General features: G+C 44.7%; 1 protein-coding gene across 1 annotated transcript; it reads right to left on the bottom strand.

The window, feature by feature from the left end:
- Nucleotides 1–17,232: 17,232 nt before the first annotated feature.
- LOC120921804 lies at nt 17,233–62,569 on the bottom strand. The gene is made up of 7 exons (XM_040334306.1): nt 62,516–62,569; nt 59,553–59,619; nt 57,790–57,890; nt 56,486–56,661; nt 52,655–53,444; nt 51,604–51,753; nt 17,233–17,298 (listed from the first exon to the last, which is right to left on the bottom strand). The coding sequence occupies exons 1-7, from the start codon at nt 62,567–62,569 to the stop codon at nt 17,233–17,235; spliced, it is 1,404 nt and encodes a 467-aa protein (XP_040190240.1).
- Between the last annotated feature and the right edge of the window lie 9,520 nt (nt 62,570–72,089).

Below are 72,089 nucleotides of genomic sequence, written 5' to 3'. Positions count from 1 at the left end.
TGCTCTGATCCTGTGTGTTTTCCTAGTATTTGACCCGGCTTGCTCTTGACCTTGGCTCTGTGTCCTGTTCCTGTACTTATGTCCATCCCTGACCCGGCTCCGTTCCTGACTCTGTCTATGATTTGGTACCTCTCTGCCCGCTTGCTGACGAACCTGGCTATCCCTGAGACCTCGCTCCTGTCTACGTTCCTGGTTGCTGTTAACCCTCGGTTACCTGCCTGGCTGTTACCTGTTCCTGCTCAGCTCATTACAGTCTGTTCCAGGCCGCTGAACCCTGCCAAGCTGTTCCCTAGGGACCCCCGGCTCCAGGTACTCGTGTCCCTCTTGTCCTTCGGCTTCCTCTGTTTCACCTTCAGCGGAGCCAGGACAGAAGATATAAGAGAGGCCGACCTCATCAAATCAGTCTCCCATCCGATCCCTGACAAGGATACTAGAGAAGGGTGCGGGACATGGGGAGCAGGGGGAAGGGTACAGGGTAGAGAATGCAGAACATGGGGAGCAGGACCTGTGGTACAGAACACAGGACATATGGTGCAGGGTAAAAAGCACAGGACAAGGGGTGCAGGACATGGGGTTCAAGGTGTAGAAAGCAGGACATGGGGTGCCAATTTGCTCAAGTATTCATTTTAAAACCCTTATCCAAGCAAGCAGCCTGGAGGACAGTAAGGGAGGGGGGACGAGCGAGTGCCCCTCCTGAACTGTACCAGGCCACATGCTCTCAACATAGAGAGGGTGACTTGGGGTCCCCCCAAAGCACCTTGTCCCCATGGTAATGGGGACATGGGTCTCATCCCAACAACCCTAGCCTTTGGTTGTGGGGATCTGTGGGCAGGGGGATAATCGGAATCTGGAAGCCCCCATTAACAAGGGGGCCCCCAGATCCTGGCTCCCCCTTATGTGAATGGTACCCCTACCCATTCAGCAAAAAATTGTCAAAAAAGTAAAGATGACAGCAAAAAGTCTTTGAAAATACCTTTATTAAAAAATAAATAAAAAGTATCCCGTGATGTCCAGCCATCGTCAAACTTTTTGTGATGACAGCTGTTATATAGCCAAGGGCGGGGGGCCACTTGGTGATGTAACTGGGTGATCCCTCCCCCTTCTGACATCATGAGGCCTCAGAGAGGGGTGGGTCAACCATTTATGTCACTGGGTGGCCCCGCCCTTGGCTATATAACAGCTGTCGGAAAATTGGTATATATAAAAGTTAAGTAAATATGCAAAACCAATGAAGTAGAATGTGGATGACCACTACAATCAATATATATATATAAATATATGGAAAGTGACATGAATATCACAGGACATCTGATGTTCTAGAAGTCCATATACTATCATATAGAGGCTGATACGATGTGAAAAAAGTCCATAAAGGAGTAGTGAAGAGAAAATAACTTCTGAACAAGGAAAGGTATTTCCACGTGACAACAATGTTGAGTGACAAAACAACATTAGAACCACCACCGGTTGTGTAAAGGCTTTCCGGAGTAAGAGGACTCTAATGGGCTTATGCTCAGTGGCCCGGATTCAGAGAGCAATTGCGCCTGCGTAACCATAGGTTACGCAGTGCAATTGCTGACTTGCTCCGGCGTTACGAATGCTCCTGATTCAGGAACATCGTAACGCCGACTGCAGCCTAAAATCTGGAAAACTAAACGTGGCATAAGGCTCTTATGCCACGCAGATTTTAGGCTGCATTCTTGCGATGCCCGCTAGGGGGCGCTCCCATTGTGATCAGTGTATAGTATGCAAATTGCATACTACCACCGATTCACAATGGTGCGCGAGCCCTGCGTACGCAAGGTACGGAGATTCCGTACGGCGTCTTTAGCGTAAGGCTGCCCCTTCTAATAGTAGGGGCAGCCAATGCTAAAGTATAGCCGTCGTTCCCGCGACGTGAAATTTGAATTTCACGTCGTTTGCGTAAGTGATTCGTGAATGGCGCTGGACGCCATTCACGTTCACTTTGAAGCAAATGACGTCCTTGCGACGTCATTTGCCGCAATGCACGTAATTTAAATGATTCCCGCCCCCTGCGGGATCATTTAAATTGCGCGCGCTTACGCCGGGCAATTTTGCCGGCGCGCCCTCGCAATTTACGGAGCTACTGCTCCGTGAATCGAGGGCAGCGGCGCAAATTTGCGGGGGGCGCAGGGCAAAATCGTTGCCCTGTGCCTCCGTAATTTCTGCGCAAAGCTACCTGAATCCGGGCCAGTGAGTCAACAAGGCTTGTGGTGTAAACACCAATGCATGGAACCTCTACTCTTGTATTTGGGATCAGAGTGGTAGATGGTCTATCCATCCAGGAAACAACACAGAACAGCAATCCTTATGCTGCGTGCAGACGATCGGAAATTCCGACAAGAAAACCATGGATTTTTTCCCGACGGAATTTCGGCTCAAACTTGTCTTGCATACACACGGTCACAGCAAATTCCGACCCTCAAGAATGCGGTGACATACAACACTGTGGCGAGCCGAGAAAAATTAAGTTCAATGCTTCCGAGCATGCGTCGACTTGATTCCGAGCATGCGTAGGATTTTTCTCCGTCGGAATTGCATACAGATGATCGGAATTTCCGACAAGAACTTTTCCTGTTGGAAAATTTTAGAACCAGCTCTCAAATTATTCTTGGTGGAAATTCCAACAGAAAAACTCCATTGGAGCCTACACACGGTCGGAATTTCGCAGCATTAGAAATTAGGGTTGTCCCGATATACTTTTTTAGGACCGAGTACAAGTACCGATACTTTTTTTCCAAGTACTCGCCGATACCGAATACCGATACTTTTTTTTTAAATGTGTCCCCAAATGCAGCCATGTCCCCCATATATCCAGCCATGTCCCCCACATATGCAGCCATGTCCCCCACATATGCAGCCATGTCCCCCACATATGCAGCCATATCCAGCCATGTCCCCCACATATGAAGCCATGTCCCCCCTATATCCAGCCATGTCCCCCCTATATCCAGCCATGTCCCCCATATATCCAGCCATGTCCCCCCATAAATCCAGCCATGTCCCCCCCTATATCCAGCCATGTCCCCCACATATGCAGCCATGTCCCCCCTATATCCAGCCATGTCCCCCCTATATCCAGCCATGTCCCCCCTATATCCAGCCATGTCCCCCCTATATGCAGCCATGTCCCCCCATAAATCCAGCCATGTCCCCCATATATCCAGCCATGTCCCCCCTATATCCAGCCATGTCCCCCATATATCCAGCCATGTCCCCCCATATATCCAGCCATGTCCCCCCATATATCCAGCCATGTCCCCCCATAAATCCAGCCATGTCCCCCCATATATCCAGCCATGTCCCCCCATATATCCAGCCATGTCCCCCATATATCCAGCCATGTCCCCCATATATCCAGCCATGTCCCCCATATGTCCAGCCATGTCCCCCATAAATCCAGCCATGTCCCCCCATATATCCAGCCATGTCCCCCATATATCCAGCCATGTCCCCCATATATCCAGCCATGTCCCCCCTATATCCAGCCATGTCCCCCCTATATCCAGCCATGTCCCCCATATATCCAGCCATGTCCCCCCTATATCCAGCCATGTCCCCCCTATATCCAGCCATGTCCCCCCATATATCCAGCCATGTCCCCCCATATATGCAGCCATGTCCCCCCTATATCCAGCCATGTCCCCCCATATGTCCAGCCATGTCCTCCATATATCCAGTCATGTCCCCCCATATATCCAGCCATGTCCCCCATATATCCAGCCATGTCCCCCATAAATCCAGCCATGTCCCCCCCATACCTAGATGCCGCCGCCGCCCCCGCATGGTTAATCAGCGTGCGGGGAACATTACAGCTTTCATTTGAATAGCTGTAGTGTTCCCCGCTGCGCCGCGTATAGACACTCCCCCTTTCCTCGGGATTGGACAGATCACCCGAGCAAGGGGGAGTGTCTATACGCGGTGGGAAACACTACAGCTATTCAAATGAAAGCTGTAATGTTCCCCGCACGCTGCTTAACCAGGCGGCGGCGTTGTTGCGGTATGCGGCGGCGGCATTCGTTGCGGCTGCGGCGTGGGGGCGAGTATTGGATGAGGCATCTGGGGCATTTGCGGGAGTACAAGTTCTCCCGCAAATACTCGGTATCGGTCCCGATACCGATACTGGTATCGGTATCGGGACAACCCTATTAGAAATCGTCAGCGTGACGTATTAGGTCCTCCCACGCAGTCAAAACTTTTCTGGAGAATACTTTCATCTTTCTTCCCTTTTAGAAGGCCACAATCTATGTTCTGTGATCTACTTCTTGTCCTTTCTCAGACTGCCTAATATAACAGCTGTCAAAGCGAAAAGACAGCAGTCGGCAGGACGCCTCCCATGGAGGTGGAGTTTTTCTGTGTTTTTTTTCTTGCGATTGTCGGATGGATGGACATCACAGGACACTTTTTTTTAATAAAGGAATTGTCAAAAACTGTCTGCTGTCATTTTAACTTTTTTGACACTTTTTTGGTACAATGGTACAATTCACATGGGGGGTGGTAGGACCTAGGGGCCCCCTTGTTAGAGAGGGCTTCCAGATTCCAATAAGCCCCCCGCCCACAGACCCCCACAACCACCGGGCAAGGGTTGTGGGGATAAAGCCCTTGTCCCCATCAACATGGGGAAAAGGTGCTTTAGGGGGGTCTCAAAGCACCCTCCCCATGTTGAGGGCATGTGGCCGGGTATGGTTCAGTTTTGGGGCATTCCCCCCCCTTTTTTCCTGCAGCCTGCCAGGTTGCATGCTCGCATAAGGGTCCGGTATGGATTTTGGGGGGGACCCACACCATTTTTTTAATTTGGCGCAGGGCTCCCCCTATAAAATCCATACCAGACCTGAAGGGCCTGGTATAGATTTTGGGGGACCCCCTCACCATTTTTTTTATTTTGGCATTAAGTTCCTCTTAATATCTATACCAGACCCATGCAGTTATTTTTTCAATGATTTTTATGTATATTGCCGGTAGGGCTGCAACTAACGATTATTTTCATAATCGATTAGTTGGCCGATTATTGTTTCGATTAATCGAATAATTACGTTTAAAAAAAAGAAAAAAAGTAATTTTGCAGTGATTTGCATTTTTTTTGCTAATTTGTTGTTGGGCAGATTAAAAAACACAAATTGCCACAAAAACACATTACATGCTTTTCTTCAGCTTCTCCATTGAAGTATATTGAACCAAAAAAACGAAATAGCACCATTTTGCGTTAAAAGTCCCCACCCCTTTCCAAATACGCAGCAGCTGAAAAAAAATCCTGGATGTGAACGTGTCCCATAGGAAAACATGTAACTGAACTGTAGTGTGTTTCTGCAAAAAGCACCAAAAAACAGAGATGTGACCCCGGCCTGAGATGTTTAGTAACATAATGGGGTTAAAAAAACTAAAATTAGTACAAAAAGAGCAAATAATCGCTACTGTAAGGGGTTCATTGTTTTACTGTGGGACAGCGAAAGTAATATTTACAGTAGCGATTTACTCTTTTTGTACTATAAAGGGCCAATTTTTTTTTTAACCCCATTATGTTACTGGCCGATTAATCGATTATGAAAATGGTAATCGATTAATTTCATAATCGATTAGTTGTCGATTAATCGATTAGTTGTTTCGGCCCTAATTGCCGGTGTCTTGTCACATTCGGCTCCCCATCACAGATTGCTCCGGAAGTGACTTTCCATCGCCGCCATCTTGCTCCACCCCACACTCCTGCACAGTAATGATTGAGTGAGAAGGGGGCAAGCGGACATCTTGTTACACCCACCAGAGTTTTAGATTTCACCGTTATTTTCAACATAAAACTGAGCTTATATGCTTAAATACAGTATTTATCATTACTGTGCAGGAGTGTGAGGTGTAGCAAGATGGCGAAGACGGAACATCACTTCCGGAGCAATCTGTGATGGGGAGCCGAATGTGACAAGACACCGGGATCCGACAATACATTACAGCCACCAGCAATTTTAAATGACATTTTTTCCTTTAGAAATGTCATCTTGCTGCAGGGCTGTTATAAACACGGAAAAGATGCGCTATTTTACAGGCAGACTAGGGCGATCCCCCCCCAGGCACTGTATAAAGGAATATTTCACTTTTATTGTTTCACGTTAAGCATTATTAAAAGCACTGCTCCCGAAAAAATGGCAATAAAAAAAACATTTGCATTGATACATGTCCCCTGGGACAGGACCCGGGTCCCCAAACACTTTTTATGATAATACCTTGCATATAAGCCTTTAAAATTGGCACTTTAGATTTTTCATGTTCGTGTCCCATAGACTAACAGTGTTCACACAAATTTCGAACTCGGGGGGTGTTCAGCTCATCCCTAGTAGAGACATACCCAACAAGACTTGCAGCTGTAATTGCAGTGAAAGGGGGTTCTACAAAGTATTGACTCGGGGGGCGCCATACAAATGTACCCCCCACACTTTTTTCACATATTTACTGTATTTGTAAAAAAAATTAAATAAAACCATCTATCATTTTCCTTCCACTTCACAATTATGTGCCACTTTGTGTTGGTCTATCACATAAAATATGGAATTTCAAGGGGTATGAATACTTTTTCAAGGCACTGTACAATGCAATGAGTATAAATAAGAGTTTAGTGCAAGTAAAAGAGAGTGATAAGACATAAAAAGAGAGATTAGAAAGATGTGACTTACCATGGCGGTGTAGACATGTGCTTCTGCTGTAGGAAGAAGAAAGAAATGAGGAGAGAGAGAGAGAGAGACAGAGAGAGAGGGGGAGAGCACCTGTTCAATGATGTCACAGAGTCTATTAATACATCCTAGTGTGTGTGTATATGTTAGTGTGTGTATATGTTGGTGTGTGTGTATATATTAGTTTGTGTGTGTATGTTAGTGTGTGTGTATTAAGTGTGTGTGTGTGTATATTAGTCTGTATATGTTTGTGTGTGTGTATTATTTAGGGTGTGGGTGTGTATTAGTGTGTGTATATGTTAATGTGTGTGTATATTAGTGTGTATTTAGTGTGTGTGTGTATGTTAGTGTGTGTGTATATGTTAGTGTGTGTGTATATGTTAGTGTGTGTGTATATGTTAGTGTGTGTGTATATGTTAGTGTGTGTATATATATATATTTAGTGTGTGTGTATATTAGTGTGTATATGGTAGTGTGTGTGTATTTGTTAGTGTGTGTGTATATTTAGTGTGTATATGTTAATGTGTGTGTATATTTAGTGTGTATATGTTAATGTGTGTGTATATTTAGGGCCAGATTCACATAGAAGTGCGGCGGCGTAACGTATCGTAGATACGTTACACCGCCGCAAGTTTTCATCGCAAGTGCCTGATTCACAAAGCACTTGCAATGAAAACCTACGCTGGCAGCCTCCGTCGTAAGCCCGCGTAATTTAAATGGGCAGTTGCCATTTAATTTAGGCGCGCTCCCGCGCCGGACCTGCTGCGCATGCTCCGTTTCGAAATTCCCGCCGTGCTTTGCGCGCAGTGACGTAATTTTTTCGAACGGCGACGCGCGTAGCGTAATTCCGTATTCCCGGGCGGCTTACGCAAACGACGTTTGCAACGTAATTTCACGCAAAGCACGGTGGGAAATTTCAAAACGAAGCATGCACAGTACGTTCAGCGCGGGAACGCGCCTAATTTAAATGATACATGTCCCATTTGAATTAGGCGGGCTTGCGCCGGACGGAATTACGTTACGCCGCTGCAAGTTTACATCCAAGAGCTTTGTGAATCAAGCACTTGCCCGTAAAACTTGCGGCAGTGTAACTTAAATGTGATACGTTACGCCGCCGCGGAGTAACGCAATTCTACCTGGCCCATTGTGTGTATATGTTAGTGTGTGTATATTTAGTGTGTGTGTATATATTAATGTGTATATGTCAGTGTGTGTATATAAATAGCCAGATTCATAGGGAGATACGCCTAAATTAGGCTAAGATACGAGCAGCGTAAGTCTCCTACGCCGTCGTATCTTAAAGTGTAATTTTTAGAATGGCTGCTAGGTGTCGCTTCCGTTGAGTTCGGCGTAGAATATGTAATGTTAAGTATGGCCGTTGTTCCTGCGTCGAAATGTGAAAATTTTAAGTCGTTTGCGTAAGTCGTCCGTGAATAGGGCTGGACGTAATTTACGTCCACGTCGAAACCAATACGTCCTTGCGGCGTACGGCGCTCTAAAGGGGAAGTTCTATTCGCCTTTGGGCTGCTTTTAGCGGATTCCTTGTTAGTAAAAGACGATTTGCGCTTTTTTGTCTGTTACAGCGTGATGAATGTGCTTACTCCATTATGAATGGTAGTTTTACCAGAACGAGCGCTCCCGTCTCATAACTTGCTTCTGAGCATGCGTGGGTTTAAAACGTTGTTTTTTGCCAACACACAATCATTTTTTACATGATGCAAAAAAGGCAGCATTTTCAAAAAAAAAATGTGTCGTTTTTCAGAACATGAAAAACGATGTGAAGCCCACACACGATCGTTTTAAATTACGTTTTTAACAACGTTGTTTTTTTTCATGCCGTAAAAATGATCGTGTGTATGCGGCATGATTCTTGGTGTCAGAGACTCTCCTCCTATCAGATGGTAAATGTTGTACACACTTCACTTGCACAGCTTTGGAGTCGGGAACTTTGTACAGCTGTTCTCTGTCTCTCCTCCTCTCTGCCATGGACAGCTGCTGCTTTACACCCCCCCCATCCCCCGTCTTATTTCCTCTCTGCGCCCCTCCCCCTCCCCCCACACCTGTCACCAAATGTCATGCTAGTCTGGGAAAACAGAGAGGATGGGACTGGCAGAGAGATCAGATTCCACGGCTGGCAGAGGGAAATGATAGAGACACTGATAGGATCAGGACATTTAGTAACATCTCTCGTGTAGCGCCTGGTCACTTCCAAGTACCGGTGATATTGGAATTTAGAGGGAGATCGGAGTGCTAATGACTCTGATCCGAATTACAATGTTCAGGGTCTCTGTCTCAGCTTGGCTGTGCTGTGGGCTCATTCTGTTGTTGTTGGGGTGTTTTCCCACCCCAGGACGATAGGTGGCAGCAGTGAAGTCGAGACTTGGGTGCTCTTTCCCAGCAGCCAATCAGGAGGGAGTTTCCTCCCTGTGCATGCTGGGAGAGGGTATTTATGGGGCAGACGCCATTGGTTCTGGGTCTTCTTCCAGTGTGGCACCCACCTTTAGGGTGACCACTTCATGGCACCCGGCCTTATGGCCTACCTGGCCGGGGCGTGCGTGCCACGGGGTGTTTCTGGTTTCGGGACCATGTTGGTCCAGAACCTTTGAGCTGTGGCTGGAGCCCAGTGGTCGACTGGGTTCCCATTTCTGAAGATCCCAAGCGGTATAGCTGTTCGGTGGGGAGTCCATCTGAGGAGAGCCAATGAGAGGCTGGTGATCCAAAAGGATCTCAACAAACCACCGGGGATCAAGGTAGCCGGACACTGAAGGATTGATCACCTGTCAGTCAGTACCTGGGTGATGTTAAGAAGGAGATCCAGGTGTAATTCTTTCAAGGAGGATCATCTCTGTAAGCATGTGCAAGAGGGAAAATGTTGTTTAGTTTCGTTTTAATTAGTTATTTAATTAATTTTGTTAAGTTAGATTTGTTACATGTGTTAAATTTGTTTTCGGAATTCGTTCATTTTCGACCGAATTTTGAAAAATCCGGCCAAATTCTAAAATATTTCGACCGGATTAGAAAACAAATTCTATTCGAATCGAATTCAAAAACAAATTAGATTCGAAAACAAATTCGAATTAAAATTGAAAGCAAATTTGAATCAAAATCTAAAAAATATAAATCGATTTCTAAAAAAGAATACAATAAAATAGAATATAAAATAATAAAACAATAGAATGAAAATCAAAGAATAGTAAAGAACAGGATGGGATTTAATAGAATGTAATCAAATACAATAGAATATGACTTGGCTTCCATTTTCTGAAATTCGAAATTCATATAGAATGAACTCAAATTCCAATAGAAAAATATTAGAATAGATCAACAGCATGACAGTTCCTCTTGATGGAGAGACTGTCAACTCAAGGATCAGAATATGTTACCTTACCAACACAACATAGCACAAAGAAGCATAGAGCTGGAAACGTGATTCTATGCAAGGTAGATTAGTTGGTCACTGCTGAGCTGCATCCCGATGCCCGGGACCCCTCCCATTTGCCATCTCTGATCCTGGAGACAACAGGGACCTCTCTGATCCTCCGCCTGTTTCATGACCATCTGTAATTGTCTCCAGTGTGAGTAATCTACCCTGCTGCCATGTTACTCAAGCCCTGGAAATGATAACTGCCCTTTAAACTGTTGAGGAGTGTATGTGTATTCTGGTCACCGGTGGATCCAGGGGGGGGGGGCAACAGGGCAATTGCGCTCCCCCTCTCTCCTGCGTGTATGACACCGGGCATCTCTGGCTGTGTGTGAGAGCTGGGTCTGTGTTCGGCTATGCTGCCTGTGCTAGACCTGCTCGTGTGATAGTAGATGGAGATGGAACACTGATTGAATCAGTGTTTTGTCTATCACACAAGCCCGTCTAGGGGGGGACCTTGCTAGAGCACACTGCCCTGCCGAACACAGACCTACAGCTCCTGTTTGTTCCATGACACACGTCGGGAGAGGAGATACCTGCTGTGTGTGATCGAGGCAATGCCATGGTGAGTGCCATGCACAGTGGGGCTTCATTCATATACAAAAGTGGGGCTGCATTCATATACAAAGGGGGGCTGCATTAATATACAAAAGTGGGGCTGCATTAATATACAAAAGTGGGGCTGCATTTATAGACAAAAGTGGGACTGCATTCATAGACAAAAGTGGCACTGCATTCATAGACAAAAGTGGGACTGCATTTATATACAAAAGTGGGGCTGCATTTATATACAAAAGTGGGGCTGCATTTATATACAAAAGTGGGGCTGCATTAATATACAACAGTGGGGCTGCATTTATATACAAAAGTGGGGCTGCATTCATATACAAAGTGGGGCTTCATTCATATACAAAGTGGGGCTGCATTCATATAAAAGTGGGGCTGCATTCATATACAAAAGTGAGGCTGCATTCATATACAAAAGTGGGACTGCATTCATAGACAAAAGTGGGACTGCATTCATAGACAAAAGTGGGGCTGAATTTATATACAAAAGTGGGGCTGAATTTATATACAAAAGTGGGACTGAATTTATATACAAAAGTGGGACTGAATTTATATACAAAAGTGGGGTTGCATTTATATACAAAAGTGGGACTGCATTAGTATACAAAAGTGGGGCTGCGTTCATATATACAGTGGGGCTGCAATCCTATGTACAGTGAGGCTGCAATGATGGGCACTGACGAGGCTGTATTGATCTCTTGTACCATGTCTTCAGTCTCTGACCATCTCTTGTACCATGTCTCCAGTCTCTGACCATCCCTTGTACCATGACCATCCCTTGTACCACGTCTGCAGTCTCTGACCATCCCTTGTACCATGTCTACAGTCTCTGACCATCCCTTGTACCATGTCTTCAGTCTCTGACCATCCCTTGTACCATGTCTGCAGTCTCTGACCATCTCTTATACCATGTCTGCAGTCTCTGACCATCTCTTGTACCATGTCTGCAGTCTCTGACCATCTCTTGTACCATGTCTGCAGTCTCTGATCATCTCTTGTACCATGTCTGCGGTCTCTGACCATCTCTTGTACCATGTCTGCAGTCTCTGACCATCCCTTGTACCACGTCTGCAGTCTCTGACCATCTCCTGTATCCTCTGACCATCTCTTGTACCACGTCTGCAGTCTCTGACCATCTCTTGTACCATGTCTACAGTCTCTGACCATCTCTTGCACCATGTCTGCAGTCTCTGACCATCCCTTGTACCACGTCTGCAGTCTCTGACCATCTCCTGTATCCTCTGACCATCTCTTGTACCACGTCTGCAGTCTCTGACCATCTCTTGTACCACGTCTGCAGTCTCTGACCATCTCTTGTACCACGTCTGCAGTGCCTGACAATCGTCTACAAACTATGGGATAGATTTATGGCATTTATATTTAAATATTTTTTACTAGTAATGGCGGCGATCATTGATTTTTTAGCGGTACTGCAACATTGCAGTGGACACACCGGACACCTAATTGAGTTCTGTAAGCAACACCTTATTTTCTGGCAGTGCCCCTCCCGAGACTAGACTCTGGATCCGCCCTTGATTCTGGTGGGGGGATAGCTGAACGGCGTGACTGGACACAATATGAATATACATGGGATTACCCTTTGAACATTGAAATAGTGTAGAGAGAAATCTCTTAAAGTTCAGCCTGATGGTTAAATGTAAGTTAGTAACAATAAATGGACTAGTTCATTTACATACAGTACATCACCTAATGAACCTAACAAGGAAAGCAAAATTCAAGAAAACAATTATTTCTGAACACATTTTTTTTTATTTAAAACAAAGTAAAAAAAATAAACAAAAAAAATAAATTATGAACTTGGATTCCCCTCCAATCTGTTTACCAGTCGCTCCAGGGTCCTGGTTGTGTCTGTCATGTGGCGCTCCAGGGTCCTGGTTGTGTCTGTCATGTGGCGCTCCAGGGTCCTGGTTGTGTCTGTCATGTGGCGCTCCAGGGTCCTGGTTGTGTCTGTCATGTGGCGCTCCAGGGTCCTGGTTGTGTCTGTCATGTGGCGCTCCAGGGTCCTGGTTGTGTCTGTCATGTGGCGCTCCAGGGTCCTGGTTGTGTCTGTCATGTGGCGCTCCAGGGTCCTGGTTGTGTCTGTCATGTGGTGCTCCAGGGTCCTGGTTGTGTCTGTCATGTGGCGCTCCAGGGTCCTGGTTGTGTCTGTCATGTGGCGCTCCAGGGTCCTGGTTGTGTCTGTCATGTGGCGCTCCAGGGTCCTGGTTGTGTCTGTCATGTGGCGCTCCAGGGTCCTGGTTGTGTCTGTCATGTGGCGCTCCAGGGTCCTGGTTGTGTCTGTCATGTGGCGCTCCAGGGTCCTGGTTGTGTCTGTCATGTGGCGCTCCAGGGTCCTGGTTGTGGCTGTCATGTGGCGATCCAGGGTCCTGGTTGTGGCTGTCATGTGGCGCTCCAGGGTCCTGGTTGTGTCTGTCATGTGGCGCTCCAGGGTCCTGGTTGTGGCTGTCATGTGGCGCTCTAGGGACCTGGTCATGGCAGCAAACTGGTCACACATCATTTTTCGGGTTGCCCGTTGGTACCTCCCCAGAGCCATATACTGACGCATGTGGCGGCGATTGTGGAGGGCCAAAGAGTGAGATAGCCTCCGAATCTGTCTCTCTTGGCACTCCACAATGCGCCGCAGATACTCACATGGTTTTGGAGAGTGGGCGTGTCCTGGACCAGTCTGCTGCCTTGGGGAGGATGCGCCAGTGGGTAATATGTCCAGGTGGGAGGGTAGTGAGGCTGAGCGGTGGAGGAGATGATGCGCCGGAGAAACTGCTGGGGAGGAAGGATGGTGATCTGAACAAGACGCGTGCAGGTCCAGGCCTTCGTCCACTGCGTGGAGGTCAAGTATGTATTCATGTTGATCTGTGAAGAAAAGAAAATACATTAGATAGATAATACAATATAAATACACATGGCTTCTTCACCCTAACATTATATAAAGGCAATTATCTCCCAGCCCTTGTAGACAATCATGTAACCTCTTGAGATGTTTTCACTTACATACCAGTTTTCCATTTTTGATATTCAGTGAGATGCACCTAATCAATTTGTGTGTAGGACATAGTGGTGTCCGTGTCAATTCGCTGCATCATCCCAAGTTTGCAGAGCTGTGCAGGAAGGTGTAGTACTTTACTGTACTCTGACCAGGGCGGAGCTGAGTGTCCTCCCCAGGCCGGGCGGCCAGAATACAAAGGGATTCCCCTCTACACATCAAGCATTGTAAAGGGGAATCTCCACAAGATTTTATCCGCTTGGTGGCATGGCGCATCCACTTGGTCCCTGGAGAAAATCTAAAGGTGTAATAGACACCTAAGTGCTGACCGACCACCACTAACTAATCTACCTCATCATGACTGACTGACTGTCGCAAATATGGAAGATCAGTTGCACTTGCAAGTAGAAAAACATATTAGCTATACCAGCTATTAACATTACACACACCAAAGAGAAGCCATTCAAGCCATTGCATTAGGGATGACCTAATAAAAAGTTGTTTAATAAAATATTGCCGGCTACTACATTTTAAAGTTGATAATTTTGTATGGCCACTTGGCCACTGATTGAATAAGCCCCACACCTGTTCTAGGCTAGGTAGGTTACTCACTCCTGGTCTAGGCTAGGTAGGTTACTCACTCCAGGTCTAGGCTAGGAGGTATAAAAGAGAATTTACAATTACTGAGCCTTCCATATCCTGGCAGCTGGTGCTTCATCTGCTCCCCTCTGATACTGCAGTGGTGGTCTGGTCTCTCCCTGAGCTTTTAAGACCTATGCAGGTCTTAATAATAATAACTTCAGAAGCCCTAGACCAGGGGTGTCAAACTGGCGGCCCTCCAGCTGTTGCAAAACTACAAGTCCCATGAGGCATTGCAAGGCTAACAGTTACAAGCATGACTCTCACAGGCAGAGGCATGATGGGACTTGTAGTTTCGGAACAGCTGGAGGGCCGCCAGTTTGACACCCCAGCCCTAGACCATTTAAGTGGAGTTGAGAAAGGGTGCATGAAAATGTGTACGACCAGTGACCACTGGGGATCCAAGGATCAGTATGTCTAAAACTTCTCAAACAAAACCACTAGACAAAATTGAGCAGTTAAATAAGAACTCCAGGATACATGTAAAATAAAAATATATCACTAAACTAAACAGCCTTCCCTATGTGCATTGCAAAACAATACACGGCGGAGTCTGAACTAGAGCCTAAAGACTCAGACTTTTTATAGATATTTGACTGCACAAAGATCTACGAGGTCACAAGGTCATTTACAATTTTTTGCTTTAGATCAGGGGTCTCCAAACTTTTTTAAAAAAAGGGCATCTGTAAGGATAAATATGGCCTAAGGGTTGGTGGGCACTGGGGCAATAGAAGGTGTAATGCCCCTCTTAGTAGGAGGAATAATATCCCATCAGTGGAGGAAATAGTGCCCCATTGTTGGTGCCAGTGGAAGTAATAGTGTCCAAGGGATGGATAAAGGCTAGCAAGGGGCCACATCTAGCCCTCGGGCCACAGTTTGGAGACCCCTGCTTTAGAGATGCCAAAGGTGAGGCACCAGACATCATGAGGAAAGTGTTAATGCATGCATCAGGGGCATGCCAGAGATTGAACATGTCCAGGGACTGCCAGCCAATAGCTGGAGATTATTGTCTGACACACCCCCTCCGGCCAGCTGTGTTATTCACGATGACAGTGATTGGCTCAGACTGGGAATCTGAACTGCAGCAAGAAGGTGGCGTGATCAGGGAAGTGACGTTGAGGGTTTAACAAGCACAGGTAATGCCAACAGGAAGACTGGAATCAGCTGCAGAGGGGGACTAATAAATAATTAATAATGGCAGCTCAACCGAAGCTTTGGCGAAGAAATCACAACCATTTCTAGACAAGGTATGCCGTCAGCATTTCATATTTAAAATACTATATTTGCCTGGAAAATACAAAAACAAGTTATACTACTTACCCCCTGGACCTGACACGCCTGGCTGTTGGACACCATCTTGAGTATCCCCAGCAGCCTCTCCAGGGCAGATCTCCTCCACCTCCTGCTCAGCCTCAGTAGCTGTTGATTATGAATAATATAGAAAAGAACTTTACAATCTGCAGTGTACAACAATCCCACACATAGTACAAGAACATTGAAAGATGTACGGTATGATCAATGATCATCACTCCGCAGCTGATACCAGCAAGATTATACGAATTTACATGTGGGCGTTGCCGCCTCAGCCTCCTCCTCCTGCGTCTCCCCCTCTGACTGGATGGCACCTATTTATTTAATAAAGGAGAAATGTTGAACGTTACAATGTTCAATCTTCAAAGAAACAATAATACTGTATAAAATGTATTATATTATCTCTATTACCATGGGCAATACAGGTCAGTGGTCACTAATGTTTATCTACAAGGCATTCACCATTTAGAAAAAATCAGTTAAAAAAAAAAAGGTACTTACCTGTCCTGGTTCCAGCGACCACCACTGAAAAGGCGCCTCAGTTCAGACCGCAACGTTTTGTCAAATTGCGTAAGTTACACGTTATCTGACAGAGCGTCGCAGAGGCTCTACCTGAGGCTGTCAGTGCTTGGGCGAGAAGCAATGGACACTGAAATTGACAACGGAAGGCTGGACAAATGGAAAAGGACCCACTGTATAGTCAGTCGCTAGTACCAGTGGTGGCCCATCCATAGGGGGCACCCGGGCGCTGCCCCCCCCCCTCCTGTAGTCCAAAAAAAAAACGGGCCCTTTAAGAATGTTTATTTTCCTTAAAATGTATTTTTTACTTATACTAACTGCAGTGATGGCGGTCCGTCTATTGCATGAATGTATGGTATTGTTGCCAGCTGCCGCTGGTCAATTCAGATGGCCGGACCTTGGGCATCGGCTACCTGAATAACGGTAGCTGGTTGGCTGTGTGGAAGTGCCTATCAGAGCACAGCGTCAACAATGGGCACAGAGGCGACAAAGGGCACAGTGGCATCAATGGGTACAGTGGTGACAATGAGCACAGTGGCGACAATTAAAGGGCACAGTGACATGCACAGTGGCAACAATGGGCACAGTGGTGACAATGGGCACAGTGGCAACAATTAAAGGGCACAGTGACATGCACAGTGGCAACAATGGGCACAGTGGTGACAATGGGCACAGTGGCAACAACAATTAAAGTGCACAGTGACATGCACAGTGGCAACAATGGGCACAGTGGCAACAACAATTAAAGTGCACAGTGGCAACAATGGGCACAGTGACTGCGTTTGATGGCATGGCACAGTGGTGATAATTGATGGCACAGTGGCTGCATTTGATAGGCATTTTTTGTTTGTTTGCGCCCCCCAAAAAAGTTGAGCACCAGCCGCCACTGACGACTAGTACACTACTAGTACACTACTTACTGCTTGATGATGAAGTGGAGGACTCCTGCTCCTCCGCCCTCCGCTCAAACACAACATGGTAAATGTCCGATGCTTGACAAAAAAAATGTCCTGCGCACAATGCACTCCTGAGACCAACCTTGATGAGCCTGCAGCTGGGTGATCTCATCCTCCCCTATCCCAGCTAATAGCTCTGCCTCATGTGGGGGGAGAGACACCTGCTTTCATCGGCGCCCCGGCTGCCTGCGTTTGCGCACAATGGAACTGCAAAACAAAAAGAGAAGAGACACGGGTTCCATAATTAAACTACAATTGTAATCTGAAAATGACATCAACACAGGAAACAAATGTAGAATGAAACAATGCAAATGGAATTTTTGGATTAGGCGCACTTTTTCATGTAGCACAAGATTTGCAAAAAAAGCTCCATATGTGGTGGGAAAAAGGGCGTGAATTTGATTTGGGTATTACATCACAGGAGCGTGCAATTGTGTCAGTTAAAGCTGCAGCACGCTAAATATAAATACAAGAAGGTGGCCTGGTCAGAAAGGGGGCGTAATCTACAGGTGGTCAAGTGTAACTTTAAAGCACTTACTGCTCAGATTAGTGATAAACTAAGAACAAATAAAATAACTGTCATGAAAATATTCCTCTTACAATGATCGTGGCGAATATATTTAACCACTAGCGCCTGCACTATTGTCAAATGACAGCTACAGCACAGACCCCAATTGCCAGGAGGATATCAATATATGTCCTCCCCTTTGCGTGCGCCCCAAGTGCCCCCTGAAGGGCGCGCTGTGATCACTGGTCCGAGTAAGGGGCCCGGTCCATGTGATCAGCTATCAGCCAATGACAGCTGATCACATGATCAAAACAAAGCTTGGTAATCTTTTTTTTTTCTCCTCGCGGTCACAGCATGAGGAAAAAAAAAGCGCTCACTGGCTGTTGAGTAAGGGACATCGATCCCCAGTGGAAGAGGCAATTCTGCCTCAGTGGACACAAGTACCACCTGCCAGTGCCCCCTGCCAATGCCCACAGTGACCACCAGTGCCACCTGTCAGTGCTATACTACCACCTATCAATGCCAATCACTGCCACCTAGCAATGCCCACCAGTGGTGCCAGTCAGTGCCTCATCAGTGCCACCTAGCAGTGCGCATCATTGTCACCCATCACTGACACCTATCAGTGCCACCTATTAGTGCCAATTCTCAGTGCCCACCAGTTCCACCTATCAATGCCCTTCAGTGCCACCTCTGAGTGCCCACCAGTGCCGCCTTATTGGTGCCCACCAGTGCCGCCTTACCAGTGCCCAATCAGTGCAGTCCATCAGTGCCGCCTTATCGGTGCCCATCAGTGCAGCCCATGGGTGCCCATCAGTGCCACCTATCGGTGCCAATTGGTGCAGCCTTATCAGCGTACATCAATGAAGTGATCAAATACCACCAAAAGACAGCTCTATTTGTGGGGGAAAAAAGGTCTTCAATTTTGTTTTGGAGACACACGCAATTTTCAGTTAAAGCGACGCAGTGCCAAAACGCATAAAAGTGGCACGGTCATTTGGCAGCCAAATCCTCTGGGGCTGAACTGGTTAAAATGTAAAAAAATAAATCAGACACGTTACTTACCGTTTTATGACACTGAATTTTTTTTACGACAGGCAGTCGGGTCACGCCGATGGCGATACATCGCCTCTACTTTTTTGGAGATCTCCTCCCACTTCTTCAACTTCCACTCCGGACTGGTCTCCCTGGAGCGGGGGCCACACAGCTGCATCCAGCAAGGAAACGTTTCCTTTACAAGGACCTGGAACTCAATATGAGTCCATGTAATGTTACGCTTCCTGCTGGTTGCAGAATGTGCCCCCCTCCTGCGCCGCTTTTTGGGTGATGGAGGGGCTGGGGAATCTGCTGCAGTACTAGGCCCAGGAACCTCCATGGGGTCTAAATGGCTCATATCATCGCATGCCGCCATATTGGACATGTTGGAGCCGGAGATGGAGAAACGAATGTGAAACTAAGTCGGCTAGGTTAGGAATTGAACGACGAAGATTCGACAAAGCATCGAAAATCGCTGAATCTGTCATTGAAGGCTTATGGTGTATATCGAAAGTGCTAAGCAAATTCGACGGAGAAGATACACTCGTACATTTTTAATTCTCCGCCCATAGGCTATAGAAAAATTCTAATGCTGGTTGACTACTAATAATAAATAATAATAATATAATTATTATTTATTATTATTATTACTAGTCATACAACATTAGAATTCTTGTAGGCAGAATATTCGACCGGAAATGTACGATTCGGCGTAAAATTTCGATGTTCCGTAGAATATTTTTTGACCATTCGACAGAAACCAAGTATAATATCTGGATTTTCGGACGAAAGCTATTCCCAACGAAAAACGAAATAAATCAAAACGACTTCGGGAGTAACTAAATAAATTTATTTTTCGGACGAAAACGAAATTACGAAACAAAATATTTCAGTGTGCACATTTAAATAGGCACATGTATGAGCTTTAAATATTGATAAAACAATGTTTTTTAATAATTAGGTTAATGTATATTGTTTGGTGGGAATGTAACTTTATTATTTTATTAATATGTGGTGTATAATGTGTGCTGATTCGTGTTCAACTTTTTCTGTATTTTTCACGTCCTCATACTGTAATCCCGCTACATCACGCGGGATTACAGTGAGAAAAGCAGTTCTCAGGAGTTTCCAGCCGTTTGTAGATCGCTCTTCATCTCAACATGAGAATCGATCTACAAAGCTTCATAAACAGGCACTCAGAGGAGAGCGATCTCCCCTGAGAATGCCTGAGAACTGAATAGCGGTATTTTACCGCACTTTCATAAAAGGACACCTATGAGACGTTTCTCTGGGCTGCAGTTCCTCTGATCTCCACAAGATGGTGATCTCACTTCTACCATAGAGAGAAGAAGTCTCTATGGAAGACAGGAAGTGATGGTCAGGGATAGACAGGAAGTTACGGGTGAGAGGTGAGTCGGGAGGAAGTAGTGAGGAGACATCTTTGGAATCGGCAGCAGAGGAGGTAATAAGATCTTATCTTCTATTTACACCCAGTAACCCCCGTCATGTCCGTCCTCTTCCTCCATAGTCACTGTGACGTCTTTTATCTCCAGCAGATGATAATACACACATATATAGTGTGGAGACTTAGATTAACCCCTTCAGGGTCACAACATTCCCCCACTTACAAGGCCGGAACATTCTCTTCATTTCAGTTTATACTAACAGATTATACGATAATACGGGTTGGGTTTTTTTTTTTTTTAGAGGTGGACTTATGATACTTGTTTTTGATTTTATAATCTTTATGGAGGAGGAAATAACTATTCCTGATGCATAGTTGCCAACATTTGAAAAAAAAGTCCAGGGACACTTTGCAGCACAGCTATTAATTAATTACCACACTCACTTCCCCGAAGCTCCACCCACTCCACATAATCTTCGCCTACTTATCAGATTATAGCAGGGGTCTCAAACTCAAATTACCTGAGGGTTACAAGAAAAGTTTTCATATGCCATGGGGGGCCGCATGCAAACTTTCAAACTTAAAAAACAACAGTACTGGTGTCAGCGAACGCATTATTACCACCAGCGCTGCTGTAAGCGGCCGCATTTTTACCCCCAGCACTGGTGTCAGTGGATGCATTATTAACCCTGACCACTACACTGCACACCGACCACTGCACTACACGATGACCACTACACTGCACACTGACCACTACACACTGACCACTCACCATCAGGGCACAGCACATTAGGTCACAGAGCCCAGCACATTAGGGTACAGGGCACAGCGCACATCAGGGCACAGGACACGGCACGACAGGGCACAGGACCCGGCACATCAGGGTACAGAGCCCGGCACATCAGGGTACAGAGCCCGGCACATCAGGGTACAGAGTCCAGCACATCAGGGTACAGAGCCCGGCACATCAGGGTACATGGGGCACATCAGAGCACAATCGGGGCACATCAGGGTACATGGGGCGCATCAGAGCTCATCGGAGCACATCAGGGTACATGGGGCACATTCAGGGTACAAACAGGGTACATGAGGGCATGTACATGGGGCACATCGGGGTACATGGGGGGCACAATCGGGGTACAATCAGGGTACATGGGGCACATTAAGGCACATGGGGAACATGAGGTCACAATCGGGGTACATGGGGAACAAACAGAGCACATGGGGCACAATCAGTGTACAGAGACTGCAGACGTGGTACAGGAGATGGTCAGAGAGTGTGCGGACATAATTGGGCTGAAATTGCACAGAATGCACAGCGTGTTCCTGTGTTTTTCAGTGTGAACCTGGACCTGTGACCTGGAACCCACACTTTGCTAACTTGCCTGGAAAGGGGCATTAGTATGGGCACCTGGAGCAATTTGCCACATCTCTTCTGGGATGCCAAGGGCCACCCCCTCTGTGGCAGACAGCAGCTTTAATTTGGGGGGAGGAATATGTGCTAAGGGGGTGGATTTCATATCCAAGCCCCCTTGCAGCATACATCAAAGTGCCCCCTAGAACATATCCTTTCCCCCAAAATTACTCACAGTAAACTGTAACCCGTAGGCATGACCCCCTCCCTCCCCCTCTGGAAGGCTCACTTACTTTGCATCAGGACATGTGTCATCTTGTCAGACGAGCAGCTTTTCTCGGCAGCAGCGTGGTGAGCCTCCTTCTCCTCCCCTCTCCTCCTCTGTGTACACAGGAAACGTCACACAGCAGGAGAAGGAGGGGGGCGGGCTCAGTTCACTCCATCTCACTCTGCAGTGTGTGTCAGGACCAGGCAGCCGGGGACTGCAGGGAGATGTATAAACAAACATACTGCCGCACCTGCCTTCCCCACTAGCCGGGACAAGTCCCGGCAGGCTAAATTAGCCGGGACTAGGTCCTATTTCACGGGACTGTCCCTTTAAAAACGGGACAGTTGGCAAGTATGCTGATGTCTGTGAAGGTTCAACACAAGGGATGTGTCTGGATGGTGACTTTATCTTTATAAGTATCGGGTGATGTCACTGTCTATTTCCCTATGTAGGAGTATTTAGAAGGACACAAGGATCTCTACAAGGACGTCATGATGGACAATCAGCCGCCCCTCACATCACCGGGTAAGAGGAGACTTTATTGTAAAGGAGAGAGCAGTAAGGAGGCTCCACCTAGATCCCCCATCATCTGATAAACACATAGAAACAATGGATTCAGTCAGTGTGTGTGTTTCCTACAGATGGGTCCAGTAATGGGAACCCACCAGAGAGATGTCCCCGTCCTCTGTATTCCCGGGATTCCACACAGGAAGGTCACACCATCCCCCACCATCATCAGGTAGATGAGGAACAATCACTGATAGTATCATTAGGATCTGTACATTATCGGCATTGTTACCATTGATGTCATTTTTATTCTATATTCAGAGTGGAAACCTGAGAGATCCTAAAGTTGAGGTTAAAGAAGAGATAAAAGAGGAGGATGGGGTGATGGAGGAGGAACACACCATCCCCCACCATCATCAGGTAGATGATGAACAATTATTGGTAGTTATGATTTATACACAAACATGTTTATTATAATGAATGTTTTATTATATATTCAGAGTGGAAACCTCGGGGAAGATAATATTGATGTTAAAGAAGAGTATAAAGAGGAGGATGAGGAGTATGGAGTGATGGAGGAGTTTTCAGAAGGACACAAGGATATGATGGAGCCACCTAATACCAGGAACCCACCAGAGAGATGTCCCCGTCCTCTGTATTCCCGGGATTCCACACAGGACGGTCACACCATCCCCCACTGTTACAAGGTCGGTGGGGCGGAGCATCTAGAACATGGACTGGTGGAGATGATGTGTGGATTTTGTATGTAAGTTTATATCTTACAGATGATATTCTCTCTCATTCTCTTGGTTTAGAGTGGAGATCCAATCGATATAGAATTTGAGGTGAAATCAGAAGAAGAAGAGACGTATGTGAGGGATGATCAGCAGTCTATGGAGGAGGATGGAATAACGGGGACATTTATAGAGGAGGACACTCCTACAGAGATTAGCACAGGTGGGTCATTAACACTAAATCCATTCCTCCACCCATACTGCTCACTGATTGGTCCAGAGTAGGGCGGGGACTGGGTGATATCAGCCTGTAATCCCCTGGTCACTTTCCTGATCTGTGTTCCCCATCCTGTATTCCTGTATTTCTCTGGGATAATCTTCCTTCTCTGTGCTGCAGACACAATTTATGTCTCTAGACTGGATTTATGGAGATTCTGGGGTTCAGCTGGCAGCAAAATGTTGATTTTCACCATAGGGTTTACTTGACCTAGACACCTGGGGTATGTACCTTGGGTCTTCTGCCCCATGCCCGGGTCTAGTGAGATCTCTGACAGAACAATTCTCCCGTGTTACTTGCTCTGTTATTTGCTGGCTGTGCCGGGTGGAGGGATATGTCTGTATAGTCTCAGACCCAAGTCACTGAGTGCAGTCTCAGGAGATGGGAGGCAGCGGTGTGGGATCTCTGCATCTTGTCTCCAGTAAACATTTCATCCACCACTGATTACTGAACTTCAATATCATGAGTTCTGACCCCTGCACTATATACTCTATGTTGTACATTACATACTCCTGACCCCTGCACTATATACTCTATGTTGTACATTACATACTCCTGACCCCTGCACTATATACTCTATGTTGTACATTAGGGATGAGCTTCGTATTCGAGTCAAACTCATGTTCGACTCAAACATCGTATGTTAGATTGTTCGTCGAAATACGAACAAAACGGGTCGTTCGCGCCAAATTCGAGTTACGTTTCACAGACCATAATTCACTGCGCCATCGCTGGCTGATGATTGGCCAAGCATGCACTATGACACGCATGCTTGGCCAATCACAGCGCGCAAAAAACACGGAGCCATAATTGGCCAAAGCCAGGGTGGCTTTGGCCAATTATGGCTCAGGGGGTTTAGTACACGCCCCACACTATAAAAGGCCGCCTGCAGGGCGGCCTTGTGTAGTGTGTTGCGGCAGTTAACAGGGAACAGAGAGCGTGTCATTTTTTGCAGGTAGATAGAGCAGGCAGGCTAGTCAGTTAATGTTACAGTGTGTAGAGGATATATATACATCCCAGGTGTTGTACATATATTTATACACTGTATAGTTTAGCTAGATCAGTTCTTCCTAATTTACTAGCAGGCAGGTGATTGTGCTATTTACAGACGTTATCACAGACATACTATAAACACCCAGCAGGTACGATATTTAAAGGAATTTTTCATTTTTTTATTTTTATTTATTTAAGCATCATTAAAATCACTGCTCCTGAAAAAACGACTGTTTTTAAAACTTTTTTTCCATTGATACATGTTCCCTGAGGCAAGACTGGGTTCTCAAAGACGTTTTACGACAATAACTTGCATATTAGGATTTAAAATGAGCACTTTTGAATTCGAACATTCGAGTCCCATAGACGTCAAAGGGGTTCTAAATGTTTGCGCGAACGTTCGGTCCATTCGCAGGTTCTGGTGTGAACCGAACAGGGGGGTGTTCGGCTCATCCCTATTGTACATTACATACTCCTGACCCCTGCATGATTAACTCTATGTTGTACATTATACTCCTGACCCCTGCACTATATACTCTATGTTGTACATTACATAACTCCTGACCCCTGCACTATATACTCTATGTTGTACATTGCATACTCTTTATTATCTCTGAACAAGAACAGTTGGAGAGCCGGTTTAGGGCCAGGACACATTTGAGTAGATGTAATGACAATTGGCAGACTACAAAACTTCTATAGGTAGACTGCTATACAGTGGAAGGCCTCCAGCCGGACACCACTTCTGTATAGGTAGGACCGCTGTCTCCTATGGTAACAAATCTTGTTACAGTCACTAACGCTAGTTCTACATAACTCTTGGTAACACAGAATAGTTCTCTTCTTCTCACACAGTCTCTCACTGCAGATCTTCTCTCCCTGAGCTCCCGGTCTCTCACTAGTAGGGATGAGATTTATGTTCGGGTCGAACATGAGTTCCACTTGAACATAGGCTGTTCACCGTTCATCGAAAGACGAACATTATGGGGCGTTCGCGCCAAATTCGAGCACCGCGTCACGCACCATAATGCACTGCTGTATGATGATTGGCCAAAGCATGCACTATGACCCGCATACTTTGGCCAATCCCAGCACTGTCAGCAAAGAGAGCCATAATTGGCCAAAGGCAGGGTGCAGGGTGCCTTTGGCCAATCATGACTCAGGGGGACTAAGTCCACGCCCCACACTATATAAGGTCGCATGCACGTCGGCCCTGTGTAGTGTGTTGTTGGCGTGGACAGAGACAGAGTGTCATTTAGATTGAGCAGGCAGGTGATTCAGTGAGCTGCAGTGCATTTAGTATAAATATATATATACAGTCTCCTACACACACATATTTATATATATATATCCACTGCATCCAGTGTAGCCAGATCTGACTGCAGGCCGTTCCTGGTGTACTTTTTCTAATATACTTTCAGGCAGGCAGGTGATTCAGTGAGCTGCAGTTCAATAAATTATATATATATATATGAATGAATGAATGAATGAAAAACTTATAAAGCGCGGCGCATGCGAACTGAATCGCTTCTGGGCGCTAGTTGTTCGTGTCTCATGTCATCAAAAGAGCAGAGTTTTGATTCGTCTTCTGAAAGTCAGGTGGTTTTCCTCCAACCGAATGCTGGTTGGTAAAGCGTTCCATAGTCTAGGACCCTGAAAAGCAAACCTTCTTTCTCCTTTGGACTTGTATTTGGTTTTTGGTACCCTGACCAGATTTTGGTCGGTGGATCGCAGAACGCGATTCGAATTGTGAGGTTCTATCTTGTCGCAAAGATATTGCGGAGCCTTCCCATGGATGCACTTATGTGTCAGGCAGAGTGCTTTAAATGCAATTCTGTCTTTTACTGGCAGCCAGTGAAGGGTTCTCAACGAAGGTGAGATTGATTCCCATTTTTTTTTCCCAGTCACAAGTCTGGCGGCCGTATTCTGTACGACTTGCAGACGAGAGATTTGGTACTTTGGGAGTCCGAGGTAAAGGGCATTTGCATAGTCCAGTCTGGAATTCACGATTGTTCCCACCACGACTGCTACGTCTTCTTTGGGGATAAATGGAATAAGTCTGCGTAGTAGGCGCAACAGATGGTGCGCTCCGCTGACTACTGACCCTATTTGTGCGTCCATTGTCATGAAGGTGTCGAAGATGACCCCGAGACTTTTGACTTTGGAGCTAGGGGTGATGATTTGGCCCAGAATGGGCGGGGGTGTCCAGGTTGTTGCCAGTTGACTCTTTCGGCTGGCGTGAAACATAAGGAGTTCTGTTTTTGAACTGTTGAGTTTAAGATAACTCTTAGTCATCCAGTTTTCTATCAAAGAGAGACATTTCTCTAAACTGAGATGATGATCCTTTTTGTTGCAGATGCGAAAATACAGTTGCGTATCGTCTGCATAAGAGTGATAGAGTAGTTCTTGGCTACTGATAATATCAAAGAGAGGGCGAAGATAGATGTTGAAAAGCACCGGTGACAGGGGGGATCCTTGGGGGACTCCACATGACACCGTGCGCTTTTCCGACGTGAAACAACCCAATTTAACTGTTTGTGATCGGTTTTCAAGAAAGGAAGAAAACCATGGTAAATCACCTTCTGCGACTTCTGCTACCTTGGCTAGTCGCATCAGTAACAGTTTGTGGTCTACCGTGTCAAAGGCTGCGCTTAGGTCCAGCAGAACCAGGAGACAAGATTCTCCTTCGTCTGCGGCCTCGAGGGCATCGTCCCATATTTTGAGTAAGGCCGTTTCTGTCCCGTGTCCGGGACGGAAGCCTGATTGTAATGGATCCAGTAGATTGTGGGTATCTAGATGCTGTTGCAGCTGTTGTACCACTACTTTCTCCATTATCTTGGAGAGAACATTAAGGCCTGTTATGGGACGGCGGTGAGTTGGGTCCTTGGGATCCAGGTTAGGTTTTTTCAAGATGGGCTGGATTGTGCCCTCTTTCAACAGGGATGGCACTGTGCCTTCCTTAAATGACTGGTTTATAAGCTGTGTGATGGGTGGTGCCAGGATGTCGGCACATTCCTTCAGCAGTTTGGTGGGGATGATATCATTGGGCGATGTGCTGTTCCGCAAAGCACCAATGATATTTTTTGTGGTATCGATGGAGATCGGTTCCAGAGTGAACTTTGTTGATTGTAGAGCGTTTCTGTGGGTGTTTTGTGGTTGATTGACGGTGGGGTTGAGGGGGGTATTGTTTTGCATGATGCTTTCCCGGATTCTTTCAATTTTGTTGATGAAGAAATCCGATAGTTCATTGCAGAACTCTTGGGTGTCTGAGTTGGGGACTTCAAGACATCCTGGGTTCATGGTCTGGGTGACCATCTATATATATATATATGTATATATATATATACAGTCTCCTACATATATATATCCACTGCATCCAGTCTAGCCAAGCCTATCCTTTTTTTTTCAGCTTTGAGCCATAACAGGCAGAAGAGTTGGTGGAGTGGATAACAAAGCCGTCCTTATCCTCTGTCACCCCGGCTCAGAGTAGTTTGCCTGCCAATGCAGCTGCCACAGTGGCCTATTCCATCGGCTCCATGTCATCAGTCACTCCTTCCCTAGCCCCACCATCGTGCACAGAGGAGTCCCCCGAACTGTTCGACCACAGTGTCGGGTACATGCTGCAGGAGAATGAGCAGCGTTTTGAAGGCTCTGATGATGGGACCCAGGTTGAGGAAGGGAGTAACGTGAGCCTAGAGAGAGGGGGTGCCCAAGAAGGACAAGAAACTGGCAGTCATGTTCCCCCGGCTGTAGCATACTGCCAAGTTTGCTCCAGTGAGGAGGAGGGAGAGGATGATGGGGTCACTGACTCTACTTGGGTGCCTGATAGAAGAGAGGAGGAGGAGGAACATCTCCAATGAGGCAGAATGCCTTCCAGGGGGCAGCTTAAGGGCAGCACACCATATTGCATCACACTGCAGAGCTAAGCATGTGCAGGGCGCTGCTGACTCTCCGCGTATTTTGAAAAGTTCTTTGGTGTGGGCCTTTTTTGACACATGTGCAACAGATCGCACCGTTGCTGTTTGCAACATTATGTCTGAAGCGTATCAAGTATGGCCAAAACAGCAACCGCTTGGGCACCACATGCTTGACCAGACATATGACGACCTCCCATGCAGTCTGTTGGCAAGCGTACCTAAAAGACCCACATGAAAGAAGAAGGCGGACCTCTCCTTGCTCCTTATCAGCTGGGATCTCCAACCCCACTATAACCTCAGTCCTCTCAGAAACCTGCACTGAGAGGAATGAAGGTGTAGAATTAGGTGTCCCAACATCCGATTGTAGCAGGCAAATTTCCCTACCCCTGTTGCTATATTGTAGAAAGAAATATGGTCCCAGCCATCCACATGCTCAGCGTCTGAATGCTAGCTTGGCTAAATTGCTAGCCCTGCAACTGCTGCCTTTTCAGCTGGTAGACTCTGCCCCCTTTTGTGAATTTGTGGAATGTGCGGTACCCCAGTGGCAGGTTCCCAAACTCCATTTCTTTTCACGGAAGACCGTTCCGGCTCTCTACCAGCGTGTGGAAGGCAATGTCTTGGCCTTGTTTGACAGAGTGAAAAATATGGAGTAATGCCTGGATCAACCGATTATAAATACCTTACCTTAGTATATATAAATCTACATATAGTTCAGTGCATCTATCCAAGTCTCAGTCACAATACTATGTCAATGCAGTTCTGATGGCCTAGAAAAATCTAGCAAAAAAGTGAGAAAATAAAGTTCTCTCAAAGTAGACAAAAACAGACCACTATGGATGGTACAATGAACTTTAATCATAGAAAAACACACATCAATAGTTCATCAAAAAGGGGTGACAGATAGATGGATTGGTTTACACAAATAAAAAATAAGACAACGTTGTCTAATTCGTTTAAAAACAGGGGAATCGCAGCTGAGCCAGAGCTTGCACAATATGCAATTGAGCTACTGGCCTGTCCTGCATCCAACGCACATTCAGTGCTGCTGGAGGCTTTGTAACCGATCACAGAGTGCGCCTGTCCACAGACTCTGTTGATCGGCTCACCTTCATAAAAATGAATCAGTCTTGGATCACCAGCTACCAAGCACCTGATGCTGATGTAACCAATTGATTTTTCTATGGATGTGGGATCCCTTGAAGACTGCCTATGCTGAGTGACTATGCTATTATGCTGAGTGACTATCCTATTCCTTCTCAATGTTCATGTTGATAGCTTCTAAGAATATTTTTGTTTCAGGGCACTACCACCACCGCCTAAGGCCCAATTTTTCTGCCCCTGTTAATTACAATTTTTGATCTAATATTTCACAGCAGGGCCCGTTCCTGCACCCACCAAGAGTAACGGGTGAGGGCTTACAGTGTTCTGGTACCACCAACACCTAAGGCACAATTTTCCCCTACTTTCAAACATCCGACTTACAAACGACTCCTACTTACAAACGGAGGGAGACAACAGGAAGTGAGAGGAAATCTTCCCCTAGGAAGGGAAATTCTCTCCTGTAGGAGTTAATATGGGAAAAGGTGTCTCCTCTCCACTGATGCTTTATCACCAATCCTTGTTTCCCTAATAACCCCAAATTTTCTAAATCCAATTGTCATTGGGACAGAAAGTGAGGTGAAATCTTCTGAACACGGGGCACAGACGGCAAAACAAATGTTACAGGGGTGATAACCCTTCCCTATGTTTCCCAAAAAGCTTAAAAATGTATTTTTTTTGGCTGGAGCTACACTTTCAAAATGTACCAGTTCCAAATTACAAACAGATTCAACTTAAGAACAAACCTCCAGTCCCTGTCTTGTTTGTAACACGGGGACCGCCTGTATACTGCTGTTCAGAGTATATAGAGCCTGTGGGCACTTTTGATTTTTCACGTTCGGGCCCCAAAAACTTTAACGGTGTTCGAATGTTCACACAAACTTTCGATCCATTCGCTTGTTCTGCTGCAAACCGAACCGGGAGGTGTTAGGCTCCTCCCTACTCACTGGACTTCCAGATTCAGTGGCCACTGAATCTCCTGAGCTCTTCTACAGCTAACCCGCTGTATATTCCTCAAGCGTCACCCCCGCTATCCTGCTGGGCCCCTGGCTTGGCACCTTCTGAAGCTTTCCCACTTCTTCACTGTCCCGGGCTGGTGAGAAGATTGCTCTGGTAATGGCTCCAGCTTACTAACTGTAGTCTCCGGTAACAAGGTGGATGGTCCCTTAGTGGCGACAGCTTCCCCTCCACCTCCGACCACAACTGGTTCCCCGTTCGGCTGAATCTTTACTCTCGGTTGGAATCCAATCCTGCACTGCCAACCCTGCACTGATTCTCTTGCTCCTGGATAGGCCTCAGGCTTCCGGCCTAAGAACCGGGGCGACATAACACACGTCCACCCAGACAGCTGTCCAGGTGGCACAGAACCCCGATCACCTGACTCACCCCAAATAGGCTCTCCCAGCAGGCCAAGGGACCAAAGAAACCCCTGCCAATTGGCTGAGGCACCCCATCCATTCATAATCCGACCTTGCTACACCCTTGTCTATCTAGTGCCACCTAGTGACAGAAGAGAAAAGGTACAGCCATCCAAAGTTAGAGAGGAATCAGTAGATCTCCTAACAATAAGCAAGGATAACTACCACCTGGTGAACTCAATTTATTAGCCACCCTTCCTAAACACCAGGGTGCTACATGTTCATTACATACTCCTGACCACTGCACTATATACTCTGTGTTGTACATTACATACTCCTGACCCCTGCACTATATACTCTATGTAGTACATTACATACTCATGACCCCTGCACTATATACTCTATATTGTACATTACATACTCCTGACCCCTGCAGTATATTCCCTATGTTGTACATTACATACTCCTGACCCTCGTCCTATAATCCCCTCATCACTGTCACTCCTATAAAAGACAGTTCTCGTTGTTTCCTCACTCTCTGACTAAGGTCCATGAATAAAGAAATGATCTGGTAGGAGATCAGAGGACCCATTTACCAGTTACCTTGAGGGGGGAATTGTAAGATCCTCAGAGACAAAGCTGCCTGATGTGGGCAGAGTCCTGGTTTAGGGGAACCAATCAGCTCATGTCTAGTAATAATCTTTGTATTTCTATTTTAGTAGATGGACGGGAGATGAGGAAAACCTCAGAGGATTGTCTCACTTTGTCTCCAGACTGTAAAGTAGAAGATGAGGACATCACACAGTATAGTCCAGGAGAAAACCCGACTACCTCAAATGTCCATCCGGCACCACAAAGTGTAGATGGACCATCGTATTCCTTTTATCCTGAGGAACCTCAGACTGTGCGGGACGGTGCCGGACCATCGTATTCCTCTTATCCTGAGGAACCTCAGACTGTGCGGGATGGTGCCGGACCATCGTATTCCTCTTATCCTGAGGAACCTCAGACTGTGCAGGACTGTGCCGGACCATCGTATTCCTCTTATCCTGAGAAACCTCAGACTGTGCAGGACGGTGCCGGACCATCGTATTCCTCTTATCCTGAGGATCCTCAGACTGTGCGGGACGGTGCCGGACCATCGTATTCCTCTTATCCTGAGGAACCTCAGACTGTGAGGGACGGTGCTGGAGCATTGTATTCCTCTTGTCCTGAGGAACCTCAGACTGTGCGGGACGGTGCTGTCTTTCCAACACATAAGAGATTTCCATGTCCTGAGTGCGGGAAATGTTTTTCAATGAAGTCCAGTCTTTCCAAACATCAGAGATTTCACACGGGGGAGAAGCCTTTTTCCTGTCCTGAGTGCGGGAAATGTTTTTCAGAGAAGTCCAGTCTTTCCAAACATCAGAGATCTCACACGGGGGAGAAGCCTTTTTCATGTTCTGAGTGCGGGAAATGTTTTTCAGAGAAGTCCCATCTTTACAGACATCAGAGATCTCACACGGGGGAGAAGCCGTTTTCCTGTTCTGAGTGCGGGAAATGTTTTTTACAGAAGTCTGATCTTTCCAAACATCAGAGATTACACACGGGGGAGAAGCCTTTTTCCTGTTCTGAGTGCGGAAAATGTTTTTTAATGAAGTCCAGTCTTTCCACACATCAGAGATGTCACACGGGGGAGAAGCCTTTTTCCTGTCCTGAGTGCGGGAAATGTTTTTCAGATAAGTCCAGTCTTTCCAAACATCAGAGATCTCACATGGGGGAGAAGCCTTTTTCCTGTTCTGAGTGCGGGAAATGTTTTTCAATGAAGCACAGTCTTTCCAAACATCAGAGATCTCACACGGGGGAGAAGCCTTTTTCCTGTTCTGAGTGCGGGAAATGTTTTTCAATGAAGTCCAAGCTTTCCACACATCAGAGATCTCACACGGGGGAGAAGCCGTATTCCTGTTCTGAGTGCGGGAAATGTTTTTCAGATAAGTCCTATCTTTACACACATCAGAGATATCACACGGGGGAGAAGCCGTATTCCTGTTCTGAGTGCGGGAAATGTTTTTTAGTGAAGTCAATCTTTCAGCACATCAGAGATCTCACATGGGGGAGAAGCCTTTTTCATGTCCTGAGTGTGGGAAATGTTTTTCAGGGAAGTCCAGTCTTTCCACACATCAGAGATCTCACACGGGGGAGAAGCCGTATTCCTGTTCTGAGTGTGGGAAATGTTTTTCACAAAAGTCCGATCTTTCCACACATCAGAGATCTCACACGGGGGAGAAGCCTTTTTCCTGTTCTGAGTGCGGGAAATGTTTTTCACTGAAGTCCAGTCTTTCCACACATCGGAGATCACACACGGGGGAGAAGCCTTTTTCCTGTTCTGAGTGCGGGAAATGTTTTTCAGAGAAGTCCGATCTTTCCACACATCAGAGATCACACATGGGGGAGAAGCTGTATTGCTGTTCTGAGTGCGGGAAATGTTTTTCAAAAAAGTCCAATTTTAACAAGCATCAAAGATCTCACACGGGGGAGAAGCCTTTTTCCTGTCGTGAGTGCGGGAAATGTTTTTCAGTGAAGTCCAATCTTTCCACACATCAGAGATCACACACGAGGGAGAAGCCGTATTCCTGTCCTGAGTGAGGGAAATGCTCCTCACTGAAGTCCTGTCTTCCTGTACATCAGGGGTCCCACACAACCCCTCGAGGTGTATTAGTGAGTGCGGGAAATGTCTTGTATATGAATGTTGCTGGACATGTGGGGAAGAAGCACACCCTGATATACGGGTGAAACTCGAAAAATTTGAATATGGCGAAAAAGTTCATTTATTTCACTAATGCAACTTAAAAGGCGAGACTAATATATGAGAGAGACTCATTACATGCAAAGCAAGAGGGTTCAAGCCGTGATTTGTCATCATTGTGATGATTGTGGCTTCCAGCTCATGAAAACCCCAAATCCACAATCTCAGAAAATTCCAATATTCCATGCAATCAATAAAACACGGATTGTACAGAGAAGGATATCGCACCTCTGAAAAGTAGAAGCTGCATATTAATTGTGTGAAAATAGTGCAGCGCTGCGTATCTATAAATCTTATAGAAACAAATAATTATACATTTCATAAAACTATTTATGAAAAAAGAAATAAATGATAAAAAAACAGTTCATATGGAGGTTTCCAAAGCTGTCACCGCTGTGAAAAATCCGATTTAAATGGATCTAATATTCAGTGCGCACCCCCACCTGCTAAAATGCATGCTCACCTCAAGGTTGAGTATAAAACTCATAGACAGATCACTCCTCGTGTCCGATCACGATCCGTCCACTTTACCAATGGTAGTAATTCCTACAGTCTCCAGACTGCACCTCTGTGTGGGGAATCAACGTATAAATTGTCTCCAAACACCACCTTCCTCCATTCACTTATTAATAATCAATTCCACTTCTATATCCCGGGGGGAAGGACATGAAAGAAAAAACACAAGTACCATAGTGCTCTCTGCTTCTGAATTTATTATAAAAGACCCCCCTAAAAAGTTACACAGGAACAAAAATTGTCTCTGGACAGCCGCACTCTGAACAAATTGTCGCCTTTATTAAAAGAAGGACAGCACTACAAGTCACAGCAAAATAAAACCCGACTGCTGATGCGTTTCGCACTGAAACTAGTGCTTAGTCATAGCTAGAGTCCCCTAAAAAGTTACACTTACAAGAAATAACAATAAAAACAGCAAGTATCAAATCACCAGCTCATTCACCGCCGATCTAGACCCACGGCGCTTCGCCTGACATCACAGATAGGGCTCCTCCCTTCTAAACGCGTGTCGGCCTCTCGTTGGCCTTCGTCAGTAGATGGGTGGGTCAAATGAGGTGAAACCTTATATACCTGCCTGTTGCCTAGGCAACCCTTCAGGCATCACCACAGTGTGTGAGGACACGCCCTCTTCCTGTGACTACAGAGCTCACATTCATAGAGCTGGAGAGCGTGTCACCCGAATCTGCAAACCAGCAGGGCGCTCTCACTCGATCACACCGCTGAGCTCCGTGGTAATGTCCCGTTACAATCTAATCTCCACATGAGTGTGCGATGTATCGCCATATACATACAATAAAAAAACAAGTGTAAAATAAAATGAAAATATGTTCCTATGTATATCTTTATCTACCGGGACAAATTCTATCTTTATTAGGACCTCGTTGTCCATTCATTAAAAATTATTATAGAAAACATAAATATGTATGAATCAATCACATATATGAAAAATCAATTGTACACCGATCCTAAAAAATAATAATAATATATAAAACTACGGCTTGTCCAGGATTTGAACACGGGACCTCTCGCACCCCGAACGAGAATCGTACCCCTAGACCAACGAGCCGAGTTACCCCTCCCACATTTCATGCGCTTATATCACTTTATAAACATATTACAATCATTAATAAAATCTAATGTGAATGTCGATCGGCGGTGAGTGAGCTGGTGATCTGATACTTGCTGTTTTTATTGTAAGTGTAACTTTTTATAATAAATTCAGAAGCAGAGAGCACTATGGTACTTGTGTTTTTTCTTTCATGTCCTTCACCCCGGGATATAAAAGTGGAATTGATTATTAACCACTTAAAGACCGGGCCTGTTTTTCAGACTTGGTGCTTTCAAGATTAAACAGTTTTTTTTTTGCAAGAAAATTACTTAAAACCCCCAAACATAATATATATTTTTTTCTAACACCCTAGAGAATAAAATGGTGGTGATTGTTAAGGTGTTCCTCGTACACAAATTTCCCCTTAATATCCGTGTTTATTTTCTCCTTTTCCCCCATTTTCTATGGTGTGATCTTTTCTACAATACTTTGTTATAATAATGGAACACGTTGTGTATTGTATTGTATGACATTTTCCTGACCAATCGCATTTCTACCTTTTTACTATTTCCTGATTCTATGACTGTAATCTGTTTAAAAGTAAAAATTATAATAAAAAAAAGTTGTGTGGGTCGGTGGAATGAGAAGAATTGCTGGTGGTGTTGTCACCTGTCACAGCCGTCACACCTGGTTTCCCGGCCAATGCACCAGATAAATGTTGCAGCAAAACGGCTCTTTGAGTTCTGGGAAACCAGGAATGGACTCTGGACACGGACTCCATGAAAACAAACCTTTTATTTCACCAGGGAAAGGAGCGACTCACGCCAGGATGCCAAGTGGCCTCTTATAGGCGTTTACAACATATAGATTTCCTCTTGTATAGACATTCCTTTGAACTTCGTAAAACATCTAAAAGCTTGTTAGCGAGTGACATCTGCGGCTTCTCAGTTATCTGTCTAATTTATCATCTATGAAGCCCAATCAGGATAACTGAACCACTTCCCGGCCATAATTTTGCTATAGGCCAGGTGGGAAGTGGTTAAAAGTCTTCACAGGTCATCAGGTTAAAAGTAACCCTGAATAATGGGCCTAGAGTGCAGTGGTCAGGAGTATATCATATACAGGGGTCAGGAGTATATCATATACAGGTGTCAGGAGTATATCATATACAGAGGTCAGTAGTATATCATATACAGTGGTCAGGAGTATATCATATACAGTGTTCAGGAGTATATCATATACAGAGGTCAGGGTCTTCTACTGACATTAATTAGAGAGAAAAGTCTCTCCTGTACGGTTCTCTCCTTGACATATCGTAGAATGAAGCCGTATTGTTCTTTCAGTGTCATCATCCCGTGTTCTGTCCATTTCCACACCGACACCAACATCTCCTCCACCATCCCGCTGTATTTGTTGTCTCACCATGTTTCCAATGATGGAGATCCAGAGACTGACCGGAGTCTTCTTCTCCATGTCACCAGACCACCTCTTCCTCTACTTTTGGGGTGCTGGGCCTTTCTATGACTACTCAGGACCCCCAACCTCTTCTATATGTAGCACTACCCCCAAAGGAGCTGTTGGTTTAGATTTGGGCCTGGCATTACCTTACTGTTCACCACACTCGTCCCTCTTGAAGAGTTATTCACAAATGTCCGCACCAACAATTAATTTATTTTTCTTCAAGGGTTTTATTAAACAAGGTTCAACAGAGGGGTGGAGGGATAGGGGAGATTCAGGTACCTTGCTTGTGGATCACGGGTACAGTCTTAGATCCAGAGGACAAATCGGTTCCGCACTGGATTCAGCAACTACCGGATAGGCCTCTCTCACTGACCTAGCATTCGGTGCAAAGCTTGTTCAAAGTCTCTGCCACAGACGTGATGAGTGTCGTTGAGTCGTCACACAGTCCTCTGCCACAAGATCATGCAACCACACACTCTGCAAAGCTCCAAAGAAAGCACACAGTCCACGGTGCCAGGATCTTTCAGCCAGGCCGGCAGCACAGTGAGGTAAATTGGCCAGGATGCGTCTTCCAATTGAGCCCCCAATTGTTCGGCTTTATCCCGCAGGCAAGACAGCACAGGACCACCCCTGGATCACTAGGCCCCAGAAACTCCTGGGCCTACTCTCAGTTGCGGAGCCTCGGGCCAGCAGGCCCCGAGACTGGAAAAATACTGCTAATGCATCCCTGAGGCCAGGAGGGCCATTCAGTCAGGATCGGAAGACCCCGCCTGAACAGGGCCCGCCCCTCAAGCACCCTCCCCAGAATGCACAGCAGGCAGACCACGCCCACTGGGCTGCTTCTGGGAAGAAGGCACTCAATACACCCAGCCCATTGCCGTTCCGACCTTGACTCCTGGTGACAGCGACACCCACAGTCAAGTGGAAGATGTGCAACACAGCTGAACTAGAACAGAAACCCACAATTTGGCATAATATTCTGAGCCAACTACAGCTCAGATAACTAAATTTACAAAATAGTGCCTACTCAACAGGAGCTACATATAGGATTGTGAAAATTTCCATTCGATTTACTAAGAAGCTGAAGAAGATGTCCATGATGTAGCTGAGGGTTACATATAGTATGAGCAGCATCACCCTTCACTCTGTCACCAAGACCTAGTCTGGCAATGCCCAGAATAATACCAATTAGTCTCTGACCAATCTCACGGTTTGGATGGAATTTCTCCTTATATCAGTGGTCAGTGTAGTGGTCCCTTACATTGGTGAACAATGGGAGAAGGACCCTCTTATATGTCATCAGTGGGAAGACTGCCCCCCTTACAGATCATTGATGTCAATTGTTACTGAGAGACAGAAATTGTCCATTGCTCAAGGAAGCCCTAGAACCCTTTGGAGGAACCGGGCTGCAGGTCCTCTTAGCTTCACAAGGTGGTGATCTCACTTCTACCATAGAGAAAGGAAGTCTCTATGGAAGACAGGAAATTATGTTAGGAACAGACAGGAAGTAACGGGTGAGAGGTGAGTCGGGAGAAAGTAGCAAGGTTGCGACTAGTTCCCATCCTGCAGATTCACCAGGTCAATTCTGAGGATGGGAACTAGCCTGCTCACTGTGAACATGCTAGTTCCCATACCACAGAATAACCTATTTACCCCCTAGTGGTCAGGTCATATAGAGGGATGGGAACTAGACGGTTCACAATGAGGGAGCTAGTTCCCATTCTGCAAAATGAACTTTCTTCATTATTACCATACAGGTCATTTAGAGGGATGGGAACTAGACAGTTCACTATGAAGGAGCTAGTTCCCATCCCACTAAATGACCTTTCTTCATTATTACCATACAGGTCATTTAGAGGGATGGGAAGTAGACGGCTCACTATGAAGGAGCTAGTTCCTATCCCACTAAATGACCTTTTTTCATTATTACCATATAGGTCATTTAGAGGGATGGGAACTAGACGGTTCACTATGAGGGAGCTAGTTCCCATCCCACTAAATGACCTTTCTTCATTATTACCATACAGGTCATTTAGAGGGATGGGAACTAGACGGTTCACTATGATGGAGCTAGTTCCCATCCTGCAGATTCACCAGGTCAATTCTGAGGATGGGGACTAGCCTGCTCACTGTGAACAGGCTAGTTCCCATCCCACAGAATAACCTTTTTGCCCCCTAGTGGTCAGGTCATATAGAGGGATGGTAACTAGACGGTTCACTATGAAGGAGCTAGTTCCTATCCCGCTAAATGACCTTTCTTCATAATTACCATACAGGTCATATAGAGGGATGGGAACTAGACGGCTCACTATGAAGGAGCTAGTTACTATCCCGCTAAATGACCTTTCTTCATTATTACCATACAGGTCATTTAGAGGGATGGGAACTGGCCAGTTCACTATGAAGGAGCTAGTTCCCATCCCGCTAAATGACATTTCTTCATTATTACCATACAGGTCATTTAGAGGGATGGGAACTAGACAGTTCACTGTGAGGGAGCTAGTTCCCATCCTGCAGATTCACCTGGTCAATTCTGAGGATGGAAACTAGCCTGCTCACTGTGAACAGGCTAGTTCCCATCCCACAGAATAACCTTTTTGCCCCCTAGTGGTCAGGTTATGTATAAGGATGGGAACTAGACAGTTCACAATGAAGGAGCTAGTTCCCATCCTGCAGATTCACCTGGTCAATTTTGAGGATGGGAACTAGCCTGCTCACTGTGAAAAGGCTAGTTCCCATCCCACAGAATAACCTTTTTGCCCCCTAGTGGTCAGGTCATATAGAGGGATGGGAACTAGACGGCACACTATAAAGGAGCTAGTTCCCATCCCGCTAAATGACCTTTCTTCATTATTACCATACAGGTCATAGTCATATAGAGGGATGGGAACTAGACAGTTCACTATGAGGGAGCTAGTTCCTATCCCGCTAAATGACCTTTCTTCATTATTACCATACAGGTCATATAGAGAGATTGGAACTAGCAGGTCATTTAGCAGGATGTGACCTAGCTCCCTCATAGTGAACCGTCTAGTTCCCATCTCTCTATATGACCTGTATGGTAATGGGATGGGAAATAGACAGTTAATTATCAAGGAGCTAGCTCTTTTTTGATATATATGTACCTTTAAGTATTTGGATTATTAGTATACGGGAATGTTAAACCGGAGGTTCACCCTCAAAATGAACTTTTTGCTAACCTATCTGCAGCCTTAATAAAGGCTTATAGCGTTGTAATTTTTTTTTAAATGTGTACACTTACCTGTCTTCAGCCTCACTTCTGGATCTTTTTCCTTGCGGGGAGTGGGCGTGTCGCTCCTTTTCCCCGACAGGGAGCTCTGCGCAATGTCTCCTGGGAGTGAGTGTTGATCCTCCCAAGAGACGCTCTGTGCTCGAGGCATAGATGATTGACGTGCGGGCAAAGCACGTCACGCCTTCCAAAAACATCCGAGGGGGACTCTGCTCTATACGGCGCCTGGCGTGTAGAGCTGACTGCGCAGGCGCCGTAAAGTGCCGAGTCCCATCTCGGATATCTTCGGAAGGCGCGACGCGCCCCACCCGCACGTCAATCACCTATGCCTCGTCTTAGGAATGCCTACTCCCGGGGAGCGAGAACCCGGAAGCTGGGTGAAAAGAACGGAAAAAAACGTAAGTACAGCGGAAAAAAAAAATCCAGCATACTGTTGATGTCAGCAGTATGCTGGAAGTAACGGTATATAGATGTTTTAGGGTGAACCCCCGCTTTAAGAACAGACTTAGTGGTACTAACTTCACAATTCCTCATTATAGTTCTTCCACTCCAAAATACAAAGCCACGGTTTCCAGTAATTTAAAACTTTTTTATTTTTTGAAGGATTTGTACGCATGATTTAAAATATTAGTTCTAAATCTATATCTTTTTAAAATTGCAACTGAATATAATTGTATATATTATCAATGAATCTAAGATTTTTTTTTCTGTTTCCCTTTATCATGGTCTCCTGCTTTAATTTTGAAATAATTTTCCCTCCCCATCTATTAGACAAACTGGGGCTTTATAATGTTGCATACAGACGGTTGGACATTCCGACAACAAAACCGTGGATTTTTTTCAAAAAGGATGTTGGCTCAAACTTGTGTTGCACACACACGGTCACACAAATGTTGTTGGAAATTCCAAAAGTCAAGAACGCTGTGATGTACAACACGTATGACGAGCCGAGAAAAATGAAGTTCAATAGCCAGTGCTGCTCTTCTGCTTGATTCTGAGCATGTGTGGAATTTTGTGCCTCAGAATTGTGTACACACGGTTTTGTTGTCGGAAAATTTGAGAACCAGCTCTCAAACATTTGTTGTCCGATGAAGCTTACACACGGTCAGTTTTTCTGACAACAAGCTCACATCGAACATTAGTTCTCAAAAATTCCGACCGTGTGTGCGCGGCATTACTATTTTTTATCTGACAAGTTCACGTTGTAAGCCAGGTGTTCTATTAATTATTGGGAACAGGAGATTTGTGTTTATTTTCGTACATTATCACATGGGCAGACTAGTTTTTTCACTATGTTGTTTCACTTGAGTTTTAGGGTTGTGCAAATAGTGGGGACATGTAGATCCCGTTATGATATCATCCATTCATAAGATCAAACATGAGGCACCTTAACGTACGGTGTTTTTGAATATGAAAAAAAAGACACATCAAATAGATAATAAAAAAAAATACATTTTATTTATTATCATAATGAAAAACACAAATAAGTGTATTCAACTTTATTAAAATAAATAATTTCTTTATTCAGTATAAACAATCCTGTATAGTATACAACTCTGGTGAACTTCAGTATAAACAATCCTGTATAGTATACAACTCTGGTGAACTTCAGTATAAACAATCCTGTATAGTATACAACCAGTGCCGATCCTGACCTCCCTGGGGCCCTAAGCAAAATGACATGGCACATTAAAAATGAGAAGCGGGGGACGCTGACGACAGTGACATGTCACATTAAAGAAAGTTGAGAAGCGGGGGGGGCGGGGGTGTTCTGCTGTCGAAAATGACATCTTACATTAATTTGAGAAGCAGGGGGTGCTGACTTCTTACCTCTTCTCCCATGCAGCCAGCGAGTTGAGAAGCGGGGTGAGGGGGCAAAAATGACTTCTCACCAGGCGGGGCCTCTAGTAATTTGGGGGGCCCTTCGCAGCTTTGCGGGGCCCTACGCGGCTTGCATAGTGAGCCTATAGGGCGGATCGGCCCTGTATACAACTCTGGTAAAGTTCAGTATGAAAAATCCTGTATAATATACAACTCTGGTGAACTTCAGTATAAACAATCCTGTATAGTATACAACTCTGGTGAACTTCAGTATAAACAATCCTGCATAGTATACAACTCTGGTGAACTTCAGTATAAACAATCCTGTATAGTATACAACTCTGGTGAACCTCAGTATAAACAATCCTGTATAGTATACAACTCTGGTGAACCTCAGTATAAACAATCCTGCATAGTATACAACTCTGGTGAACCTCAGTATAAACAATCCTGTATAGTATACAACTCTGGTGAACCTCAGTATAAACAATCCTGTATAGTATACAACTCTGGTGAACTTCAGTATAAACAATCCTGTATAGTATACAACTCTGGTGAACCTCAGTATAAACAATCCTGTATAGTATACAACTCTGGTGAACCTCAGTATAAACAATCCTGTATAGTATACAACTCTGGTGAACCTCAGTATAAACAATCCTGTATAATATAAAACTCTGGTGGACTTCAGTATAAACAATCATGTATAATATAAAACTCTGGTGAACTTCAGTATAAACAATCCTGCATAGTATACAACTCTGGTGAACTTCAGTATAAACAATCATGTATAATATAAAACTCTGGTGAACTTCAGTATAAACAATCCTGTATAGTATACAACTCTGGTGAACTTCAGTATGAAAAATCCTGTATAATATAAAACTCTGGTGAACTTCAGTATGAAAAATCCTGTAAAGTATACAACTCTGGTGAACTTCAGTATAAACAATCCTGTATAGTATACAACTCTGGTGAACTTCAGTATAAACAATCCTGTATAGTATACAACTCTGGTGAACCTCAGTATAAACAATCCTGTATAGTATACAACTCTGGTGAACTTCAGTATAAACAATCCTGTATAGTATACAACTCTGGTGAACCTCAGTATAAACAATCCTGCAGAGTATACAACTCTGGTGAACTCCATGCCCAAGGGGGTTAAGGCAGTGCTGGGAAATAATGGTGGCCACACAAAATATTGACACTTAGAGCCCAATTAGGACATTTTCATTTAGGGGTGTACTCACTTTTGTTGCCAGCTGTTTAAACACGAATAGCTGTGTGTTGAGTTATTTGGAGGGGACAGCAAATTTACACTGTTATACAAGCTGTACACTCACTACACAATATTGTAGATACAAAGTGTAATTTCTTTAGTGTTGTCACATGAAAACATACAAGAAAATATTTACAGAACTTTGACTGAGGGGTGTACTCACTTTTGTAAGATACTGTATAATGGAATAAAATTACATTTATCATATAAAAATTCATGTTCCACATGAAAATAAAAATGAATTGTGTATACTCATAATATCCATAATCAAAGAGTAGAACCTCCCTGGACTGTGTACATTGTACATAATACAAACACGACGGATACAATAAACGTATTTTAACATAAATTTCCGTATAATAAATATTTGATCATTTTATAAATAACCTTTAAAGTTCATATAAATATACTAATCAGTATATTAATATGTAAATCATAATTAAATTAGCCACTGAGAGAATGTGATACAATCTAATACATACATAAATACTATAAGTGGGACATTAGTGGTGAGTGGATCTGCAGTGCGGGGGAGCAATCCCCAAAAAAACGGTCAAGGACAACAGAGACAATAGAGAAAATGACGGCGAACAGATATGAGAAGCACAATATCTGCCTCCGAATACCTATAAAGGAATTTCAATGTAATAATATAACATTATTTTTAGTACTAGGAACCAAGTCAAATTATTCCAACAGTCTCTAAGGCACTCAATAAGAAAATCACAGTTGTCCTCTTTGTTGTCGTTTTTGGGGATGGTTGCCCTGCACTGCATATCCTCTCACCACTAATGTCCCACGTATCTTTTTTATGGATGTATTTGATTGTCTAAATTTATGTCAGTGGCTAGTTAATTACGATTTAAATATAATATACTGATTGTCATATGTATATGAACTTTAAAGGTTACCTCAAACTTCCTGATAAAGTTTTGGCGAAATGCGTAGAAGGCTGGCTGTAGTACAGACTTACAGAAGATTTGACTATTTATAAAATTATCAAATATTTCTTATAAAGAAATTCATGTTAAATAAGTTTATTGTATCCATCATGTTTGTATTATGTACAATGTACAGAGTCCAAGGAGGTTCTACGCTTTTTGCTTATAGATATTATGGGTATACACAATAAATTTTTATTTTCATGTGGATCATGACATTTTTCTTTAATAATAAATGTCATTTTATTTTATTATATGTGATTTTGTCATTATGTTCATTGATTTTTAATTGCATTTTTGATACCTTAAAAGCACCATTTCTTTTTATTTTTTGTTGTATAATAGTATACAACTATAAAGAAATGAAGGTGGAAAAAAGGAAGAGAATGAGGGCGGGACTTTACATGTATACTATAGGTTTTTAAAAATACATGATTCAAAAGTAAAAAAAAAAAATATATATATATATATATATATATATATATACTAAATTGTATCTAACATATATGTATAATAAAATCTGAAAAGGACAGCTTAAAGACACTGTTACAGTATGACTTATCCAAGGTGTTATACTGGTTGGAGAATCCGAGACGTCCGCCTACGTGTTTCAGCTACATCAGGGCCTCGGATTTAGAAGATAATTTGTGTGGGTATATAAGTACATACACTGTAATAATAATGCATAAACAAATGTGATTAACAACAGCGTTATTTCTGCATTTTAATTAGTTTTAGCAGAATATCAATAATATATTACATTTCAATTATAGTCAAAGAAGAAGAATGATAATCAAATTCACTACAGCAATGATAAAGGCATATAGAAACCTGCTTTATGCACTGTGACAAAGCATGGGGATGGAGGAGGAAGGAGAAGTAGAATTTGTTCAAGGGACATATTGCATATGTATCACACATTAAAGATATAGATGCGGATACATAGATTACAAACAACCACCAATCAATACTAAGTCTAGAATAAGTTAAATTCATCTGTTCAACTTTAGGACGTTAATGACTAACTTGATGGAAGGGTTATTGATAGCTTGAGATTAAAGATTGATCCAAGTTAAGCTAGATTGTTATGATTGTATGTTGTAAGACTGGGTGTTATGGAACATGTGTGGGAAGGGAAAGGAGAAGCAGAGAGGGAAGCGGGGGAGTTGGAAGAAAGAGGGGGGAAGGAATGTAAGGGGGAAAAAGGGGGAAAGAGCGTGGGAGAAGGAAAAGAAGGGGGAGGAAAGGAGGGAAGACAGAGAGGAAGGACTCAGAGGGAAGAGAAGGGGAAAAAAAGAGAGGTGGGGGTTGGGAAGGGGAGAATAAAAAAGATAGACTATAGGAGGAGGAGGGAGGGAGGAAGAGATAGGGTAGGGGTGGAGGAGGGAGGGAGGGAGGAAGAGATGGGGTAGAGGAGGAGGAGGGAGGGAGGAAGAGATAGGGTAGAGGTGGAGGAGGGAGGGAGGAAGAGATAGGGTAGAGGTGGAGGAGGGAGGGAGGAAGAGATAGGGTAGAGGTGGAGGGGGGAAAGAGATAGGGTAGGGGTGGCGGAGGGAGGGAGGAAGGGAGAAAAAATAGATAGGGTAAAGGTGAAGAGGGGAAGAAAAGAGATAGGGTAGAGGAGGGAGGGGGGAAGAAAAGAGATAGTATAGAGGTAGAGGAGGGAGGTAAAGAAAAGAGATATGGTGGAGGAGGGAGGGGAAGAAAAGAGATAGTATAGAGGTAGAGGAGGGAGGGGAAGAAAAGAGATAGTATAGAGGTGGAGGAGGGAGGGGAAGAAAAGAGATATGGTGGAGGAGGGGGGAAGAAAAGAGATAGGGTAGAGGACGGAGGAGGGGGGAAAGAGATAGGGTAGGGGTGGCGGAGGGAGGAAGGGAGAAAAAATAGATAGGGTAAAGGTGAAGAGGGGAGAAAAGAGATATGGTAGAGGTGGAGGAGGGAGGGGAAGAAAAGAGATAGTATAGAGGTGGAGGAGGGAGGGGGAAGAAAAGAGATATGGTGGAGGAGGGAGGGGAAGAAAGGTGATGGACGGTGGAGGTGTGTATAGGGGGTGATGTGTCAGGAGTGTGGGAAAGAGGGAGATGAAGGGGGAGGGGAAGACACTCACCATAGGAGCAGCATGAATGATTATGTCCAGAGCTGAGTGGGGCAGGAGATGGGGGGTAAAGTCACAGAGAAGGGGTATTTGCGGACGGTTTTAATGAATACCTTTGGTCAGTCTGTATGGGAATCAAATGAAAGACCCATCAAAGTTTAAAAGATAACATTTGTTAAACGGGGAAGGGATTGCATGAAACATAATTGTCACGCAGAAGCATCACAGCATAGTGTCTGCTATTACTTCCATAGATCTTGGAGCTTCTCAGTATACCATCAGTCTGCACCCCAGTACATGCGCTCTATCTATCCAGAGAAGGGCTTATATATATATGTGTGGGAAAAATATAAGTCAGGAGGGGGCAGGTAAATTTCTGAGGCCGCACGAGACCCTGGATCAAAGGTCTGTCGTGGGCTTATCTCCTGATTGAAGTGCCGGATGTGTGGTGTGCGGGTAATGCTCACCCCAAGCCATGTGAATCCATCTGCACATGCTCCCACCCCTCCGGATCCTTCAGTGGTCAGGAGTGATCTCAGGCATTTACCTGCCCCCTCCTGACTTATGTTTTTCCCACACATATATATAAGCCCTTCTCTGGATAGATAGAGCGCATGTACTGGGGTGCAGACTGATGGTATACTGAGAAGCTCCAAGATCTATGGAAGTAATAGCAGACACTATGCTGTGATGCTTCTGCGTGACAATTATGTTTCATGCAATCCCTTCCCCGTTTAACAAACTTTATCTTTTAATCTTTGATGGGTCTCTCATTTGATTGCCATACAGACTGACCAAAGGCTTCATTAAAACCGTCCACAAATACCCCTTCCCTGTGACTTTACCCCCCATCTCCAGCCCAGCTCTGGCCATAATCATTCATGCTGCTCCTATGGTGAGTGTCTTCCCTTCCCCCTTCATCTCCCTCTTTCCCACACTCCTGACACATCACCCCCTATACACACCTCCACCATCCACCACCTTTCTTCCCCTCCCTCCTCCACCATATCTCTTTTCTTCCCCTCCCTCCTCCACCTCTACCATCCACCACCTTTCTTCCCCTCCCTCCTCCACCATATCTCTTTTCTTCCCCTCCCTCCTCTACCTCTACCCTATCTCTTTTCTTCCCCTCCCTCCTCTACCCTATATCTTTTCTTCCCCCTCCCTCCTCCACCTCTATACTATCTCTTTTCTTCCCCTCCCTCCTCCACCTCTACCATATCTCTTTTCTTCCCCCTCCCTCCTCCACCATATCTCTTTTCTTCCCCCTCCCTCCTCCACCATATCTCTTTTCTTCCCCCCTCCTTCCTCTACCTCTATACTATCTCTTTTCTTCCCCCCTCCCTCCTCCACCATATCTCTTTTCTTCCCCCCTCCCTCCTCCACCATATCTCTTTTCTTCCCCCCTCCCTCCTCTACCCTATATCGCTTTTCTTCCCCTCCCTCCTCTACCCTATCTCTTTTCTTCCCCCTCCCTCCTCCACCATATCTCTTTTCTTCCCCTCCCTCCTCCACCATATCTCTTTTCTTCCCCCCTCCCTCCTCTACCCTATCGCTTTTCTTCCCCTCCCTCCTCTACCTCTACCCTATCTCTTTTCTTCCCCCCTCCCTCCTCCACCATATCTCTTTTCTTCCCCTCCCTCCTCTACCTCTATACTATCTCTTTTCTTCCCCTCCCTCCTCTACCTCTATACTATCTCTTTTCTCCCCTCCCTCCTCCACCTCTACCCTATCTCTTTTCTTCCCCCTCCCTCCTCCACCATATCTCTTTTCTTCCCCTCCCTCCTCTACCTCTATACTATCTCTTTTCTTCCCCCTCCCTCCTCCACCATATCTCTTTTCTTCCCCCCTCCCTCCTCCACCATATCTCTTTTCTTCCCCCCTCCCTCCTCCACCATATCTCTTTTCTTCCCCACTCCCTCCTCCACCTCTATACTATCTCTTTTCTTCCCCTCCCTCCTCCACCTCTACCCTATCTCTTTTCTTCCCCTCCCTCCTCTACCCTATCTCTTTTCTTCCCCTCCCTCCTCCACCTCTACCCTATCTCTTTTCTTCCCCTCCCTCCTCTACCCTATCTCTTTTCTTCCCCTGCCTCCTCCACCTCTATACTATCTCTTTTCTTCCCCTCCCTCCTCCACCTCTACCCTATCTCTTTTCTTCCCCTCCCTCCTCTACCCTATCTCTTTTCTTCCCCCTCCCTCCTCTACCTCCACCATATCTCTTTTCTTCCCCCCTCCCTCCTCCACCATATCTCTTTTCTTCCCCCCTCCCTCCTCTACCCTATCTCTTTTCTTCCCCCTCCCTCCTCCACCATATCTCTTTTCTTCCCCTCCCTCCTCTACCCTATCTCTTTTCTTCCCCCCTCCCTCCTCCACCATATCTCTTTTCTTCCCCCCTCCCTCCTCCACCTTATCTCTTTACTTCCCCCTCCCTCCTCTACCTTATCTCTTTTCTTCCCCCTCTTCTTCCCTTCCCTTCCCTCCCTCCCCCTTCTCCCACTCTCTCCATTCCCCCTCTTTCTTTCCCCCTCCCCCTTCCCTCTCGGCTTCTCCTTTCCCTTCCCACACGTTCCATAACACCCAATCTTTCCCGTTTTAGATGTAACAATCTAGCTCAACTTTGATCTCAATCTATCAATAACCCTTGCGAATACTACGCTAGTCAACGAGTTGTGCGGCCAATCCCCATGGGCTCCACAGGCTTAAACTTCCATCAAATTGGTCATTAATGTCTTAACCACTTGCCGCCTGCCTAACGTACATATACAAATAGATAATCAGACAAAATTTGATTATAAAATTAGAAAATATAATTTATTACACAAATAATTAGTATGCCATAAATACTATAAATTTAAAATACATCTCGATTAAATACGTGATATCAAGACGAAGCATTATTTAAGTCAGCTCTACATGTTTCACTCCAACGAGTTTCTTCAGGAGCTTTCAGACATACAATGCTAAATATCAGAAGAAAAAACAACAAGACATATAATTAAATGACTGTTGAAAACAATCATTTATATATCAATACATTTTGGTAAATAATGTCAAAAAAGAGAAAAGAAAAATATTGATCATGAATACATCAGTTATTGTAGATAATGCATGCTCAAGGATCTCAGCTATATATAAACAGGGGCCTGTTTATATATAGCTGAGATCCTTGAGCATGCATTATCTACAATAACTGATGTATTCATGATCAATATTTTTCTTTTCTCTTTTTTGACATTATTTACCAAAATGTATTGATATATAAATGATTGTTTTCAACAGTCATTTAATTATATGTCTTGTTGTTTTTTCTTCTGATATTTAGCATTGTATGTCTGAAAGCTCCTGAAGAAACTCGTCGGAGTGAAACATGTAGAGCTGACTTAAACAATGCTTCGTCTTGATATCACGTATTTAATCGAGATGTATTTTAAATTTATCATATTTATGGCATACTAATTATTTGTGTAATAAATTATATTTTCTAATTTTATAATCAAATTTTGTCTGATTATCTATTTGCACCGTTCAAAAGCCCCGGGGTCCTTTTGGTTACCCCCTTTTTTTCCCCCCTCTTCTCATTTTTTCTTATCATTGGGGTGAGGTGCCTGTGACTACTGATACTTGTCCACAAAACGTTTTCTAACGTAGATATACGTCAGCAAAATGGCACAGGCAGGCAAAGCAACGAATTTGATTACCATTCTTCTTTTTTGACTATAATTAATATATTATTGATATTCTGCTAAAACTAGTTAATATGCAGAAATGACTCTGTTGTTAATAACATTTGTTTATGTATTATTAATACAGTGTATGTCCGTATATATCCATACAAATTATCTTCGAAATCCGAGGCCCTGATGAAGCATGTCTTTAACGCGAAATTCACAGGCGGACGTTGCGGATTCTCCAACCAGGATAGCAACACCCTTAATAAGTCGTAATGTAACAGTGGTCCGGATTCAGATAGCCTTTACATCAGTGTATCTATTGATACGCCGCGTAAGTTCTATGAAGCGCCGGCGTATCTTCTTTCTGTATTCAGAAAGCAAGATACGCCAGAATTTTACTAAGATACGGCCGGCGTAAGTCTCTTACACCGTCGTATCTTAGGGTGCATATTTACGCTGACCGCTAGGTTGCGCTTCCGTATATTTACGCGTTGAATATGCAAATTAGGTAGATACGCCGATTCAGAAACGTACGTCCGCCCGGCGCATTTTTTTACGTAAGGCTTTTTCCGACGTAAAGTTACCCCTCATAAAGCAGGGGTAAGTCATGTTAGGTATGGACGTCGGAAAAGTACGAACAGCGTCGTATTTTACGTCGTTTGCGTAAGTCGTTCGCAAATAGGGCTGTACGTAAGTTACATTCACGTCGAAAGCATTGACAGTTTGCAGCGTAATTTGGAGCATGCGCACTTGGAAACGTTTACGGACGGCGCATGCGCCGCTCGTAAGAAACGTCAATTACGTGGGGTCACAAGTAATTTAAATAAAACACGCCCACATCATCCACATTTGAATTAGGCGGGCTTACGCCTGCCCAGTTACACTACGCCGCCGTAACTTACAGCGCAATTTCTTTCTGAATACGGGACCTGCCGCTGTAAGTTACGGCGGCGTAGTGTATCTGAGATACGCTACGCCCGCCGAAAGATACGCAAATGTATCTGAATGGCTTTAAGCTGTCTGTCCTTTTAGATTTTTTATACATATATGTTAAAATACAATTTTGTATATATTATAATTTTTTTGGACTTTTGAATTGTGTATTCCTTCAAACCTGTATACATGTAAAGTCCCACCCCCATACATGTAGGGTTGAATCATCCCGCATTTATCCCATGTACCCGCTGATCATATAAAGAATAAAAATTTACTTCCAAATTATTGTGTGCAACCAAGGCAATGAAATTGTTTCTTCGATGTAACACACCTGTCATTCTTTTTAAGGCCAACGCATTGAAAATGGAACCATTTTTTGCATGTAAAACATTCCACCATACTTGATTTTGGTTTGTGAAGGTTACACAGACAGGCCCGGATTCACAAAACACTTGCGCCGATGTATCTCAAGATACGCCGACGTAAGTGCAAATGTGCGCCGTCGTATCTGTGCGCTGGACCCACAAAGTAAGATACGCCTAAAAACAGGCTTCATCCCGCCGACATAACTTGCCGGCGTAGGGTGGGCGCACATTTACGCTGGACGCATGGTGGCGCTGCCATTGATTAGCCATTCAAATATGCAAATGAGGAAAATATGGCGATTTACGAACCTGCGCCCGACGCAGGCTATGAGAGGTGTGCGTAAGTTGTACGTCCGGCGTAAAGATAAGCCCCATAAAGGAGGTGTAACCCAGCAGCAGACATGTAAAGGTCTGCACCAGGGAACACAAGCCGGCCAAGCTGGCGTATTTTACGTTGGACGTGTGTCTGGATGGGCGTAGGTTACGTTCATGGCGTAGGCAGTGATCCGGCGTATCTTAGGCAGTTGTTCCAACGTGGTTGTGAGAATGCGCACAGGGATGCGTCCACGTCACGACGCATGCGCAGTTTGTTAAACGTACTTTTCTGCCTCTCAAACCATCATTTGCATGGGGTCACGCCTCATTTGCATGGGGAAAGCCCACTTCCACCTAAGCCGGCCTGCGCCTTCGAAACCTACGCCATGCCGACGCAGCATTGGGAGCACTGGCTTCCTGAATTCCATGCTTGCCTCTCTGCGCTGCATCGGCGTAGCGTACATTGGTTTGCGCTACAGCGGCGTAATGTGCGCCCGCTCTCTGTGAATCCGGGCCACAGTGTTTTGTTAGCTGAACTCTTTTATTGACAATTGTATTTTCAATGGTTACTGTGTCATGGGGAAACATGGAGAGGCAGCTAATGATATGTTTTCGCATTTCCTCTTGGCGAAAGTGGATATGTTTTAAATCCAAACCATATGCAAGAGCTACTGCATTTGCTATGGCAAGAGCACCACAGTCATTTACACCATCTTGTTTCTGGCAACAAACAAGGTCCAGATTAAGTATACGGTATTCTCCAGAGAAGAGAGGGTCATATACTTTGACAAGCTGTTTTCTAAGCATTTCTGGGACACTTCTTGTTTTAAATGAGTCAAAGACTGTCACACGTGTCCCTGAACTTTGAGAAACCACCCAATGGGCACCTAAATGGTGAATTTGTAGTATAGATTGACTGTTTAGACATGATACTGAATCATGTGCTAGAATCACTGTATCAAATAGCCCTGAGATTGACGGAAATGCAGTGGCTATCAAATATTGAAATATATTGATCACCTTATCGTCAAGCCACTCACAATTCAGGATTGCTTTTTTATCACTATGAGTGAGAGTAATATGATTTATGGTAACCCATTTGCTGTCATCTTTATTTTCCTCTTCTACTGAGTCTTTAAGGCCTCGTACACACGGACGGACTGTCCGCTGCAATCGGTCCACCGGACCGTTTTCAGCGGACATGTCCGCCCGGAGATTTCTGTCTGATGGTTGTACACATCAGACAGAAATCCGCGCGTACACGATCCGCAGTGACATGGCCGCGCCGTTGCGGCGACGATTACGCGGCGACGCGCACGGCCCTGGAAGGTAAATACTTCCACGCATGCGTCGAATCACTTCGACGCATGCGAGGGGTTTGGGCCGATCGGACATGTCCGGTGAGTCTGTACAGACGATCGAACATGTCCGACGGACAGGTTTCCAGCGGACAGGTTTCTTAGCATGCTAAGAAATTTTTGTCCGCTGGAAAACGGTCGGCTGGACAAATGTCCGCCGGAAAACGGTCCGATAGGCCGTACACACGACCGAACTTGTCTGCTGAAACTGGTCCGCAGACAAGTATCAGTGGACAGATCCGGTCGTGTGTACGGGGCCTAACAGTCTCCCAAACATCCAGTTTCAGTTGCTCTCCCTTACTCCCAAATCGTTCAGAGCCTAGTTGTTTGGGCTTCCCATACGGCCTTTTTGGAAGGGGTACAACATTTTTAAGAATTTCTTTTTTTTTGGGGGGGGTTTCAATTAACGGGAGGCCATGATCTTTGGGTATTTTGCTCGATGATTTTGCTAAAAGAAAATCAATGGATGTTTCAAGCTCTGTGAGGTAGTCCTCATCTTTCAGTAAGTAAACGCAATCTAGCAGTCTCTTTATCTTTTGTGTACAACTGCGTATTAGGCAGGTTCTTTTTGTTCTTTTCCGTAGTGGGAGCTTTGCTACAGAACTCGTGGATTCTGATGGAGTGCACCATTCTTTTAACTCATTGTCCACCCTTGGTTCTGTTTCAGGAATCAAGCAGTCTGTATCAAGGACAAGAAGGGGGTTGTGAATGTAAGCGGGATCTAGTTTTTCCCAACTCCATTCATTCTGAAAAGAACAAATTGCACACATGTGCTTGCAAGGCATGAAGTGTTTTCTCCAGTCTATACAGTTACATGACGGAATTTTTTCGGACACGTTGACAATGTACGTTTTTCCAGGTTCTGTTTCGCTGTTTACATCAAATATACCTGATGAATTATTTCTAATTTTGATGTCTGCAGAAGTTAAATTGCTTGTCAATCTTTTCATCACATGTGTGACAAAGTCACGTGGGCGATTTCTTAAAAAATTGGGGACATCTTCGGAATATTTTCTATAGCACTGTGAGCTAAGCGAGTTCAGCTGTACATACCTGGATAACAGATACAACCTATAATTACCATCATTGCAGACTATAATATATTTTTAAAAACAGTCATTAAACATTTTAATGCTTTTTAACCTTGAGCTTCAATATGAAATATTTTGTTTCGATCATTTATGAAAGGTATCTACATAGTTCTGACAATATACACAGCACTTTACAGAGTGCACATTCACTTTAGTCCCTGCCCTCAAACAGCTTAAACTGTCCCTATCTCACATGCATACTTACGAGGGCCACTGTTGAAGGAAACATTAGCTAGATTCAGAGAGACTTAGGCTGGAGTATCAGTAGATACGCCAGCCTAAGTCAGAATTTGCGTCAGCGCTAATTTAAGCGTATTCTGGTAACCAGATACGCTTAAATTAGGCTCAGATACGAGCGGCGTAAGTGTCTTACACCGTCGTATCCTAAAGTGTAATTTTTAGGCTGACCGCTAGGTGGCGCTTCCATTGCGGTTGGCGTAGAATATGTAAATCAGTAGATACGCCTATTCACGAACGTACGCCCGGCCGACGCAGTACAGATACGCCGTTTATGTAACGCATTAGCAGGCCTAAAGTTATTCCATCAAATAGATGGAATAGTAATGTTAAGTATGGCCGCCGTTCCCGCGTCGAAATTCGAAAATTTTACGTTGTTTGCGTAAGCCGTCCGTAAATAGGGATTTACGTCATTTACGTCCACGTCAAAATCAATAGGCCAGTGCGGCGTACGTTGCCGCAATGCACACTGGGAAATGTAGGCGGACGGCGCATGCGCCGTTCCAAAAAAACGTCAATCACGTCAGGTCAAGCCCCATTAACATAAAACACGCCCCCTTAGCCGAATTTGAATTAGGCACGCTTGCACCCGCCGCATTTACACTACGCCGCCGTAACTTAGCAGGCAAGTACTTTGTGAATCATGTACTTGCCTCGCTAACTTACGGCGGCGTAGTGTAAACACGCTAAGCTACGCCGCCGCAAAGTTAGGACACCCTACGTGAATCGAGCTACATGAATACCCAGAGGAAACCCAGGCAAGCACAGGGAGAACATGCAAACTCCTTCTATATTAAAACCTGAATTGTATAGAAAATACATACCGTATTTATCGGCGTATACTGCGCACTTTTTTTCCCTGAAAATCAGGGCAAAATCGTGGGTGCGCCATATACGCCGATACCCTCGCCGAGTTTGAATACTGCGCCGACATATACCGAGAAGAGTACACTCGTGTATAGTCAGGCAGTCTCTGCTCCTTCCGCGCTCACGTCCTGGACGTACAGGACGTGAGCGCGACAGTAGCCGAGCCTGCCCGAGTGTACTGCGCTCGGTATATGCTGGCGCAGTATTCAAACTCGGCGCGGGAAACGAGCGAGGAGGACGCCGCAGAAGGACGCCAGACCCGATGAAGAGGACACCCGAAGCCGCAGACGGACGCCGGACCCGACGAGGCCGCCGCGCAAGACACCAAAACTGTAAGTACAAAATCCTTTTTTCCACAGGAATTTCTGCCCAACTTTAGGGGTGCGCGCTATACGCGGGAGCGCGCTATACCCCAATAAATACGGTATATATATATAGTTTGCTTATCTTTGTGTAAAACTTTTCTGTCAATTTCTTTCTTCAAAGTTTTTCTATATTCCATATTATAATATTATTTTTTTTTGGTATAAGTACATGTCTTTTTAATGGCTTATGCTCCGCCATATCATCTTTTTTGGTAATAATAAAACTTTAAATATAGAGTTGATACACAGTTTGGTGTGACTCTTTGTTAAAAAATAACTTGTCTGAACCTGGCAGCATGAACAAATACCTGTAAACCTTAATGAGTTAAGTCCTACCAGGAGACGTGGGTTTGTGTCCCTTGAGAACCCTTTCACACTGGAGCGGTTTTCAGGCGCTATTGCGTTAAAAATAGCGCCTGCAAACCGACCCTAAGGGCTTTCACAATGGAGCATTGCGCTAGCAGGATGGGAAAAAAAGTCCTGCTAGCCACCTCTTTGGATCGGCGAAGGAGCGGTGTGTATACTGCTCCTCCACTGCTCCTGCCCATTGAAAGCAATGGGACACCGCGGCTATACCGCTGGCAAGGCGCCTCTGCAGAGGCGCTCTACGGTGGTTTTTACCCCCCCCCCCTGCTAACAGTGGAAAAATAATTAAAACCGCACCGCTAGCAGCCAAATACCACTTAAAATCCAAAGGTAAAGCACCGCTAAAAATAGCGGCGCTTCTTCCGCCACCGCACCTCCCACCGCAAATGATCCATAGCACAAATACATGTTACTATGTATCATTTACTATTCATGTTCGTAGGAGCTAATTAGCAATCTATTGATGCAGTGTATTGGGAGTGTGTACTCCCGTCTCAATTACTGGTGGCTGTCAGATCGTGGTGCCTCATGATTTTCCTCACACGGTCTTAGTCTGTAGTAGGAGGGAGAGCAACATTGTGTCACTGCTGCTCTGGTTGGAGTCGCTCCAGGTGGGGTCCTATTGTAAGTGGCCGGCGACTGCCTAGAGGCGCACAACACGTAGGTCACGGAAGGTAAAGAACCCCCCCCCCCAAAAAAATCCACTATATTTCAAGTATTTGTTAAAATGCCCTGTATCGGTACTAGTATTGATACAGGGACATCACTAATATACATACACACACACACAAAGATTAGCACATATGATCATAATAAGATGTATTTTGTTTTACTCTCTATTACTATTGATGCTTATACCAAAACAAAGGTTTGAAAAAAACAATCCAGCCCAAAACACAACACTACATAGTTTAAATATATCTAACAAATTAAATACAATATATTGAAACTGTGCTTTAGTGTGTTCCAGAGGTTTTATCCATATTATCTTCATCCATACTACATCTGTGTATATAGCCAGAAATTTCTCCCAAAAAAAAGTCTTAGCCCCCCAAAAATCAAATAAAATATTGACCTAGCTTTACAGAAATACATTTTTTTTGTTTGTGCCTAAAAATCAAAGATAACAGTGTATGATTTTCCTACTGAAAAAATTAAAAGCACTTACTTTTTATAGGCATTTGGGAAAAACTTTGAATGTAGCACAGTGATCATTTCTACAAGCATGCAGTTCTTATAGCCCTCTAGATCATTTTGTTTTAATATTTCATTTTGTCTTTCAAGTCCATTGTTTGTGTGGATTGCAATCAGTGTTTCTGACGTCCGATAGAGATGTGCCCATTTCTGTTTTTTGAAAATAAAATAAATGTAAAAACATAAAAAATATATATATATTTTTTTTTTTTACAATTTTGTTTTCATAAACGAGCAATGACCTTGAATATTATCATAGATGTAAAAATATGGGGCCAGATTCAGGTACAAATACGTTATGCTGCGGCGCGTAACGTATCCCATTTACATTACACTGCCGCAGGTTTACAGCGTAAGTGCCTGATTCACAAAGCTCTTACCTGTAAACTTGCGGCGGTGTAACGTAAATCCGCTGGTGGGCACCATTTAAATTAGGCGCGTTCCCGCGCCGAATGTACTGCGCATGCTCCGTCCCTAAAATTTCCCGACGTGCATTGCGCTAAATGACGTCGCAAGGACGTCATTGGTTTCAACGTAAATGGCGTCCAGCGCCATTCACGGATGACTTACGCAAACGACGTGAAATTTAAAATTTCGACACGGGAACGACAGCCATACTTAACATTACACCACCTAGAGGGCAGCCTTAGTTTTACACAGCCTATCTCGACGGAAACAACGTAAATTTAGAGCGACGGGTAAAGCGTACGTTCGTGAATCGCCGTAACTAATCATTTGCATATTCTATGCCGACCGCAATGGAATCGCCACCTAGCGGCCGGCCTAGAATTGCATCCTAAGATCCGACGGTGTAAGTCAATTACACCTGTCGGATCTTAGGGATATCTATGCGTAACTGATGAGAACTGACTATGAATCAGCCGCATAGTTACGACGGGCGGATCACAGAGATACGATGGCGTATCAGGAGATACACCGTCGTATCTCTTTTATGAATCTGGCCCTTTGAATGTAGCACAGTGATCATTTCTACAAACATGCAGTTCTTATAGCCCCCTAGATCATTTCGTTTTAATATTTCATTTTGTCTTTCAAGTCCATTGTTTGTGTGGATTGCAATCAGCGTTTCTGACGTCCGATAGAGATGTGCCCATTTCTGTTTTTTGAAAATAAAATAAATGTAAAAACATAAAATATATATATATTTTTTTTTTTACAATTTTGTTTTCATAAATGATCAATAACCTTGAATATTATCATAGATGTAAAAATATAGTTCTAATTTTTATGTAAAGTTAATAAAAGAATATTTGTTACCTGTATCTGAGGCATCCATTTGTGGGAAAACCATTTCTTTAATGTGCTTGTTTTTTTCCAAATATTTGAATCAGTTAAAGTTTGCAATGCCATGTTGTGATCTACAACAGATGAAGCAAATGCAATATTCCGTAACATGGTCAGCACAGTTTTGCGATTCTCATATAGCCCATGATCTCGTTTATTTACCCATTCAGTCCATGCTTTTTCACGGTGGAAGTCGCAAAGCAGTATTTTTGTGTCTGGTTTGAAACAAAAAAAATATCATTGGTAACCCATCTCATAATGAAACAATAGTGTTGCGTGGAATGTATGTGTATACATAATAGTGGTCAGTCACCATAAATATGATTACTTTGTTGGACCAGAAGGACATGCATACATTCTAGAAAATTAAGATTTATAGGGCCAGATTCAGGTACCTGCGCTGCGGCGTAACGTATCTCGTTTACGTTACACCGCCGCAAGTTTTCAGCGCAAGTGCTTGATTCACAAAGCACTTGCCTGTAAACTTGCAGTGGTGTAACGTAAATGCGTTCGGCGCAAGCCCACCTAATTCAAATGGGGCGTGTACCATTTAAATTAGGCGCGTTCCCGCGCCGAACGTTCTGCGCATGCTCCGTTAGGAAATTTCCCGACGTGCTTTGCGCGAAATTACGGCGCCCCGACGTGTTTTTTGAACGGCGATGTGCGTTACGTCCTTTCGTATTCCAAGGCGTCTTACGCAAAAAGAAAAACAAAAAATTGAAATTCGACGCGGGAACGACGGCCATACTTTAACATGACTGGTCTAAATCAAAGCCATGAAATAGCAGGCGTAAGTTTGCGACAGGAAAAGCCAACTAGCGACGACGTAAGAGAATGCAACGAACGTGCGTACCTTCGTGGATCGCCGTAAACAGCTAATTTGCATACCCGACGCTGGAAAACGACGCAAACTCCACCCAGCGGGCGCCGGAGTATTACACCTGCGATCCGAAGGCGTACGAAGCCGTATGCCTGTCGGATCGACGCCTAAAGCCGTCGTAACTTGTTTTGAGGATTCAAAACAACGCTACGATGCAGCAAATTTTAAAATACGCCGGAGTATCAGTAGATACGCCAGCGTATTACAACTATGAATCTGGCCCATAGTTATTATATATTGGAAAACAAACATTTGACAAATAGTAAAGTTAAATATAAACCACTACCTTGAAATATTCTGGAGATGGCATTCATTTCCTCAAGGCAAAAATCAACCAGGAAGCAATTGGGATTCCATGCCTTGTTCCACGAATGGAATATTTCCAGTGCCTCCTGTATGCGTGCTGACGTTTCATTTTCAGTGACAAAAGTACCAACAACAACATAGCACACATTTGTCCGTACACAAAGGAAAAACAGTGGTAGTGCATATCTTGTGGTTCTATACGTTGCATCCAAAAAAGTTATTTGGTTTCCGTATCTTTTTAAGATTTTTTTTTCTGCCATGCAGTCTGGTAAGCAAATAAGAATGTTCGAGGATTGCCGAGATCACCCGGCATGGTACTCAGTCTCCAATAATGATTGAGGTCTGGTGTCTCTACCTTCCATACATTAAGCTGATCCAATAAGTGTTCCTGATCGAACACTGAATTACGCCCTTCTTGTCTCGATCTACTCAATAGATTGGAAATATGTTTTCGGGTAGGATAAAACCTTCTCCGGCTCTCCTCTGGAAGTTCAGATGGCGGGAAAAGTTATTTTACAAAAGTATTTGTGTGCCTAAGAATTTCATTTACCGTCCGAACACCACTCCATGATTGTGTCTTGCACTCTCGGATCCACCTTTTCCCTTATGTTTGCCAGCTGTAACATAGAAATAATAATTTAGTTCATGATTAGGACATAACAAGCTTGTAATTATACATGTCAAGCTGTGTGACACGTCTTGTTTTTTGTTATTTATATGTATGGGAATTTAATCACTTTTGTACTACTGTAACTCATATCTTAACTATCAGAATATCCTTTTTGTATGTGTCATTACACAATAAAAACTCATTTTTTTATACTTTGTCTATAATCTATTAATTGCCCAAAAACCGCATTGGGAAATACCCTTGATAATAGGTGCTAGGTGTCATCCTGGATTCAAATCTCACCTTTCTGCCCCATGTCCAAACACTATCCAAATCCTGCGCCTTCACCTTCGCAACATCTACAAAATACGCCCCATCCTCACCAATTCAGCGGCAAAATTATTCATCCACTCACCTGTTATATCTTGTCTTGACTATTGCAAATCCCTCCTTATTGGCTTACCACAACAAAGGCTCCTCCCACCTTCAGTCTATCATGAATGCTGCTGCTAGACTCATCCACCTAAACAACCGCTCAGTGTCTGCAACACCCCTCTGCCAATCCTTACACTGGCTGCCAATAGCCAATATTAACAATGACTTCCAAAACCATACACAACTCTGGCTAAGGCCCCGTACACACGATAGAATCCATCCGCAGATAAATCCCAGCAAATGGGTTTCTGCGGATAGATCCTATGGTGTGTACACGCCAGCGGATCTGTTTCCGCGGAGAAATCTCCTCTGGGATGGATTCCAGCAGATCGAATATTTGTTGTGCTGCACAACATATCCATCTGCTGGAATCCATTCCAACGGATGGATCCGCTCGTCTGTACAGACTTACCGGATCCATCCGTCCAAAGGGATTCCCCGCACGCGTCGTAATGATTTGACGCATGCGTGGAATTCCTTATATGACAGCGTCGCGCCCGTCGCCGCGTCATAATCGCGGCGACGGCGCGACACGTCATCGGCAGAGGATTTCCGCGCGGATTTCAATGGGATGGTGTGTACACTCCATCCCATCGAAATCAGCGGATATCTTTGAGAGGATTTATCCGTGGAAACGGTCCGCTGGACCGTATCTGCGGATAAATCCTCTCGTGTGTATGGGGCCTAAGTCTATGGGGCAGATCCACATACATACGCTGCGCCCGGCGCATATGTAAGATACGCTACGCCGCTGTAACTTACTTGCCTTTGGTTTGAATCCTCAATGAATTTGCGCCGTAAATTACGGCGGCGTAGTGTATCTCTCGCGGCGGAATTCAAATTGGGCGGGTAGGGGGCGTGTTTCATTTAAGTGAAACGCGTCCCCGCGCCGAACGAACTGCGCATGCGCCGTCCGTAAAAACTCCCAGGGTGCATTGCTCCAAATGACGTCGCAAGGACGTCATTTTTTTCAACGTGAACGTAAATGGCGGCCAGCCCCATTCACGGATGACTTACGCAAATGACGTAAAATTTACAAAATTAGACGCGGGAACGACGGCCATACTTAACATTGAGTACGCCACCATATAGCAGCTTTAACTATACGCCGGAAAAAGCCGAACGGAAACAACGTAAAAAAATGCGACGGCCGGTCGTACGTTCGTGGATCGTCGGAAATAGCTAATTTGCATACTCGACGCGGATTACGACGGGAACGACACCTAGCGGAAGCCGAAAAATTGCATCCAAGACCCAACGGCGTACGAAGACGTACGCCTGTTGGATCCAACACAGATGCCGTCGTGCCTGAAAATAACACCATAACTATACCCTCCACTCTTCCGAAGACCTTCTAATTTCCATCTCCCTTATCAACTCCTCCTATTTTTGCCTCAGGGACTTCTCTAGAGTCTCTACCAACCTCTGGAACTCTTTACCCCAACCTGTCCATCTATCTCCCACTCTGACTGCCTTTAGGCGATCCCTAAAAACTCATCTCTTCTGGGAAGTCTATCTCACCTTGACCTAACCACTGAACCCTTCACATTCTCAAACAATTCATCCCCACAGCTACCTCCTCATGTATCACTTTCCCCCTCCATTTTGGATTGTAAGCCCTCAGAGTCAGTGTCCTTCTTACCATGTTTTGTTAAATTGTATTGTAAAGTCTTCTATATATTAAAAAATAATGTGCAAACTGTTGGCGCAATATAAATGCTATATTATAATAATCGGAATAGCCCTATTAATGTACACTTGCTTTAATTTAAAACAGTAGATGCAATTGTAAACCATGTGATAACTAGTTTAAAATGAGACATCATATGAATTACCCTGTAACCTGCAATTCATCTGCCTAATTCAAACACTAGTGGCGCAGATTCACATAGAAATACATCGGCGCAGCGTATCAGAGATACACTACGCCGCTGTAACTTACTTTTGGCTGGTTCGAATCCTGGAAGAATTTGCGCCGTAAGTTACGGAGGCGTAGTGTATCTCTGGCGGCGGAATTAAAATCGGCGATTAGGGGGCGTGTTTCATTTAAATGAAGCGCGTCACCGCGCCAAATGAACTGCGCATGCTCCGTTTCTAAATTTCCCGGCGTGCATTGCGCGAAATGACGTCGCAAGGACATCATTTTTTAAACTTAGACGTGACTTACGTCCATCCGGATTCACGGACGACTTACGCAAAAAAAAAGGAAAAAATTAAAATTTAGACGCGGGAACGACGGCCATACTTAACATGGCAAATCTAACTATACGCCGCAAAAAAAACAGCTTTAACTATACGCCGGAAAAAGCCGACTAGAGACGATGTAAGAGAATGCGACGGCCGCGCGTATGTTCGAGGATTCAAACCAAAGATACGACGCGGGTAATTTGAAAGTACGCCGGCGTATCAGTAGATACGCCTGCGTACTCTGTCTGTGGATCTGCCCCAGTATGTTTATGAAATCTTACCTCTCCAGTACTTTCATGGTTTATATGTTCGGGGGAATTGTGTGACATATCCATGGATGCCTTTAACTTTTTCTGTAGTATGTTGTATAGCATTCCTAAGTTTTAAAGACAATTTTGCTTTTCGCTTTTGTGTCTTCTGTGTAATCTAATATAAAATTAGTATGTTAATTAAATAAGTTAAAAAATTGTAGAGAAAACGCGCTGACCAAGATAAGTGAAAATGAGAAAATATGGTATAATAAAGTGATATAGCAGCTGGCAAAAAAAACAGTCCAATAAACTGTGCAAGGATAAATAAACAAGATAATGCATCTATAAAAACCATATATAATAAACAAAAATAAAGGTATGAGTGGAATCCAAAACATAATTTCCAAAAGGAATAACGTTGAATACATTTCATGAATGGTGTAAAGGAATACTGCGTGATCCAGCCTTCACCAATGTGCTCCAAACACCCAATGTAAGATGTACTCTTACCAATAAATGAAGACTCTATCACGGAGTCAAAAACACTCATCTATATAAGTATGAATCAGTTATCACAGATCCTTCCAAGGGTAAATGCTAGTCAGATGATCCCATCAAATGTAATATATGTTGAGTAAGCGGAGTATCTCATAAGAAAGAGAGCATCCACGTAGTGTGATTCTGTAACCATAGGTTTATTTTTAGAAACAGAGGATAAAAGGTACTTACATTGGAGAAGCTAAAAGAGGCATGTATGCAACAAATCGTGCATAAAAACGATCAGTGTACACATCACGAAGAAGCGTGGCAGAGGCACGCCCTAGATGTTTCGTATCAACACAATAGCGTTTGTTTTGTAATTGATAATAAAGAAATTAAATGAGAATAATGTTAATTTTTCAAAAATATCTTGCTTATTTATAGGGTTGAGCGAACCCGAACTGTAAATTTCGGGTTCGTACCGGACTTTTGGGTTTTTGGTACCCGGACCCGAACCCAAACAATTTGCTGTAAGTTCGGGATCGGTGTTCGGCAATGTATTGGCGCGCTGCAGGGCAGCCAATCACCATTTGTTTTACTCGTTGGGATATGATCAACATGTACAAATATAGAAGGGGTCCATACAGTGAACTTGGTGTTGAGTTATTCACTTTACGGTCATCACTGAGGACAAGGGGGCACTCTTTACGTCTAGAGGAAAAGAGATTTCACCTCCAAATACGGAAAGGTTTTTTCACAGTAAGAGCTGTGAAAATGTGGAACAGACTCTCTCCAGAGGTGGTTCTGGCCAGCTCAGTAGATTGTTTTAAGAAAGGCCTGGATTCTTTCCTAAATGTACATAAAATAACGGAGTACTAAGATTTGTAGGTAAAGTTGATCCAGGGTAAATCCGATTGCCTCTCGGGGGATCAGGAAGGAATTTTTTCCCCTGCTGTAGCAAATTGAATCATGCTCTGCTGGGGTTTTTTGCCTTCCTCTGGATCAACTGTGGGTATGGAGTTGGGTGTATAGGATTTTACTGTGTTTTTTATTTTGTTTTTTTATTTTTTGTGGTTGAACTGGATGGACTTGTGTCTTTTTTCAACCTGACTAACTATGTAACTATGTAACTATGTAACTCGTGTGACCTAGAAGCCATCACAGCCATGCCTACTAATGGCATGGCTGTGATTGACCAGTGAGTATGTGACCCAGCATGTGACCCAGCCTCTACATATGCTAGAGGCACATAGCTCAGCTCGTCACTCTGCTTTAGATAGGGTAGGGAAAGGCTGTTGCTGCTCTGAGGGAGACAATTAGATAGGAGTCAGACTGTCCTGCTTCAGAAATCAAATTACACCAGCACTGCATATGTTCCTGTGAGATACTCTGCATATTACACCAGCACTGCATATGTTCCTGTGAGATACTCTGCATATTGCACCAGCACTGCATATGTTCCTGTGAGATACTCTGCATATTGCACCAGCACTGCATATGTTCCTGTGAGATACTCTGCATATTGCACCAGCACTGCATATGTTCCTGTGAGATACTCTGCATATTGCACCAGCACTGCATATGTTCCTGTGAGATACTCTGCATATTACACCAGCGCTGCATATGTTCCTGTGTGATACTCTGCATATTACACCAGCACTGCATATGTTCCTGTGAGATACTCTGTATATTGCACCAGCACTGCATATGTTCCTGTGAGATACTCTGCATATTACACCAGCGCTGCATATGTTCCTGTGAGATACTCTGCATATTGCACCAGCGCTGCATATGTTCCTGTGAGATACTCTGCATTAGATACTTTAGGGAAAGGTTCCTGATTGTGCTTATAGGGAGAGAAATATATAGGAGTCAGTCCTGCTTCAGAAATCAAATTACATCAGCCCTGCATATGTTACTGTGAGATACACCCTTTAGATACTTTCCTTCTATTGTGCTATTCAAAAAACATCCATTTAGGGAAAAAAAAAATTTTTTGCAGTGTTTCCTCCATATCTGTACGTGTGAGATAAACACTGTAGATACTGTTGTTCTATTGTGCTATTCAAAAAACACCTATTTAGGGCAACAAAAATATATTTTGCAGTGTTTCCTATAGTTTTTGCAGTGTTTCCTCCATTTCTGTACGTGTGAGATAAACATTTTGGGCTAGATTCAGATAGGTTACTCGGATCTAAAGATCCGCTCACCTATCTCATTTACGTTACGCTGCCGCAAGTTTTTCAGGCAAGTGCACAAAGCACTTGCCTGTAAAGTTGCGGCGGCGTATCGGAAATCCCCCGGCGGAATTCAAATTGGGCAGTTAGGGGGCATGTATCATTTAAATGAAGCGCACCCCCCGCGCTGACCGAACTGCGCATGTGCCGTCCCAAAAAAATCCCAGAGTGCATTGCTCTAAATGACATCGCAAGGACGTCATTGGTTTCGACGTGAACGTATATTACGTCCATCCGTATTCGCGAGCGATTTACGCAAACGACGTAAAATTTCAAAACTCGGCGCGGGAACGACGGCCATACTTAACATTGGCTACGCCTCATATAGCAGGGGTAACTATACGCCAGAAAAAGCCGAACGCAAACAACGTAAAAAAAAAAACACCGGGCGGTCGTTCGTTTCTGAATCGGCGTAACTCCTCATTTGCATATTCCTCGCGTATACAAATCAGGAGATACGCTGGCGTATCTCTTTTCTGAATCCAGCCCACTAGCTACTGTTTTTCTATTGTTCTATTCAAAAAACACCCATTTAGGGCAAAAAAATATATTTTGCAGTGTTTCCTCCAGTTTTTGCAGTGTTTCCTCCATATCTGTACGTGTGAGATAAACACTTTAGCTACTGTTCTTCTATTGTTCTATTCAAAAAACACCCATTTTTGGCAAGATCCTACATTTGAGAAATATGAGAAAAACGTCAAATAAGGGACGTGGCCGCGGTCGTGGTGCTGCTGGTGGAGCTCCTGTTAAAGGGAGAGGACGTGGTCGATCTGTGCCAGCTACAAGCACAAGTGAAACACCTTCCTCAGGTGCGAGTAGGCGACAGAGCCTGCAGCGGTATTTGGTCGGGCCTAATCCGGCTCTACGAATGTTGAGGCCAGGAGCAGAACAGGCGGTAGTAGATTGGGTTGCTGACAGTGCCTCCAGTTCCTTTACATTGTCTCCCAACCAGTCTTGTGCTGAAAGCTCAGAGTTGGCGCCTGCAGCCGATGTCCACCATCAGTCTTTCACCTGACCCCCTTGCAAATCAGCCAAGCAGTCTGAGCCCCAAATCATGCAGCAGTCTCTTCTGCTTTTTGATGACTCTGTTAGCATGTTTTCCCAGGGTCATCCACCTAGCCCAGCCCCAGAAGGGGAAGAGATTGAGTTTACCGATGCCCAACCACTTATATTTCAAGATGAGTACATGGGGAAGGCCATCACAGCACGTCTCGGATGATGAAGAAACACAGTTGCCAACTGCTGCTGCTTTCGCAATTGTGCAGACTGACAAGGAGGGCAGTGGTGAAGACTGGGTGGAAGATGATGTGGTGGACGATGAGGTCCTCGACCCCACATGGAATCAACGTCATGCAGGTGACCCGTGTAGTTCCGAGGAAGAGGCGGTGGTCGCACAGAGCCACCAGCACAGCAGAAGAGGGAGCAGGGTGCAAAAGCGGAGCGTCTGTCCCCTAGACAGTACACCTGCTACTGCCCAACACAGCAAGGGACCGAGCACATCAAAGCCAGGTCCAAGGAGTTCCCTAGCGTGGCAGTTCTTCACACAATGTGCTGATGACAAGACACGAGTGGTTTGCATGCTGTGCAATCAGAGCCTGAAGCGAGGCATAAACGTTCTCAACCTGAGCACAACCTGCATGACCAGGCATCTAAGTGCAAAGCACGAGCTGCAGTGGAGTAGACACCTCAAAAACCAAGAAAGGTCTCTGGCTCCTCCTGCTTCCTCTTCTGCATCAGTCTCGGGCCTTTCTGCCTCTTCATCCACCTCCGTAGTGACAGTGCCACCTGCCACCCCTCAATTTGAGGACCGGCAAGCAACACTACCACCTGGGTCACCAAACATCTCCACAATGTCCCATGGAAGCAATAAGCTCTCCATCTCCCAAACACTAGAGCGTAAGAGGAAGTACCACTCTACCCAACCGCGATCCCTGGCCCTGAATGCCAGCATTTCAAAATTACTGGCCTTTGAAATGCTGTCATTCCGTCTAGTGGAGACGCAGAGTTTTAAAAGCCTGATGGCATTGGCTGTCCCACAGTACGTCGTGCCCAGCCGCCACTACTTTTCCAGGCAAGCCATCCCTTCCCTGCACAACCAAGTGGGGGACAAAATCAGGTGTGCACTGCGCAATGCCATCTGTGCTAAGGTCCACCTAACTACGTATACGTGGACCAGTAAGCACGGTCAGGGACGTTATATCTCCCTAACAGCGCACTGGCTAAATGCAGTGGCGGACGGGCCTGAGGCGGATAGCAGTTTGGCGCATGTCCTTCCACCACCGAGGATTGCAGGGCGCTTCAGTTTGCCTCCTGTTCCTAACTCCTTCTACTCCGCTTCCTCATCCTCTACCGCCTCCTCATCCAGTCAGCGTAACAAATTCACCACCAACTTCAGCACAGCCATGGGTAAACGACAGCAGGCAGTTTTAAAATGTAAAAATGATACTACAGCGCTAATTAAATATTTAAAAAAATGTCATTAACAAAATAACCAAATAATAAACGCAGCAATAAAGTGATGTAAGTCAAACAAATGGTGCAAAAAATTATATATAATATATTGCGCTGAATATTAACTAAGATAATGTGAAAACCCCAAAATATACGTGATTCAATATATACACAGATCCACAAACAAAGGAAAGACGATTAGTCCAGTGGATACACCAGAGTTTCTTCCGTGCACAACACCCTGTGTAATGATTGAGAGATGTTTGATCTAATCACACTATGCAGGCTTCTGTTTCATATGTGCAGCACTTCCTCCACACTGATACAGCTCATAGAAGAAACAAGAGAAAAATCTTCATAGCGCAAATAGCATGAACAAATATAGGTAGAAAATTTCAGACTAGGTCTCACTCACGAATCCGCCGAGTTAAAAACAGCATTTAGGACAACCTGGCACCAATCCTTCAAATTTGGCCGCTCAGCGTCTCTGATGAACTCTCCTCATTCGGATCTGCGATCCGTCCCGCTCGTAACTCCTCCCCAAACTCGGCGGATTCGTGAGTGAGACCTAGTCTGAAATTTTCTACCTATATTTGTTCATGCTATTTGCGCTATGAAGATTTTTCTCTTGTTTCTTCTATGAGCTGTATCAGTGTGGAGGAAGTGCTGCACATATGAAACAGAAGCCTGCATAGTGTGATTAGATCAAACATCTCTCAATCATTACACAGGGTGTTGTGCACGGAAGAAACTCTGGTGTATCCACTGGACTAATTGTCTTTCCTTTGTTTGTGGATCTGTGTATATATTGAATCACGTATATTTTGGGGTTTTCACATTATCTTAGTTAATATTCAGCGCAATATATTATATATAATTTTTTGCAGGCAGTTTTAAAACTTTCCTGTTTGGGGGAAAAAACCCACACCGCGCAGGAGTTGTGGAGGGACATGGAACAACAGACCGATGAGTGATTGGTGGCAGTGAGCCTCAAGCCGGGCCTGGTGGTGTGCGATAATGGGTGAAATCTCGTAGCAGCTGTGGGCCTAGCCGGTTTGACGCACATCCCTTGCCTGGTGCATGTGCTGAATTTGGTGGTGCAGAGTTTCTCGAAAACTTACCCCGATTTGCCACAGCTGCTGCAGAAAGTGCGGGCCGTCTGTGAGCACTTTCGGCGTTCCCACCCTACTGCTGCTCGCCTGGCAGCGCAACTTCGGCCTTCCCGCTCACCGCCTCATATGTGACGTGCCCACGAGGTGAAACTCCACCTTGCACATGCTGGCCAGACTGTGCGAGCAGCAGCAGGCGATAGTGGAGTTTCAGCTGCAGCACGCACACGTGAGTCGCTCTGCGGAACAGAACCACTTCACCACCAATAACTGGGCCTCCATGCGTGTGCCTTGTTGAGCTGTTTAGAGTACTCCACCAACATGGCAAGTGCCGATGACGCTGTTCTCAGCGTTACTATCCCAGTTCTATGCCTCCTTACAAAAACGCTTCGGGCGATGATGGAAGAGGATGTGGAACAGGAGGAGGAGGAGGAATCGGGATCATTTCCAAGGCTTTCAGGGCAGTCATTCACAAGTGGCTCCCAGGGTGGGTTCCTCCACCAACAAATGCCAGGTGCACAATTGTCCAGCAAGGGCATAGTTCTGGAGGATGACGAGGAGGAGATGGAGGAGTAGGAACCATGTTCACAGCAGGGTGGCACCCAGACCAGCTCATGGCCATCACTGGTGCGTGGCTGGGGGGATACAGAGGACACAGACGATACACCTCCCACAGAGGACAGCTTTACGTTGCCTCTGGGCAGCCTGGCACACATGAGCGATTACATGCTGCAGTGTCTCCGCAACGACCGCCGAGTTGCCCACATTTTAACAGGTGCTGATTACTGGGTGGCCACGCTGATTGATCCCCGTTACAAGGACAATGTAATGTTTAATTCCCTCACTGGAGCGTGATCGCAAGATGCGCGAGTACAAGCGCACGCTGGTAGACGCGCTGCTGGTCGAATTCCCACCTGCCAGCGGGGGCACAGTGGAAGCACAAGGCGAAGGCAGAGGAATAGGTCGCCAATGCAGCCGGAGCACTGCCAGCACCTCAGAAGGCAGGGTTAGCATGGCCGATATGTGGAAAAGCTTTGTCAGCACGCCACAACAACCAGTACCACCAGCTGATATGGAACATTTTGGCAGGAGGCAGCATTTTACCAACATGGTGGAGCAGTATCTGTGCACACGCCTACACGTACTGAATGATGAGGTCTGCCCCCTTAAACTTCTGGGTCTCCAAATTGGGCACATGCTTGTCCTTTACGCCTTGGAGGTGCTGGCCTGCCCTATAGCCAGTGTATTAACTGAACGTGTATTTAGCATGGCAGGGGGCGTTATCACAGACAAGCAGAGCCGCCTGTCCAGAGACAATGTGGACAAGCTCACGTTCATTAAAATGAACCAGGCATGGATCCCACAGGACTTGTCCGTACCTTGTGCAGAATAGACACATATATCTGCCTTACCCAGCCATTCTCGTATTTCTGATCTTTCTAGGGTTGCCACCTCATCCCTTTAAAACCGAAAAAATATTAATTACACAGGTTCTCTGGCTGATTAAGGTGCTAATTAAACTCACTTGGTGCCTTATCGACATTAAATTAGCCCCAGAACCTGGGTAATTACTATGTGTTCGGGTTTAAAGGGATGAGGTGGCAATCCTAGATCTTTCTCACTCTTTTGGGGTGTACCCTAATTTAAAAAATAAATAAATTAAAAACAAAAAAACTGTGTTGGCTACCTCATCCTCCTCCACCCCCGCTTCCACCTACATCTCAACCTCCTACTCTATATGGACCTCGTACTCCTAGGTCAAGATTATTATTATTATTTTTTTATGTTATTTTAAGTTATTTCCCTATCCACATTTGTTTGTACTTGCCATGCTCTTACCAACATCAGCCCTCTAGCCCTTTCCATTACTTTTTTTAAGAGACATTTTAGTACTGAAAAGTTCGGGTCCCCATTTACTTCAATGGGGTTCGGGTTCGAGGTCAAGTTTGGGTCCCGAACCCGGACTTTTTTCCGAAGTTCGGCCGAACCCGTCGAAACCGAACATACAGGTGTCCGCTCAACTCTATTCATGAGGAATAAATCAAAGGGTCGCCTGTCTGCCATGCTTTGTTGTGCTGATGGTTGATTTGGATAAGAGGTTCTGCTGTGTCCCATCAATGGACTGATGAGGATGTTTTAGAATGCAGCCAAAAGTTTGTGAACCTCAAAAGATGTCCTCCCGGGATTATGGAAAGCAGATCACTGCTGTTAGGTGTCTCCTATTCTACATCACACACAACATAAACATTTCCCAGTACACTTACCAGCCAGCCTGCAAAAACACAAAACAAAGTGTCCTGTCTAACAATTCACACTAAAAACAGAGGTTCTAGTTACACACAATTACAAATATAAGTGTAATCCGCAGTGCCCACACCAAGGCTCCTCTATATACTGCGGTCCTAACTCTCTAGTCTTCAGAGTCTCCAGGTTGGAGAACATATAGCAGTGTATAGATTAAGGGAAGGTTTGTCTGGAGGGAGCCTGCTCCTCCTTAAAGGGACACAATGGAGACCCAGCAAGAGAACAATGACAGCTGAAGGTTGTGTCCCTGCCGCAAAATTCTGCTGACAAGCTGTGCAGATAAGTGACAACCACCCCAATCTATAACCAGCCTTTGCAATAAGGTGCACATGGAAAGGAGATACACATCACCTCTAAATTCTGAACAACATGGCTGCCCTGGTTCTTCTCACAGAGATTTTGGGGGTGCCCAGTTCACATTATCATCACAACAATCATTTCTACAGATGTTACAAAATCTGGCCACAGATTAACACAGGAATTTCCTATGATAGTCACAGCCATCTAGTGGCCATAATGAAATATATTTCCTGAAATATCTCCATTAGAAAAAAAATGTGGAATATCACATTATGGACATCAGATGGAGCGGATGATCATAAAAAAATCACAATATGAAATAAATACGGCCAACATTCCTCACAGATGGGCAAATACTTTTTTTTAAAACAGACCTCTAAGTGTTTGTGAAATCTTACACCACAAAATGTACTCAGCCAATGAGAGGCAATGACTCAATTTTTATTTTTATACTGCTATCAATGGCCAACACGGTACAACACTTCATCCATGTCTTTGGTGATCTCTGATCTCCTTATGAACTGTTTCTTACATGATGATGATCAGCCATGGAGTATATCTGAGGTGTATATCAGGGTGTGCTTCTTCCCCACATGTCCAGCAACATTCACATACAAGACATTTCCCGCACTCACTAATACACCTCAAGGGTTGTGTGGGATCCCTGATGTACAGGAAGACAGGACTTCAGTGAGGAACATTTCCCTCACTTAGGACAGGAAA

The sequence above is a fragment of the Rana temporaria genome, assembly GCF_905171775.1.
Source record: "Rana temporaria chromosome 4 unlocalized genomic scaffold, aRanTem1.1 chr4v, whole genome shotgun sequence".
NCBI classification, from domain to species: Eukaryota; Metazoa; Chordata; class Amphibia; order Anura; family Ranidae; genus Rana; species Rana temporaria.
Note: the sequence above shows the minus strand (reverse complement) of the source record. Positions and strands in the feature narration are given on the sequence as shown.

Bases quoted from the DNA above. Each gene is read 5' to 3' on its own strand.
- LOC120921804 (XM_040334306.1), bottom strand. From the start codon at position 62,569: ATGGATATGTCACACAATTCCCCCGAACATATAAACCATGAAAGTACT. The intron at 59,620-62,515 runs GTAAGATTTCAT...TCTATGTTACAG, and splicing joins ACCATGAAAGTACTGGAGAG to CTGGCAAACATAAGGGAAAA. The intron at 56,662-57,789 runs GTAACAAATATT...TTCAAAAAACAG, and splicing joins AATGGATGCCTCAGATACAG to AAATGGGCACATCTCTATCG.